We start from the raw sequence: 72,089 nt of genomic DNA on the forward strand, positions 1-72,089 counted from the left end.
TCTTGGTTCCACTAGATCAGGGGTGTCAAACTCAATTTCATTGAGGGCCGCATCAGCACTGCAGTTGCCCTCAAGGGGCCGGGTGGGCATGGCCTACTGGGTGGGTGTGGCCTATTGGGTGGGCGTGGCTAAAGTGTGTATGGCCTACTGGGTGGGCATGGCCAGCTCTACATTGTTCGCATCAAGGGTGCCTATGGGTGCCTGGGCAGGAGTGGGACAGATCTGAGGGTCTCTGGCAGAAGGAGGGTCTCAGGGCCAAGGCAGTGGGGGCCGTTCCCTCACTGTTTCCAGGATGGCTTTGCGGGCCACATGAAACCACTTCGCGGGCCGAATCCGGCCCCCGGGCCTTGTGTTTGACATGTGTGCACTAGATGGACCTCCTTAGGAGGGGACACGTAGAATTCCCTGCCTCCCTGCTCTGGTGGATTAAGTAGATTTGATTGCGAAAAGATGGTCCTTCAAATAACCTGGTACCAAGCCATGTAGGGCTTTGAAGTGACAACTAGCATCTTGAATCAGAGCCAATGCTGTTCTCAGTTGATCCATATTGCACAGCTTGTTGTTGTTGTTAGTTGCGAAGTTGTGTCTGACCCATCGCAACCCTATGGACAATGTTCCTCCAGGCCTTCCTGTCGTCTACCATCTTCTGGAGTCCATTTAGGCTCACGCCTACTGCTTCAGTGACTCCTTCTAGCCACCTCATTCTCTGTCGTCCCCTTCTTCTATTGCCCTCAATCTTTCCCAGCATTAGACACTTCTCCAGTGAGTCCTTCCTTCTCATTAGGTGGCCAAAGTATTTGAGTATCAACTTCAAGATCTGACCTTCTAAAGAGCAGTCAGGGTTGATCTCCTCTAGGACTGACCGGTTTGATCGCCTTGCAGTCCAAGGGACTCACAGGAGTCTTCTCCAGCACCATAGTTCAAAGGCCTCAATTCTTTGGCGCTCAGCCTTTCTTATGGTCCAACTTTCACTGCCATACATTGCAACTGGGAAGACCATAGCCTTGACTATACACACTTTTGTTGACAGGGTGATGTCTCTGCTTTTTAGTGTGCTGTCTAGATTTGCCATGGTTTTCCTCCCCAGAAGCGTCTTTTAATTTCTTGGCTGCAGTCCCCGTCTGCGGTGATCTTGGAGCCCAGGAAAATAAAATCTGTCACTACCTCCATTTCTTCCCTATCTATCTGCCAGGAACTGAGAGGGCTGGATGCCATGATCTTGGTTTTCTTAATGTTAAGTTTCAACCCAAGTTTTGCACTCTCCTTCTTCACTCGCAACAAGAGGCTCTTTAGTTCCTCTTCACTTTCTGGCATTAGAGTGGTATCATCTGCATATCTTGGGTTGTTGATATTTCTCCCGGGAATCTTAATTCCAACTTTTGATTCATCTAGCCCTGCCTTTCTCATGATGTGCTCTGCATATAAGTTAAACAGGCAGGGTGACAGTATACAGCTTTGCCGGACTCCTTTCCCAATTTTGAACCAATCAGGCCTGCAGAAAACCATGCATGCATTTTGAATGTATTGAAGCTTATGGATATTTTTCAAGGGTGTTTCAATAGTCAAGATGGGAGGGCCCGGCTGACTCTGAGAAGGGATTTTTGGTCCAGGAAAGGGTGTAACTGGTGCAAAACCTGCAGTTGCACAAAGGGCCTCCTGGTCAAGACTGCCACCTGCTCTTTAAGCAGGAGTCATGAGTCTGGAACCCCCAGATTATATTTAAATCTTTGAAAATGCATTTTGAAAAATGCATCCAAGATTAAGGGAAGCATCAAATGTACTAATCAAAGTACAAGAGGCAGAACATGGAGCATTTTTGTAAGAGAATTCAGAATAAGGCTTTAAAAAGTAACATATAGCAAGTAATGTTACCTTGTTCATCTGAAGTTGGTGAACTACAACCACCAGCATCTCTCACTATCAAGCCTGCTAGCAAAAGCACCTGGAAATAATTCAGCAACATCTGAAGGACTGCAGGGTATCTGCCTCAGAGCACTTCTTTTGCTGGGATCCATTTTCCAAATAGCTGAGTTGAAAACTGCATTTGCTAAACAGCTTCTTTACTGTACAGCACTAGCTATTTGGGTCTTTTCCTGCAAATAGAGGGTGCAGATTCTGATGCTACTGGTCACCAATAAACAATTGAGCAAACTGACTTTCAAAATTAAAAACCTATTATAGGTGTCCATTTCAGGACATATCTTCGTTCCTCGGAACACGAAAAGGCTCTAGCCTCGTAGATTAAGGCTGGAGACCCACAACTTTTGCCCAGACCCACAGCATTTGCCCAGATTCGCCTGGTACGCCAGTTACACCCCTTCCTGGACCGAGATGCCCTACACACAGTCACCCACGCACTCGTTACCTCCCGTATAGATTACTGCAATGCTCTCTACATGGGGCTGCCCTTAAAGACCACCCGGAGGCTTCAGCTGGTGCAGAATAAGGCTGCACGGGTAGTGATTGGAGAACCCCGATACTCCCATATTACAGCCCTCCTGCGTGAGCTGCATTGGTTACCGGTTGCCCTCCGGGTGAGATTTAAGGTGCTGGTACTTACCTTTAAAGCCCTACATGGCTTAGGACCGAGATACTTGCAGGATCATCTGCTGCCAGGAACGAATTCCCATCGCCCAGTACGCTCACACAGAGAAGGCCTCCTCAGGGTACCGTCGGCTAAACAATGTCGGCTGGCAACCCCCAGGGGGAGGGCCTTCTCTGTGGGAGCGCCAGCCCTGTGGAACCAACTCCCCCATGAGCTTCGGACGGCCCAAGATCTCCGTTCCTTTCGCCGCGGCCTCAAAACACTCCTTTTCCACCTGGCTGACCTGGACTGACAGGGATTTTAATTATGTTTTTAATTTTTAACTCTAACTTTTAATTTATTTTAATTTTAATTTATTGTACAGAGGCCTTTAATTTTAATTTTTATCTTAACTTCTGTATTTATTATATGTTACTGTTGTTAGCCGCCCTGAGTCCTTTGGGAGATAGGGCGGCATATAAGTCCCAATAATAAATAATAAATAAATAAAATAAATAAATAAACTTGGGAGCGCAGATGAGCTCCGTTAACCGTAGAGAGAGGATGAGCAGTATCTTATGGTATAACGTCTCATGAAAACGAGCCTCTTTCCATAAATCTTTAGAACACTCCTTTCTCCGATCTTGCCACTTGAATTGCTTAGCAGAAAGGTTTACATCAGTTTAGGCTTGCCAATCCAATAAAGCTATCCCCGTGTAATTTCTTGCGGCTTCCGTCCGACCTGCGTCTCCCTAAGCACCGAGCTACAGCCGTTTTTTGCTAGCGTTTGAACGCTCAACTAAGAATATTTTAATTATAGCGTCAAACGCCATGGAAACGTTCCCCCTCCCCCTTCCCACCCCACCCCACCCCGAACATCGGCCGAAACCTTTTGCACGCCACTTCCCCGTTACGACAATGTAAATCATAAAGGAACCATCCAAGACAACTAACCATCCAGAGAAACCTTTGGTAGCGAAGCCACACCCACCTACATTCAGGGGCCAATGAAAGCAAAGTAAGGCCGGCGAGCCGTAAGTCATCCGGCGGACGTTAAGTTCGAAATGACCAATAGTTAAACAAAGTGGGAAGTTTAAATCCTGAATGGCGGAAGGAGCCGGAAAGGTTGGAATCAGAGCAGTGGTAAGTAAGAGGTTCTGCCGAGTCGAATTTTTTAGGATCCTAAAAGCGTTTTTGTTTTTGTTTTTTTTCTGCTTCTCGATTTCTTCCGGCCCTCTAGTTTCTCTGCCCAATATTTCTTGCAACGTATTCTGCCGCGGTGCACGAAGTGTTTCCCCCCGACCACCACCCCCCCCCCAGTGCCAGAAACAGACCCAGAAATTGTATGAGGAAGAAAGCATGCTGCTTTGAATCAGCAAACGTATCGCAATAAGAGAAAAATCACTGTTTTGTCTTATTGCAATACGTTTGCTGGTTAAACCTCCAGAAGATAAACCGTAAAGTGCAAAGCAAGCTCCACCCTGTTGAGCTATTTTCACCCTTTGCGTGAGGGAAGTCAGGTAGAAAGCAAAATATTAAAGGATAGTCTTTTCTTGCCACTTGTGCTTTTAAGGACTACATTCGGTCACCTGAATCTTATCTCGTTTGTTATTCTGGAACAGGATGTGTGAACCTATAGCCGTCCTGTGGATGCAGATACAGTAGGTCCATTTTCCTGATGTTCTTGTCTACCGTCCTTCCTTATCTGAGATCAACTTACCTACTTTTTCCCTGGCTCTGATTATACAGCACTGCATCCCTATGGCACAGTTTCTGTTTGAGAGTGATTTGCACGGGCTGTTGAAACTTGATGCCCCAATACCAAATGTCCCTCCTGCACGATGGCAGCGTAAGGCTAAGGATGGTGCTGCTCCCAGCACTGCAACTGCCTCAGATGCTGCAGCTCCTTCACCTATGAAACCAGCTAACAGGCCTCGTAGTACCAGCAAGACACCTTCCAGAACACCAGGTAAGATGTATTTTGTAGCCAGTGGGAGGATAAACATCACTGTATGAGATGAAATCAGACATTAAGTGCCAACTCTTTGTTCTCTATTTCTCCAATTTGTTTTCCAGTGCTGGAGATGTATGTTTATCTTAATGACCCTGTGAGATAACAATAGAAGTATCTTGTTCTCAGGCTAGCAATTACCTGAGGGGATTCAGATTAATGAAATCTATGTTTTGCAGGCAAGTCTGGTTCCAAATCACAAAATACTCCAAACAAAACTGGAGGTGATAGATACATCCCTAATCGTAGTGCTATGCAAATGGATGTGGCCAATTTTCTCTTAACTAAAGAGGAATCATCTGAGGAGACACCCACCAAGAAGGTAGAGTTTAAATGTCTGGTACAGTGACTGCATTCTGTGTGATCAAGTACAGTATTATTGAATTCTTATAGTGTTTTTCCCCCCTCCAAGGAGTATCAGAAAGCCTGGGCAATGAATCTTAATGGTTTTGATGTTGAAGAGGCAAAAATCCTGCGACTAAGTGGAAAACCTCAGAATGCCCCTGAAGGTAAGTCTGCACTGGGCTTATTCAACACAAGAATAAATTGAAAAGTGAAGTGCATGGTGGGTTTCCAGATGCATCCCTTGTGGATAAAAGCTCCTATCCATAATAGCTGGCTTCTAAACTGGTATTGCAGTGGTCCATAATCCAGTTCATTCAAATTGATTCCATTGATCTGTTTGTGTTTTAATGGGAATTAGTCTAGGGCAGACATGTCAAACTCGTGACGTCACGTGACGTTGCACGACGTGTTGGGATGGTTTTGCCATTGCCGGCAATGGGGTGGGCGTGGCTTCTGAATGATGCGTCGGGCCCGCAGGCTGGCAGTTTGACACCCTTGGTGTAGGGATGTTCAGTTAGCAAGCTGACAACTATAGACTTTTTTACAAGCTGCTTTATCTTTTTTTTCAAGTCACTATTTAGAACCACACTGGAAAAAGCAGCCCTTTTTGCATTTTCTGAGTAACAGCAGTGATGCTAACTTGAATTAGTTTGTGTTCAGTTTGTTTAAAAAAGAACAAAACTTGACTTTCTCATAATGCAATCCTTCACTGCCCTATAAAATAAACTCTATAGTATCTCTTACATTCTTATCTAATGTATTGCCTGTTGGATATGTTAAGATTGATGTCTCTATTGAAAGAAATCCAGCTAGAGCTCTCGAAATGGAGACTCCCATTTCCCAAAATTTCCATTGACCCTGTTAGCTTGGAATTATAGGAACATTGAATTTTTCTTGATTTATGCTGATAATTATGTTTCCTCTTTTCCAGGATACCAGAACAATCTCAAAGTGCTTTATAGCCAGAAGAGCACACCAGGTTCCACAAGGAAGATAAATAGATATATAGCCTCTGTGTCAGAGCGGATTCTAGATGCCCCAGATATTCGAAATGATTACTGTAAGCAGCCATAGATTTGGAGTTTAATTTTAGTGAAACTTTGTTCCAAAGTGCAGAGGATACCTATCTGCTCTGCCATATTACAGCTGCCTTTGAAAGAATTATGCCCCCATATTGTATTGGATATGGCTACCATGGAGGCAGGAAGGGATTGTATCTTGATTTGGCTTTATGTTTCCAAACTAGTGTGTATTTTTCTCATTTAGATCTGAACTTAATTGATTGGAGCTCCCTCAACTTTTTGGCCGTGGCTCTGGATAAATCAGTGTATCTATGGAATTATGATTCCAGAGAAATAATCCAGCTCATGCAAATGGAAAACCCTGATGACTACATCTCTTCTGTTTCATGGATCAAAGAAGGAAATTACCTTGCAATTGGCACAAGTAATGCTGAGGTCCAGGTGAGGCAACTGAGGCTGTGTTTAATGACCTCTGTGCATATTGCTAACCTATATTCTGGCAATGGGGCAGAGAATAAAAAACCTTTTATTAAAGCAAGTTAAATTCTCTTTTGGGGGAAATTTCTGAGATACCTTTGGGTTTTAAACCAATGTGAGCTTGTTACATTTCGGATTGGAAAACTATGAGCTGCTTCCTTTGATAGTCCTTATGGTCATGATTTGATTCATTTCTACATATCTGAGATGAAATACGTTAGTAACAAGTGGAACAGCCTTGTGCATTTTATCACTTGGGCTGTATTCCATGAGACAATAAAAATTAACATGGTTGGGTATTTGGACTCTGTTTATATTGATTTAGTTATGGGACATCCAGCAGAAAAAGCGTCTACGAAATATGGTCAGTCATTCATCCCGTGTGAGTTCTTTGAGTTGGAATAGCTACATCCTGTCCAGGTAATAATTTTTAAGCAATAGATCTCGTGGGCACTGATGGTCATGTGGCTTATAAATTTCATAGTGAAGAGAAAATATATTACATTGGCCTTCTGATATATTTGATATAAGAGAATATGCTAATTTTCCCTTACAGTGGATCACGGACTGGTCACATACATCATCATGATGTCCGTGTGGCAGAACACCATGTGGCAACACTTGCTGGTCATACACAAGAAGTATGTGGGCTAAAATGGGCACCTGATGGCCGTTACTTGGCCAGTGGAGGCAATGATAATCTTGTAAACATATGGTCAATTGCTCAAGGGGACAACTGGTCACCACGTCCTGTGCAGACTTTTACACAACATCAGGGAGCTGTTAAGGTAAGTACATATCTGCATTTAGATAGTAGACATACATCTATTGGTACAAAATTATATGGTATAAAGCTCAATTAATGGTCATTTGGTTAGCTCTTTAAACAAATTCTAGAGCTTGCAGTGTGGTGTGAATCCAAACCATGGTAATTTAGGTTCTCTTGGAAATTGAAATTTGTAATACAGTAAACAAATCTTGATTGTGAGTTGTGATTTTTAGTCCAAAATGGTAGCCACTTTCAGGTTCTGACAGCACAAGAGTGACAATTTGTTAAATAACCATGACAAGAAATTAAAATGATAGCATTTTAATAGAGCTTCTTAAGTTATAGTCCTTGTTTAGCAACTGCCTCACTTATCAACCATTTGTAGTTACGATTGTAATGAAAAAGTAACTTTGCGACCTTCACAGGTCTGTAAAACAAAGAAAAACTGAAGTAAGACCACAATTGCAATTTTACTTAGGAACATCTTTGCTTAATGGCCCAGTTTGCCTGTCCCAAATGTGGTAAAAAATGAGGACTATCTGTAGTTTGCAAACAGTATTTCTAATCACAGAGAAGGGTAACAATAGTAAACTTTTTCCCTTAGGCTGTGGCTTGGAGTCCATGGCAATCCAATGTGCTGGCTACAGGAGGTGGAACAAGTGATCGCCACATAAGGATCTGGAATGTGTGCTCTGGGAGTTGCCTCAATGCAGTAGATGCACAGTCCCAGGTAGGTTTGCTTAATACATTTCGTAGAAAGATAGATTATTTCAACAGTCTAAATTTAACATGCTGCATTTTTCTTTCTACATAAGGTTATATCCAGTCAATATTTATTGGATGTTTTTTCTGGTATTAATAGGTCTGTGCTATACTATGGTCTACAAACTACAAAGAACTTGTGTCTGGCCATGGCTTTGCTCAAAACCAACTGGTAGTGTGGAAATACCCATCTATGTCAAAGGTCACGGAGTTGAAAGGTAAGACACATTGTGGAAATACTGGTTACATAAATGAAGGTACTATGAAGCCCATGAACATCAGTGTGTATCAATAATATCGATACCTAACGGCATCCCTGTCTCACTTTTTAAAGATTTTTATATAATTACAGAACACTGGCATCAGCACAAATCTTTACACATATTTACAAAATTGTCCTTGAGCCCAAAAAACATCCCACAGCATACTAATGGCTATTTTCTTTTCTGGTAAATTTATTTTTTAAATTTGATTGTGTTCACTGTAGCAGCTCTTTTGTACATGCATGTGACTTTATTTTGCTCCTAAAATTTCAAATATGCCAATGGCCAAAATGATGGCTTTTCCTAAATTGGATTAACTTAACCTACATATTACGGTACTCAGTTCCACAAAGAAAAAGTTCCTTTGTCAACTTGAATAGATTACCAGTTATTATTTACAATCATTTGTAATATATATTTTCTTAGGTCACACTGCTAGGGTCCTAAGCTTAACTATGAGCCCAGATGGAACCACAGTTGCTTCAGCAGCAGCAGATGAAACACTGAGGCTTTGGCGCTGCTTTGAGTTGGACCCAGCACGTAAGAAGGAAAAAGAGAGCAGTACTAAAACCAGCATTATCCATCAAGGAATTCGCTGAGTTTCATCCAACTCCCTTCCAATCTATTGCTTTATGTACAGAATTTTAAACTATTAATAAATATTTCACTCTCCTTTAGAAATAGTATTGGTATATGGATTGATATATGAATCACAAATGGTGTGAATGACTTTAATTGGTATTGGCTCTGCTAGACTTGACTTGTATACTACTGTAATAAAAATAAACTATTGAATCTATTGAAGGAAAATAAAGACCAGACTCTCCTCCTGATCCAACCGATAATATATTGTTCCTTCTCAAAATCACCATGACAGCTTTATCACTAGGCAAATTGTCTTAGGTTTGGTCTTTTCTTTGCTTTCGAGGAACAATTTAGTTTTCCTCAAGTTGTGGGACAGATTAGGTTCCTAAACTATTGGTTTGGGATTTGAAGTATGTTTTCAAGTAATGACTGAAGCTGGTGCCTCCATGCACCAGATGCAGAACCCACATACCGTGTAGGATAATTGTGACCATTTATCAACCTCAAGTTGCAACATCCTCTTATGGAGAAACACTGTCTTATTGGGTAATACATAACTAAGAATTTTCTCTTGCCAACTATTGTTGCCTTACCAAAAAGATATTGGAAATTCACTGACCTGAACTCAGTGATTTTACTGAACTATGTGGGCTGATATTTAAGATTGCTCTTCCAAAACTATTTTCTTTGAATTCAGCCTCAGCAGTTATGGGATAGCTTATACTGACAGTTAATCATTCCACTCCTTTGGTATTTCTTGCATTTCTTTTATACTCAAGGCATTCTAATATTCCAAATGCTGGTGTGCAAGTCTAGCCTTTCTGTGGGTTTTTTTAAATAATAAGTTGGAAGGGACCTTGGAGGTCATCTCGTCCAACCCCCTGCTCAGGCAGGAAACCCTATACCATTTCAGACAAATGGCTGTCCAGTCTCTTCTTAAAAACTTCCAGTGTTGGAGCATTCATCACTTCTGCAGGCAGGTTGTTCCACTGGTTAATTGTTCTAACTGTCAGGAAGTTTCTCCTTAGTTCTAGGTTGCTTCTCTCCTTGACTAGTTTCCATCCATTGCTTCTTGTCCTGCTTTCAGGTGCTTTGGAGAATAGCTTGACTCCCTCTTCTTTGTGGCAGCCCCTGAGATATTGGAACACTGCTATGTCACCCCTCACCCTTTTCTTCATTAAACTACACATACCCCATTCCAGCAACCGTTCCGTTTTAGCCTCCAGTCCCCCAATCATCTTTGTTGCTCTTCTCTGTACCCTTTCTAGAGTCTCAACATCTTTTTTACATTGTGGTGACCAAAACTGGATGCAGTATTCCAGGTGTGGCCTTACCAAGGCATTGCAAAGTGGAATTAGTACTTCACGTGATCTTGATTCTATCCCTCTGTTAATGCAGCGTACCAATGTGTTGGCTTTTTTGGCAGCTGCAGCACACTGCTGGCTCATATTAAAGTGATTGTCTACTAGGACTCTGAGATCCCTCTCAGTTACTACTATTGAGCAAGGTACCACCTATGCTATACCTGTGCATTTGATTTTTCCTGCCTAAGTGTAGAACATTACTTTTTTCACCATTGAATTTCATTTTGTTAGATAGCGCCCAGTGTTCGAGTCTGTCCAGATCCTCCTGTATCTTAAGCCTATCTTCTGGAGTGTTGGCTATTCCTGCCAGCTTGGTGTCGTCTGCAAATTTGATGAGTTCCCCATCTATCCCCTCATCCAAATCTTTGATGAAGATGTTGAAGAGCACTGGGCCCAGAACAGAGCCCTGGGGCACCCCACTACAGACTTCCTTCCATGTAGATGTAGTTCCATTGAGGACCACATGCTGAGTATGGCCTGTCAGCCAACTACGAATCCATCTGGTGGTGATGCTATCTAACCCACATTTTTCTATCTTATCAAGTAGTAGGTTGTGATCTACTTTATCAAATGCCTTAAATTAAATGCTGCCCAATTAAATCAAATGTAACCCAAAATGTCGTACAAATGATTTTACTGCCTTCTGATTGAATGGAAGCTGTGAAAATCCAAGCCTAATCAAGACCAATATTAGCCTCAGTTCATCTTTGCCAAAGTACACTAAAGTTTTTCCAAGATTCTTGGGTCTTATGCAAAGACATGAAAATCAAAATGACACTAGAAATTATTAGACAATCGCCATTTTGGCAGATAAAATCTGTAGTGTAACTATTTTGACAATTGGTTGGGAGTCGGGCAATGTACAAATTTAATAAATAATAAAAAGATGCAGTAAGATTATAATTCAGATTACATGAATAAAATACATTTTTAATAAAGATTCAGGAGTTGGTCTTCAACTCATCACTAGGGCAATTCATCTTATGAAATCTATCCGTAGTTGTAACTATGTGAAACTGTTTATGCCCAAGAGGTCCAAACACTTCTGTTCTCAGATGTGATAAGAGTTCTCTACTGGATTTCACACAGGTAGTCCTTGACTTATGATTATTTAAAAATACAATGGGCCAGGAATGAGTTCTTTATGGCCTGTTAAGCATATGCTATATACAGCCTTACAGTCACTTGATCATATTTTTGGTGCTTAGCAACTGGCTCAACTTTATAACCAACTGCAATATCCCATAGTCATACGATCACAATTTGCTACATTTTTCCCAGAGGAACAAGTTCACACAATTGTAGTGTTCACTTAATGATTTGCATAATGACCATGGTGATTCACTTAATGATCATAAAAATGTAAAATTGGGTCCAGTCAAGGGGATACCTCCACCTACAATCGTGACAACTTATGACTATGAATCAATCCCAATTGCATTTGTAAATCAAGGACTACCTGAATTTCTAAAACACTAGTCCTGTAGCAAGCTAATGGAAACTATATTGAAGCCTTATTAACTAGTCTAAACATACAATTCTGATACCTACTCATTCAGAAAACTGCAGATAATCACACTCAAAATTTAGAGCAGTTAACTGTACATCCTATTTAGAAGGCACATGGCTATTCAAAAATGCACCACATCAGAAAGACACTAGGGCAACATGAATGTTATTTGACAAGTACTAAAAGCAGCACATGTAAAAATGTTGGGGGGAACACTCCATAAGGGCCTCTTCATTAGATTTCATGCGAACCAATGATTCTTAGGACAGAAATTTACTTCGGGTTTACAAAAAAGAGCATTTTAGAATGGGTAAGCTATACTGCCAAATTTGGGAACTGCAACATATTGATTTTTCATCACCTTTGCATGATTATCATTGAATATTGATCCATTAAGTACAGCAAAAAATGTTGAGAGCAGGCACACATATAGCAGAACAAACAAGTATCTTTTACTTTTTTTCCAAATTGTACCCCTAAATATCCCCTACATTGTAAAAGCTTCTCAGTCAAACATTGTATCAGTTTTAAAGGTTGCCATTAGCATTGGTTTAGGGTTTCTCAGACACAGGTGGGGAAATGGTACACAGTAGGATAATCAGCAGTGGAAAGGTAAGTAATGTTACAAAACTTATTTCAACCTAACAGTGAACTTAGCTTAAAGGCTTTTAAACAAGATTGCCTTATTTCAGAATGGCCAGTGAATGTATCAAAATATTCTGGGTTATACAAATCTCTCCAATAGTATATACAGCATTGTTTATGGCACATAATCTAGATTCTAGGTTAGTCTACCCCTAGCACTGAGGTAGAGAGACCAATACAAGTTTATTCTAACAGCAAAAGTATGTTTAGTGCCTTAGCTTTTTATATTTGCCAATATATCCTTACTTTCATATTTTGGCACTCTGAATTTAGGATGCAATATAATCTAAGATCTGCTAAGATTACTTTTCAAATTTATTCTATTACAGAATTATTTTGTATGCCACACACAGTAGTTGTAACTTTTCCACTTATCACACTCAATCAGACCATAGGCAACAGCACCAAGGACTACAGGTCTCTTCAAGCCCAGGAGGATAATGCCCAGTAGTTGGAACTACACCAAGAACCTAAGCCAATACAAAAAGGAAAGCATCTGGCCTGGAAAAGTGTCCATATAAGGAGAACAAAATTAATACTGTGCTGCCTGGAATAGCAGACAAGGACAAGCAGGAGCTAAGGTCTTTAATGCTGTATTGAACTTTGAGTGAAGGTATTCTATAGACCCAGAAACTAGTAAAAATTTAATTTTCAATTCCTGTGTTCTTGAGCGGAAATAATCGACGCCTGATACCATGCTCATGTGGATGAGCCAGAACGTAGCCACCACTTTATTACAATGCTTCACAGGACTTTCAGTTTTTCAGCTCCTCTCATCTAGTAAACCAACTTCAACTAAGACACCAATTCACTGCAAGAAGCAGTAGTCATTGGAACTGAAAATCAGTATTAACACAGTACTTACAGTAAAGTCATTCTTTTCTCACATCAGGCCCAACCAATAATGATCAAGGCCTTGAAATCAAGAACAGAATGACTATTCTCTTTCTATCCATTTATGTCTGTAAATACAAATGGAACATTCAGGAGAGATATATCTCCTCCTGAGAAGTCCTCCCCAAAATTTAGATTATAGGGAGCCTCTGTTTTTTGGAGCAGATCCAATGTTTTAAAAGGCACACAGAGCAATGGCATACAAGCTGGACAACAGGGTCCTATTTCTTCTCCCTGCAATAAGAGCTTGCAGTCATCAAGCCATATGGAGATTGAAGTCCAGAGTTATTGCTAAGGTCCTGGGATCAAACCAACCAAAGCTGCAGAGCAATGCCAAAAGAGGAATACAGCCAAGCCAGTAAGACTTGCCTAGTAGTACCCCATTTGCACACAGAGCAGGAAAAGTTATCTCCAGGAGGAGTTATTTCCCACCCCCAGCAAAAAGGGACCACTTACATTCAAGTAGGAAAGGAGTAGGAACGGCAGGACACCAATGGTAAATAACAAAGAGAACTAATAAATGACAACACAAATTTAGAGAGAGCAAAGTAACAAAAATCCCCACCTAGATCACATTGCTTACATTAAATTAAGTGGATAATTGTGTCCCATCTGTCAAGGGTTCTGCTTTGGTCCAGCTCTGAAGGGAGCCCAGCCCAGGGCAGACATAGGCACTTTGGAGGCCTTGGACTGGATTCAGCACCGACAGCCCAGGCAGCCTGTCTCCCTTGGGGAAAGGTGAAAGCGAGGCAAGGGAAACAGGGCAGTTGGGAAGGTGGTTTGGAACTGCAAGATAACAGTCTGTAGGCACTTGATCTGGTTAACAAGCCCAGATGTGGGGTCTAGTTGGTCTGAATCACCTTGATCCCACCACTAGTTGGATTTGACTTTGCCATTAGCAATGGCACCATTCTCATGGAAGCCATTTTGCTGAGGTTGTGTCATGAACTTGGGCAGACGCTTGCCTTTGGTATATGACTGGTACCAGAAGTTGGAGAAGAGAATGAAGAAGATAACTCCATAAATCCAGATAAGGTGGATGAAGATTGGGAACTGATATTTGCAGCCAGGCATGAAGTAGTACTGGGAGATGTGGACGGAGACAACCACAAACTGCAGCTAGAAACAGAAACAAGGCAAAGATGAAATACCGGTAAGTAAAGGTGGCAGGTGGAGCTCCTTCTACTCACAGGCAAATGATGAGTAAGCCTTGGAAGAAAATGGAAAGCTCAACATAGGCAACAAATATCAAATTAGGTTATAAGGTTTCTGTAATTAGCTATTCAAAAGAAACAGAATCAGATGAAGTGACCAAAGCTGGTTTGTACAACTTAATCAAAGTTAAGAGATGCTGGCATAATTTGCCTGTTCTTCTCCCTTTATTACTTACCAGCTGAATGGCAGTGATGTGCTTCTTCCACCACAGGTACTTTTGGAAAGCAGGTCCTGCAGCTGAGAGTGCGTAATAAAAGTACATCACAACATGTACCATACAGTTTACCATAGCATGGAAGGAGCCCATTCCTCCTGTAGAATAACAGAGAAAAGGTGAAAAGCAAACAATGAGGATGAATGACATAACTAGACCTTACAGTCTATATAAATATTAGAAAAACAAAGAACATTCATTTGGGGCACCTGGGATCATGAACAAAATGGTATGAGAGAAGATGTCAGTAATTTTTATTCAGCCCATACAGTCAATTATTTTTGCCTGTTATTAATGTTCCATATTAGTGTAACCTATATTATGACATTTTTAATGTTTTACTTCTGAAAAGGTAAAACTAAGAATCTACTAAAATACATTCACAACGCTGGAAATGGAGTCAACAGAGCATGCAAATACTGAAAATTAAAACTGTTGATTAAATATACTGGACTGACCCATGGAGACCTTGTTTATAGATATGCCACAGACAGTTATAATAAATGAAATGAATATGTAAATAAATAAAACCACTTTCCCATGGAGTTTGCTTGTTTGTGGAACTCCCCACTTGAGATTACTTTTTCTTTTGGGGCAAATCTCAGAGGTATCATTCAATCTACTTTTGTGAGAAAAGTTCAGTTGGTCTTTTTTAATTCTTTTAATTGTTAAGTGTATTTTGTAGTATCACTAAGTATAAGGTTTCTTCTATTTGTTTTAGATCTTCAGACCATTTTTTCATATATTATATGAAAATATATATTTTTAGATTACATATTGCATATTTTTAAATAGTAGACTAGTTTGGAAGAACATGTATTGTTTATTTATTTATGAGAATCATATCTTGCCCTTCCTCCAGGAGCTCAAGGGTTAGGTATTAGGAAATCCAATTTTTGCTGGAACAACAGCAAATTGGGCTAAGAGACTGGTTTAAGTGAACTATCATAGTTAAAAATAGATTTAACCCTAAGACTATAGAACATTAAGCATTACACCACGCTGACTTTATTTTAATCTAGAAAAGCAACATAAAATAACTGGTATATACAGTATGTATACACATACACATAGTTTATATATATAAACTTTTTATAAAAATACATTCATTATACAGTACATACATACACACTCATACATACGTACACACCGTACATACAGATACATACATAGACATGAATACACACTCAGATCTTTCACCTGGAAACATGGTAACTATACACTGGAAATATATCTAATAGCTAGGACTTGAATGATGACAGGAAAATAAAAGGGTTTATTTTAAAATTTACATATATCAAAATAGAAAGGTTTGAAAAGATCCAGGACTTCTACTATCCAAGCATGATTTTAATAAAGGAAGCAGATGAGGGCAAATAATTGAAAGTCTGAGACTGTCTTATTGTTCCTAGCATATCCTGGATTGCCAAACTATATGTTCAAGTATATATACCTACGTATAATGAGAAGACACATATACTGCATGTATTCATGAGATACCATATTATAGAGACATATCTGAAAATAATTATGGATATACTTTTCTTAAATCTTGGAATCAAGTTTTGGAGTAAATCCCCTTTCAAAATCTCACCTGGACCAAATTTCACACCCCACCACCAGCTCCAAGGTAGCACTGAATGGTGGAAAACATGCAGAAAGGTCACTTGTTCATTCTTTTTTCTTAGGATAAAAATCACCTGGAAACAACAATACACTGTGAGATGTAGGTTTCAGGTTTTAGCTAGTAGCATCTTTATACGTCTATTCCTAATCTATACCAAATCTAAAGTAGAGAAAAAAGACCACAATGCAGTCTTCAAAATATGACCATCAAATTACTGCTAGACAATCTTTTAAATATAACTGTATCAAAAAGCATATAGCCTGACCCACCCAAAACATCCTGCTGCATAAATGCAGCAAAGTATGCATTTATGTATGGTTCCCAGAAGGACAGATTATTTTGACTAACGAAGCACCCGGGCAACCCCCCTCCCTCCGTTCTATGTGGCAACCTAGAATGAGATGAAAAAATGGCTGCAGCCATGCTCATTGTAGAGTTGACACTGACCACTATAATTTTATAATATAAAAGCTGGAAGAATAAGTAGACTTGAGTGGCCACCATCTAAAGATACAGGGTGAAAAGCACCTATGTTTTAACTAGAAAAATAGGATCAATCATAGGAAGTCCAGAATCACTTACTGTATCCATCAGCTCAATGATTTTAGAGAAGATGAAGATCCATGCCACACGGACCATCTAGAGACAAGTTAAAAGTTAAACATCCTAGGCATCACACGATTAAAATCCCATCTTTCCCTCCACTTTTCTTTCCCTTTATAATCTCCCTTCTCAACATTCTTCTTAGAACACTTTCACCAAAGGTTGTATTAAAAACTAAAGAAAAGAAACACAACCTATAAGAGAAACAGGACAACATAAGAGTACAGGGAGAATGAAGGGGGGACAAGACAGGAAAATGAAAAACCAGCTTACCCTAAGAGCCCTGGGATCCTGGGATGTATCAACAGGGTCACACCTCCATGTATAACCATTTAGCCAGCCTGACATTAAAAACTACCAAAAACAAAAGCTATTAGAACTCGTCATTCCCAGTCTTCTTCTTCATTAGAACTACATTCCAAACACATTACAGTTCATAACAGCTTTCTTTTCTAGGTCTCCTATGCTGAGCAGGGTCAGATCAAACACTACAGAATTTTCAAATAAATATCAATGCATTTAATAACTAATACACACGTCTTTTTACTTATTGAAGCAATATTTTTACATATTATTCTGCTACCATGCAAGCCTTACAGACTTATTTTGCATTAACACCAAAGTAGGTTTGTAAGATATAATTGTGATAGATTATATTTATCTCACTGAATAACAGTGTCTTGATATGGAGAAATATGTTATTACTGATATTTCATTTTTTTTTAAAAAAATCAGTAAATAACACTGATTTTTTTAAAAGTGAAATGTCAGTAATAACATTATATTTTCCCATATCAAGACAAATCCCATATGTTATTGTACTGGGGGGGGGAAATGTGCATTCACAGTGAAACAAAAGGATTCAGAGAAGTATTCAGCATAACAGCCAGTAAAAAATGCTTGTCCTTGTATGATAATGGCCTATTAGTATAAATTCTGTTGTCTTAACTTATAAAATGAGCCTTGGTGGAGCAGTGGGCTAATGCCTCCTTAAGTAACACCAGCTGCCTGCAATTAGTGCAGGTTCGCGTCCCACCAGGCTCAAGGTTGACTCAGCCTTCCATCCTTCCGAGGTAGGTAAAATGAGGACCCAGATTGTTGGGGGCAATTAAGCTGACTTTGTAATAATGCCGCTTGGGGTGTGTGTGAAAGCCCTAATAAGCAGGCATATACATAGAATGAAGGCTACTGCTAAGCACATTGGTTTGTGCTTAAATTGTAAGCCGCCCTGAGTCTTCGGAGAAGGGCAGGATATAAATGGGATTAAAAAAAATGAGCTTGCAAGATTGCCTATTAATAATCATTCTACAATGTCATTTGTACCATTACTAGTACAAAAATTCAAAGTTCATGGAAATAGGCCCCCTATATTGCATCAAAAATTTAATACCTACTATCTCAAAAACAAAACAAACACTCTTATTTTGAGAAAACATTTTAATAAGTTTGAAGAATCTGAAATTTTCTGTTGAACTGAATCTTCTAGCTAATCTTCATTGATTTGTATGTCTTTGGATAACTTTTACATATTACATAAAAGTAGTGAGGACAAGTACAAATATTTCTATTTCTCCTTGCTTAAAGGTCCTAGATGTGAAAATGTTGCGTCTGTCTTTCATAGGAAACTTTTGTCTAAGTAAGAAAGAATAAATATTTTTCCAACTTACTACTAAATCAGGTACTTTGAACATGCAACAGTCAGTGTTCTAGTCAGAAATTGTGAGTTGTGTAATATAATTATTACAGAGAGTTTAAATATATGCTATACATTTCAAAAGGGACGTGGTGGCTCAGTGGGTTAAGATGCTGAGCCTGTCGATCAGAAGGTCGGCAGTTTGGCGGGTCGAATCCCGAGTGCCGCGTAACAGAGTGAGCGCCTGTTACTCGTCCCAGCTTCTGCCAACCTAGCAGTTCGAAAGCACGTAAAAATGCAAGTAGAAAAATAGGGACCACTACGGTGGGAAGGTAACAGCGTTCCGTGTGCCTTTGGCGTCTAGTCATGCCGGCCACATGACCACGGAGACGTCCTCGGACAAGTGCTGGCTCTTCGGCTTTGAAACAGAGTTGAGCACCGGCCCCTAGAGTTGGAAACGACTAGCACGCATGTGCGGGGGAACCTTTACCTTTACCTTTTATACATTTCAAACCAAAGATAGGGGGCTGCATTTTTGCAAAACTTCTAGAATGATAAAAGTTTCATATCTCTTTTGCGAACTCATACTGTTTAAGATATGTAAAAGTAGAAAGAGACTTTGAAACTGATGTTGGAGAGTCAGTGTAAACAACAATGATATATCTAAGAGCTACAGATAAATATTAATACAGGGAGAAGCTTACCTCATAAACAATGTAAATTGATAGTGCCATCAAAAAAGAATTATAAAGTATCATGAACTTCTTAAGGTTCACAGGTTTCCTGTTGGCCATGAGCCGTGGCCCCAGTGATAATACAAAGTAGACATAACCCAATAAGATACCCGTCACAGGCCAAGGAGAATCCATAAGTGGATATGAAGCAATCCGGGGGTCTGTGGAAAAAATAATAAGGATCCTACAACATATTAAATCTTTTGTTATCAGCAGCCAATGCACCTGGAATATATGCTTTTTAGGGATAGTGGTAAAGACTTGTGAATCCTTTTGAAATTTAAATACTTCTGCATAAATATGACCTAAAACAAGATTGCTTATCAACACAAGTACTAAAACTAGATAGAGAGAACCAAATTAAACAAATAAGTCAAAAACATTATACTTGTTCATTGATTTATTGAGGAAAATGATCCAAAGCTACATATTTGTATGTGGCAAAAGTATGTGAACTTTTGAAGGGTTCATTTCAGGGGGAAATTAGAGTCAGGTATTTCAGTCAATGGAACAATAATCAGGTGTAAGGGTAGGAGATCTTGCCTATTAAAAAAACAGAATTCTGAATATTCACTATCAAAGTCTGATCTTCGCAACACAGGGATGTGGAAGTGTGTCATGGATCAAACAAAGTAGGTATCTAAGGACCTCCAAAAATAGTTGTTGATGCTCACCAGGCTGGAAGAGATTACCAAACCTTCCAAAGAGTTTGGACTCCACCAGTCCATTGTCCGGCAATATGTACACTGTCATTATACAAATGGAACCAGTTCATTACCACTGTTATCCTCCCCAAGTTCAAACTAAAAGCAAATGTCTAGTACTCCAACGGGTCTCAAAGAACCCAAGAGTAATGTCTAAGGAACTAAAGGCCTCTCTTGCATTGTCAGCATTCATAAGACCACAAAACTCCAAACAGCCACTACAGTAGATAGTATCAAAGACAACTAGTAGTTGCCCAGATTTTATAATTCCCTTTTCCTTAAGGGTGGATGAAAGAATAGCATATGACTATAATGACAGTAACCTCATACTCACATTTATTTAACTAATGTTTATATGTAAAAAAATTAAAAGAGCCTCAGCATCCAAGTGGGATGGGAAGGGCATAAAATGCAAGGTAAAGAGGGAATGGTAACAATGGACACTTTCTGTCCCTTTCCAAGGTTGCTTAATTGAATCTTAACCTTTTTCCAGTTGTTACAGGCAAATGCAAAATCACTTTACCTCTTCCCTACAATGTTTAACTTTCATATCCTGTCAGAGAGAAAAAAAATCATTCTATAAATCAGGCAACAGACTACAATTTCTTGCCATGCTGCTTCCGCCAAGGGAAGGCCAAACTTATATTGTCATCTGGACAACTAGCCAAAGGTCTTATGCCAGTGCTAGTTCAAGGGTGTTGGAGGCTCCTAAGCTAAACTGACTGATGGTGCCAGCTCTGGCCACCACAAAGATTTGTTTTTTTAGAATGATTCAGAAGGAGGGACAGTGTTGGTGCCCTCTAAGCTTTGGTACCCAGGACAAATACCTTAGCCTAAAGGTGACCTTGTCTTGTGCTGTGCTACTCATCTGTCACCTCCTTTTTTGTCTGCTAATTGTGCAGGTTAGATTGTTCCATTATTCCTGGATATTTCAAGAAGAGTTTGCCCACAAAATGGGCCAGGACGATGTATGGTATGCAAATTGTTTTAAAAACTAACACAATTTCCTGGTGGCAAGGAGATATCCATTACTCTGCAAAAAGAATGTTGTTGCTTATCTATAGTTTGTGAATGACCTTGTGGATAAGCCAAAAGGCTATTGGAAGAATGTTGTGGAGAAATGAGACTAAAATAGAACTTTTTGGCTTGGAAAAGACAAGCACTGATTTCTACCCTAAGAAACTTTGTCCCATGTGTAAAATATGGTGTTGGTAATACCACAGTTTGGGCTTGCTTTGTTGACTCTGGACCAGGATGGCTTGCCATCATTGATAAAATTTTGAATTCTGAATTGTATTGGCAAACTGTACAGAAAAATGCCAGGGTATCTGTGTGTGAATTGAAGCTCAAGAGGAAGTGGTCATGCAGCAAAACAACAACCCAAAAACCTAAGTCATACAAAACATGGTTATAGCAGAAAAAAGTTAATACTTTGTGTCAGGACCCACCCCAAACCACGTCTTAGGAAGACAAAAACTCTTGGAGTCAGTTCTAGTCCAAAAGGAATCTTTACTAGGACATGCTTGGTTGTGGGAATACAAGACAGGACTTAGTATTGTTTTACAAATTGAAATTTTATAAAGGGTCCCCAGTTCAACCCCCATTCCCTCAACCCCATTTGGTCAGCCCCCATCCTTCTACTTTGTGTCATCCCTTTCGTGGGGGAAAAAAGGAACTTCGAATCTTTATGGTTATTGCCTTCTTCCTCTCCAGAATTTAAAGAAAACACAAGCCAGATACCTTCTTCTCTAACCCTCCCTTTTGATCCCCCCAGTTCAAAAGGTTTCCTTGGTCTTTGAAATAACCTAAGGCAGGCTGAATCCACATATGCTCCTCCTTCCTCGGGAGATGGCAGAATCCATATGGGAGGGGATAATGTTTTAAACATACATTTATGAATGTGATATAAATGGATTCTGACACTTTGGAATGGTCAAGTCAAAGGCTTGAACTTAAGCCTATAGAAATATTATGGAAGACCTAAAGTGAGCAGTTCAATGCAAGGGAGCCCATTAATATCCCTGAGTTGAAGCTGTTCTATGAGGAGGAATGAGCTAAAATTCCTCCAAGACAATCCCCATGATCAACAGTTACTGGACACATAAAATAAAAAATAAAAAATAAAAAAATAGTTCAAGTTTCAGTCTTTCGACTAAGATCTGCTCACCTGCTCCCTTCATGAAGTCTCGATACCTGTTCACCAACACATCCATGGTAATAGTATTAGTCGCTGTTCGGCATAAGAAGTGAAAGTATTAGTCAGTTCACCAGAACTGGACAACCTACAAATCACGCTTTTATTTGGATGCAAGTAATGAATAGCTCTGCATTACTACCCAATTCTCAACAGAGCATAATTATTTTTGGGATGAAAAAAATGATTTCATTCTTGCTTTTACTGTACACATCTAGGATTTTTTTCCCCCTATGAACAATTTTGACAGTACCGATAGCAAGGTAAGTAAAAAAAAGTCCAAGTAAAGCAGAGCTATTCAGACACCTTCAGTCTAGTGCAGGCATGCCCAACTCATACCCAACTAGTAATGTGGCCCAAGATAATTTCTCTTCACTCAATTCACCCAGGCAAGCCAAAAGGTTGGACACACCTGGTCTAAAGGAAGCAGCTCTAGAGTTTCATTTAACCTTCAGGATAAAGAATCAGTGCCACATGTGTTACACAAGTCACATGACCTTCTCAAGAAGGAACAGTAAGCTTAGAGTGGTTTTTATCTACACTGCAATTGATGCATTTGACATTGCAGCCCAAATTATTATTTGTGGATTAGGGGTTACATTTATCAGGCTAAACTTACTGCATACAGAAAATATTTTGTAGCTGAGTACGAATAGCCAACCAAAAATAATTGAGGCACCTTGGCTCCTTCAATGAAAAAAAAATGAAGTACCAAATACTTCCAAACTAAACACCTTTTTTAAAAGAGGAATACAAACCCATCTAGAAAAGCTTATAATCAGTTTATTCATAATATACAAGTAGAGGTCAAATATAATATCCTAACCAAGTTCAAACGGACAGAAAACAATACATGCTATATAAATGGAACTATATTTTATCTCAGACTTTATAGCAGTGAATCCAAAATAAAAAATGCTACTGTTACTTTCTGAAATTTGTTTTGTTGATCAACCGAACAGGTTATGAGAGCAACCAAGGCTTTTAGGACAGCAATTATGATTTTAAATGTTTTTATTGGTTTTAGTGGGACTTCGACATAATTTAATTCTTTTTTAATATTTGTATTTATTGTATTTTATTGTTGTTAGCCGCCCTGAGTCCTTCGGGAGATAGGGCGGCATACAAGTGTCATTATAAATAAATAAAATAAATAAATATTAAGAAGAAGTATTCTAACACAGGGGTCCCCAACCCCAGGTCCACAGCATGCCAGAAATTGAATCATGCAAACAAGCGAAGTGGAATGCAGGCAGCACACTGCCTCCGGTCCACGGAAAAACCTCTCTCCATGGAACCGGTCTCTTGAGCCCAAAGGTTTGGGGGGCGCTGCTCTAACATGACTAAAAATATATATTTAAGTGGCCAACCTGAGAAACAGGACATACAGAATAAGAAAAATCACAACATTTTCTAAAATATTATTTTTGGTATAGTGACTCAAGCTAGAAAGATGGCAAGAAAGACTAATACATCCAACCAGAATACATATAATTCAAAATAAGCTGTTACTGATGAGAAAGGAACATACAGTATCAGTATACATCACCGGTGTCAAACTCAGGACGTCAATGACATGTCACGATGTATCGTGACTTTTCCCATTGCCAGTAATGGGGTGGGTGCGGTTTTGGCATGATGCATCCAGCCCGCAGGCTACTAGTTTGACACCCCTGGTATACATCATGCAACAAGAACAAATAAGGGAATTTAGAACAGTCTCACTTTAAGAGGATCCAGCCTTTTTTCCCCCCCTTATAATTTATGAGGGAATGAACAGTGAAAAATCAAGACAAGCTTAGGACCAAGAAAAAGATTGGCAAAGCATACCAGGAGTCTGGTGGTGTCAATCTGCCAACTGTTCTTGGCTTCTCTGAGTTTCGGAAATTTGTCGGCAAGACCAGGAAGAACAGAACAACCCTAAATGTACAACACAGACAGAAGATCAAGATAAACAGTCCATATCAATTATGGGTAGCTTTTTCCTGTTTCTATCATTATACATAAGAATATACTCTGACAATGAAGCTAAGATAGAAGTACAGATAATGCTGCTTCAAAATGTCTAAATCAAGCACGTCCAATCTTTTCAGTTTGCCTGGGCCGCATTGAATGAAGAACTGTCTTAGCCACATATAAAATATATAATATAGTTAATATATATAAATGCACATAATATTAAAGGTTTACTTGTGGGGTTGCATTACTAGCTGTATAAGGTCACAGGTTGCCCACAGGCTGTGGGTTAGACATGCCTGCCCTGAAGTATAATATGTACATGAAAGGAAGACTAATATTTTCCCTGAAATAATTCACTTTTAAAATGGGAGGCTCATATTCAAAATGCTGTGAATATGGCAAATGAGAGTAGTTTTTTTGTTCTGTCTAAATATTTATGATTCATCCACTCAGTTGTCTTGGCAGTGTTATGAAATTCCTTTAAGCTATGATATATATTTTTATCTCCCATTGTTATCCATTCCCAGGTGGCCCCTATACATGGCTACAATGGAATAAAAACTCTTCCCACTATTCAAACCATGGCAATTGCTGTTGAACTGATGTGGAATAATATGGTAGTTTCTTAAAGAGAAACCAAGTTTCCTATCTTTCTATGCCTAATCATTTGTACACCAATGAAACAATAGGGCAAAACTTAAGCAACTGATCTGGGCAATAGGAAGTGGCTACTGCTTGTTGAGTCACTGGCGTATAATGCCAGAGTTTACGATCCTGAATAAGTATAGCTCTGAGGGCTAAACACAGCAGTGAGGGGCATATATTGCACAAATACTGTAGGCATATTAGTTCCTTGAGAGGTTAAGGAACCAGAACTTGTCTGTAACTCTGTTTTTGTACTGAATAGGACACTGATTACTGTGATATCAGAAATAAGTACTTCCAGCATTAATTTTCCCACTGGTCACTCTGTACTATGAGTTACATTTCCCTGCTTATAGATGATTACATGAGCATGTCTGTTCAAAGGTTAAGATTTAATCAGGTCTAAATATTTCTTTTTTTACAAAGTACAGAGAGAAAGAGAGAGAAATGAAGTGTCCAAGATACTTTCCTGCACGATCAGTACAGTACAGTAGAGCTGTCATTGCCCCGACATGGACCCAACTTGCTCAGCCTGTTTGAGAGCTGGAGGGAATTCTGCTCAGCATTCTGCCACATAAGCAGCCCAGCCCCATACTCTAGTGTATGGTGCAATTGTGCCACACAAATACCCAGACCAAGAATACAGCACAGTTCTTCCTCATATCTTAAATAAACTAGAAAATGCAACTGAAACCTGTGGTATTCTCAAAAGCCTATTCATATACACTATGGGGCCATATAATATTGTCCAGATACCATTCTGCCCAGGCACGAGTGCACATCAAAGCACTGAACAGGTCAGACTGGAACACGGGGTATAAATTTTTACCAGCAACATTCTACATGTTGCTAAAATTGCTTTAAAATTGAAAGCCCTCCCCTACCGCTCACTGGTTTGAGAAGAAAAATGTTTTAGTTGACATCTGCTCATTAAAATTAAACTGTCATCAACTTTAGGTAGAAGAAGTAATAATTCTAGTGCTATAGAATTCAAACCATGAGGCTAAAAATAATCAGAAAATCATCCCTCCTCCTGTCACGTGCAATACAGCAGATCTGAATATCCACAGTGGAACACATTCACTATGTATTGTCCAACTGCAATCACAGAAACATTAATTGGAAATGCATATTGAAATAAAGTTCAGTTGTGCTTCAGCTTCTATTATTGTAATCTAATATCCAAATTCCAGTTCCACCCACCCGTACAAACAGTATTCTGGCAAAATTATAACATGGCAGATCAAGCCCCTAGCTTGGCTGCACCTCCAACCCACTGACATTCTGAAATCAACAGCACAAAACCCCACACCCACACGAGTTGCTTGCATAGAAGTGTTGTGCCTGGTACTGCCACGCACATGGATGCAGAGAAGAATCTCTCAATAGCATATTGATGCACAGAGATGGAGGAGGGGATTGGAATCCTTCGGTGCTTGCCCTGCCAATTAAGGTTGTGCTGAACATCCAGATCAGTGGAGAAAAGTACTCTTGAAATGGAGGACAACACTGAAAACAGAAGTTCCAACTCCAATTTTATATTCAGAGCATTATCCTGACCACAAACCATATTTGCTAATTTCCACTAGTTCAACTGTATATCCATTAGATTGCTACTTCCTTTAGAATAAGTCAGGGTTTTTTGAATAAATATTTTCCCTAGTTCAGTGAAATACTGTACAATAGGCAGTTTGGCGGGTCGAATCCCGAGTGCCGCGTAGCAGAGTGAGCGCCTGTTACTCGTCCCAGCTTCTGCCAACCTAGCAGTTCGAAAGCACGTAAAAAATGCAAGTAGAAAAATAGGGACCACTACGGTGGGAAGGTAACAGCGTTCCATGCGCCTTTGGCGTCTAGTCATGCTGGCCACATGACCACGGAGACGTCCTCGGACAAGCGCTGGCTCTTCGGCTTTGAAACGGAGATGAGCACCGGCCCCTAGAGTCGGAAACGACTAGCACGCATGTGCGGGGGAACCTTTACCTTTACCTTTTTAGGCTACAATAAAACAAAACTGCCTTAACAATACAAATAGATTACAAAGGGTCCATCGTGGTTCTGACAATCATATAAAATTATAGAATCTAAAGCTTGTAATAGAGAAACAAACTGATCAAGTCAAAAGAATTAGTACAGAGTTGCCATTTAAAAGACTATTATGTCCAAAGGGAGAAGAAAATGGGCTCTATTTCAGTCATCTTCTCCTCTGGAGCCTGCAACATTAACAGTTATTAACAAGTCATAGTTCCCCATGTTGAGATGACAAGTTAAATCCTTTCAAATCTCCTGCAAGCCACATTTTGATCATGTTAGTGACATCCAGTGCGATAGGCCCAGGAAGGGGATCTAAAATATCTTTTTGTGAAAGAGACAAAAATACTTTCTTTTCCAATTCAGTAAAACATAATCACATTTGAATAAAAATAAAAGACAAGCTATTATTTGCAATAATAAACTATCAAATATGAGCAAGAATCACTAGTGTTGACTTACTATCAGAAGCCAAGCTAGCCTGATTTATTTATTTATTTTGTTTATTTGTATCCCATCTTTACTATTTTTACAAATAAGTCAAAGAGCAAACATACCCAACACACCTTCTTCCTATTTTCCCCAGAGCAATAACCCTGTAAGGTGAGTTTGGCTGAGAGAGATAGTGACCGGCCTAAGGTCATCCAACTGGCTGTCACGGCTAAGGTGACACCCGAACTCATGGTTTCTTGCTTTCTAGCCTGGTGCCTTAACCATTAGACAAAACTGGCTCTCATTTAACTTCACGAGTGTTTACTAAACTTTACTACAACAGCAACTGTTGCTACACCCTGCCACCCGTTCTCCAGGTAGACATCACATAGATTGTGTCAATAATAAAAGTCACATGTGTTTCCTCAGTGATAATCCAGAGTTGAGCAGGCAGTGATCCTACCTGTCTTAAGGCAAAAAAATTTCATTGTAATTGAACTGCTGCTGTTGGTCCTGCAATTAAAACTTTTGAGTCCTCAAAATAGTGAGGTCTATTTTCAGATTAATGTTTTAGATAGCAAAGGCCACTTGCTAACTTCATCCCATGTATTCACCTCCTGTAAAACTAATGACTTCCATCTAAATCCTAGGCAATATTGAAGGCTGCAGTATTTAGAAAGCCATCTAAAACATTATATATAAGCATAGTGCATATTGGAAGTTTCCTACCAATGACTGCTCCAGGACAATTAAAAGTAGATCCTTGACGCAAAGAGGACAGCCTTGATGGAGTAGTCATATGACTATGGGGTAGTCATATGGGTAGGTTGAAAAAAATGCATCTGCTCCAGGAAACCAGCAAGCCACAAGCCATAGTTAGAATAAGAGAGGGATTAGTACCTCTCACCTAATAAGAAGGAAGGACTCACTGGAGAAGAGCCTAATGCTGGGAAAGATTGAGGGCAATAGAAGAAGGGGACGACAGAGAATGAGGTGGCTGGATGGAGTCACTGAAGCAGTAGGCATGAGCTTCAATGGACTCCAGAAGATGGTAGAGGACAGGAAGGCCTGGAGGAACGTTGTCCATAGGGTTGCGATGGGTCAGACACGACTTCGTATCTAACAACAAAGTACCTAAACAACTGATAAAATCCCTAAATTGCACAGAATATTTTTTCTGCTTTGATTTACCAGAGTGCCTGTTCATATTAACTTCTTTGTACATAATGATTTTGACAACAAACTACTGGACTAATCTCCTAGACAAGCACATTTGGCTCCTTTCCTTAATCATTTACAGTTCAAGTCCATGCTAGGATTTATACATTCATATGGCAGATGATTTCAACTATTAAGGGAATATCCCCTATGAGATACCCTGAGAGCCTCATTTTACAGAACTCAATATTTGCTCCAAAATCTGTACCTGGACAATCACCCAAACCAGAATATGAATACTACGCAATTACAAACATCACTTAAAAAATACACGCATACATTAATCTTTTCTATTTATATAAAACACAATTTAACTTTTTGTCAAAGGACTCTAACATATCTATCAACTGATTTTTTATTTTTCTGAGCTTTCATACAGTCACTTATGAACAGATGCATTTTATGCAAGTTACATTTTAAGCCCACTATTCTCCATGAGTCCCCCACACTGCCATGTTTTTGTCTTATTTTTCATATAGTATAAACAAATGAGGAAAAACTATATCCATTTTTCCTTGCCCATATTTTTCCACGGCTTTTATTACTGCTATTTCAATAGGCCTCTATGTGCTACAGAACTGTACATACAGTAGTTAAGAAAAAGAAAGGGACTGGAAGGAGCATATTTCTCCAAACTTCATCTGTTTCAGAATGGTGAAAGAGGAAATGGTGATAGGGTAGATTACAACGAAGTAGCTGGAACTGCATTCAAAACTATTAACCAGAAATATGTGCCTACATCAATATTAGACAGGTAAGCAGTGTCTTCTTCTATAGCAGTGGTGGCGAACCTTTTAGAGACCGAGTGCCCAAACTGCAACCCAAAACCCACTTATCGCTGGGTGCCAGGTGGGCGTGGCCCACTGGGTGGGTGTGGCTGTGGTGGTCATGGAAGATTGGGTGGGTGTGGCCAAGGTAGGTGTGGTCACCTCAATGTTGTTCGTGGGGAGGGACACCTGTGGGGGGTGGGCAGGGTTGGGGGAGCTCCAGGAGGTCTCTGGCAGGTGGGACTCATCCTGTGGGGTGAGGCGAGGCAGGGTGGGGGTGCCATTGCCATGAGGCAGGGCAAGGGCCGTGGCAGCTGCTGCCTGACATCATCGGTCCCTGCACACAGAGGCCAGCGAGCGCATGGGAGCCAACGGTGTCCGTCAGTAGCCACAGCCTACCGTCCCCTCACCCGGCACACTCTGGGGCTCCACAGCCCGTCGCCAGCAGTTTAAAGAAGCTGCCTCCGAGTTGGATGGTCGGCCGACAGCTGAGGTGATGCAGTGGGTCGTGCCTGGGAAAAGGAGAGCATGCGAGGCCAGGAGGGACGGGATGGGGGGAGGGAATCCAGCCATGTTGGGATGCATCCGGCCACGTGGGGCTTCGGCAAGTTAGCAAGCGGCTGGTTGAAGGAAAGTTGCCACCTCCGGGGCATGGTGCGGGTGCCCACAGAGAGGGCTCTGAGTGCCGCCTCTGGCACCCGTGCTATAGGTTCGCCACCACTGTTCTATAGAATAAAATGCAAGATGCATAACCCGAGTTTAATGGAAAAGAAATTAATGGAATTAGCCAGTGGAAGACTATAAGTAATAATTAAAGTTATTTAAAATGCAAACTTGATTTTCATTTCCCTGAAATACTCTCGCCATCGAATACCATGTCTTTGATGTAATTGAGGTGTCAGCTAAGCATAGTAACATGCCAGAAATGTGCCCTCCTGCACAACTACATTCCACATACTCAGCTCTTGTCAGGAATGTAGCATACAAGCTGGGCAGAAAAAGTTTACAGGCCACCTCAATCAAAAGTAATTCTTCGTATCTGGAAGAAAACTGACTATCTTCTCCTTGCACAATCCTTTCACCCATGATCTGATATCTTCACAAAACTTTAACAATTCTAAATGCAGGATAAAAGCAGCCCACCAAAGAAAATAGTTGCTATTGTGCTTAGTTGGGACTTTGGGTGGATGTAAAATAGTCTAACAAATCAACAGCGATGACATACTCCATTTTAAGTATTGAATTTATTGTGAAGTCAGATTTAAATCTTATGTCTAAAAGAGCATATAACTGTCTTGATATACAACTGAAATAAATAGAATATAACAATCTATGACAAGTCTGCCTACTGAATCTAAAAATATAAGATCTGACCATTTAATTCACATTTTTCTCAGATCTCATCAGATCTCAGATCTCAATGTACATAAACAGGAACTAACTTTGGAACAAAAGGTTCCTTTAACTTTGTATGGTGGGGAGGATAGAAATTTAAGCAGACCAAAACAGAGGAAAAAAATTAAGCATTCTATGAATCTTTTGCTTAAACCTTTTAAAAAGTCACAAAGAAACGTGTGCATTTGATTTTGATTCAATAGTTTGAATATTGCAAGAACAACTTTAAACTGAAAGATGGGAACTATTGTTATATCTAAATGTAAGCTTCATAAATATATCATGTTTAATACAGGATGTTAAGAAATTAAAAATGCAAACATTTCCAATAAATTTTTCTGAGCCTGAGTTTTTTTTTAAACTCCAACATCAGCATCAGCCTACTAAGAAGGGAGTAGCCCTTTTGCTGTGTTCTAATGAAAATATAGTGTTGCAATAAAAATTAATTATGTATGTAACAGGTACATCCATTATGCGATAACTTTTCTGTACCTTGATCAGATATGATGAAGAGTGTCTACTCCGCAAAATATATTGTTCATCTTTAAAGTATCTCAGAAGATTTTCAGCACTGTACTACTGTGAGGGAATCAACTTGGGTAATGACTTGCCAAGCAATTTAATGCATTTGGTAATGTCCAAGATATGAGAGATTGCTGACCATTGCAAATTCTTGCAAATGCATGCATCCACTGTTGGTTTTTTGTTCTAATAAAATAGTTTTTGTTATGTTTGGTGCTCATACATGTGCAGCGCATAGATGTGCAGCCATATTAATAAATCATTTCCTTACTTCCTAATCCCTAGTCCTTGAGAACAATGCTCAGACTGAGGTTTTCTCTTATCACCATACATTTGAAAAGAAAGGAAAACAAAGATGGAAGGGGAGCAGGAGATTAATTTCCTTCTGTCCCTTTCTAACTGAATGGTGAGCTATAAACTATTGCTTACACATTCTGATATTGCTACTGTACCTCCAACCCCTCTATTTTTTACTAAAGAGTTTGTGCAAATACCGAAGGCTATCCACAATAACTTATAGCAGACACAATAAGAGTTTGACTGTTTCTCCTTTAGAAACTTTCCGTTCCTTTTTACAATGAATCCTATTTCAAAAAATATTTTTTTCTAAGGATAGCAAACAAGGATGAAGGGGGAAAAAAAGGGAGAGAAGAAAAGGATGTACAAGAAATGAATGGCTAAATTCAGCTTCAGCATTCACCTGGGGAGGGGGGGGGGAGAAACCTAAAAGAAGTCTATGGATGCCACGGGCACCAAACTCAAATCTCTACGCTTTTAACAGCTACATGTCAACGTTAAGATTGTTTTATTGTCACACTGCAAGATTACAAAAAGCCTCCCCTATTGAATTTCTGCCTGTCCCACTGACGTCAGAAGCCCTCGAGCGTGTGTATGCTGAGGGGGAAAGAGGGTGAATTTGGATTAGCAACTGTGCCTTCTTTCCCTTCTTTTACGGTTCGCCTGTTTTGCCTCAGGTTCATCCGTCACGAAGACCTGCGCTAAGGGAAACTTGTCCATTAAGCCAGCGTTTTCCAACCTTAGGAACTTGAAGATGCGTGGACTTCAACTCCCAGAATTCCCCAGCCAGCATAGCTGGCTGGGGAATTCTGGGAGTTGAAGTCCACGCATCTTCAAGTTCCTAAGGTTGGGAAATGCTGCATTAAGCGGAGCTCCCCAACTCCCTTCGGTTTCTCCAGCCCCGTTTGTCTTACGAATATAATTCGCGGCCTCTTCTGAAACAGCATTCCCGCTCCCCCGGCCCCTCGACCCCGTTTTTTGCAAATCACTTCAGGCAAGCCAACCAGCGCCAGTCTCTTCTGAGAAAGGAAATCGCCTTTTTTGCCCAGCTCCCGTTGCTTCCACCAGAAATGCTCCCGCCTCTTAAAAAAAGACTCGGGGAGCTGCTCCTGTCAAGTCGGCCTGCGTCACGCGCGCTGAGGGCAGGCGGGAGAGGAAATCACTTCGCCGCCGCCCCCCCCTTACCCCCCGCCGGCTGAGCGAAAAGCAAACGCTCCCGGCTGCGCGGATAAGCGGAAGGAGGCGAGATGGGTCCAAAGCCCGCAGAGAATAGGGTGTGGCAGCCGGGGAATGCAGGAACGGGAGGGAGGGCAGCCGCGTGAAAGCGGATGGGACGCGAGGCCCCGAAAAAGCCTCGTTCAAAAGTATCGCGAAATCTCCCCTCGAACGACCGCACTCACCCGCCGGCGTGCCGGACAAACAGGAGGAAAGCGGCGCGTCCCTGAGAGGAGCTCGAGCACGACTTCCTTCCCGGCGGACCCGCTTCGGAGTCACCCCAGAGTTAAAGGGGACCGCCCCGAGTGTTCCTCTGCCGGCGATTGGCAGAGACACGCTGACTATAATTTACCTCACTGAGGAGGAGCCAGTCGTTGGGCTGCCCCGGTGAGGAGCGCTCTGACAGGTTGATAGGCCAAACAGTCCCTGGCGGGTGGTGCATGGTAGGGAGGCCGCGCTGCCGATTGGAGGGAGGTTTCCTGTCGGCGTCTTCTCTGAGTCTCGCCCAGGCTCTGGAAGGAGGGCTGGAGCAGACCTACCTGACTCAGGAATTGGCTCGCGAGAGTTCTTGGTCGTGTGATGGCAGCCGTGCACGGTGGCCTTTGGAATAAACGTCTCCCGTCCTTAACGTTTCAAATAATTGCCTTCTATCCGGCTAGGGGTTGTTGGACCTTCTTAGGCCACGGACTCGGTTGAAATCCTACCTCACAGCCTGCCTCTAAACATAATGGTTGACACAGGTTGCTGCCGGCCTCCTAGGTATCGGCTGCATTAACAGAAGAATAGAATCAAGATCACATGAAGTATTAATACCATTTTACAATGCCTTGGTAAGGCCACACTTGGAATACTGCATCCAGTTTTGGTCACCATAATGTAAAAACAAAAATGTTGAGACTCTAGAACAGACATGTCAAACACAAGGCGGGGGGGGGCGGGCATATCCGGCCCACAAAGTGGTTTCATGTGGCCCGCGAAGCCAGTGCTTTTTTTGTAAAAGAAAAAGGTGCCGGAACTCACACATGTCATACAACCCGCCTTGCCTATCCTACAAGGTTCCATCCAAAAAAGGTGCCGGAACTCCGTTCTGAGCGTTCTATGAGAAAAAAAGCCCTGCGTGAAGCCATCCTAGAAACAGTGAGGGAATGGCCCCTGCTGCCTTGGCTCTGGCCCAGGCCAGCCAGGAGCCAATGTACAATTTTGTGGTGGTCATCTATGCTGAAATACATTCAGTCTTAGCTCCACAAGGCCATCTGGAAACAGTGAGGGACCGGCCCTTGCCGCATCGGCCCTGCCCCCTGGGGGCATGCTGGGGAGGTATCACCCTTTGTGAGGAATGAAGAAATGCACCATCGCCTGGAAGTGACCAACACATGTTCCTGCCTACTTCGGGCAGGCTAGGGGCTGGGCAGCGTTGTGCTTCTCTTCAGATTTGTGCCACCGGCTCAGCCTCTCGGCACTGTGAGGAGAGGGCCATGTGCTGGCCACTTCCAGGCGATGGTGCATTTCTTCATTCCTCATGAAGGATGACGCTTGCCCAGCTGCGTTTCTTGCCTGTTTTTCTCTCTCCCTCATTTCAAATATTTTCCCATCACTGTTCGAAGGAAGGAGGGAAGGAGAGGGTCTGAGAGAAGTCCTGCCTTAGTCCTTCTCTGCTGCCCTTTCATCATCCCCTTGCCCCCTCCTCCTGGCCTAACCTGGGTGGTCTCCCATCCTATTGCTAAGGAAGCTTTGGATACAAAGCCAGGTCTCCTCACATGGAGAGGAAGTGGGCCTCCCTCTTGACGTTGCCCTCATACTCATCATGAGCAACCTGGCTAAGGAGAGCAAGCACAGCAGCTGGGCACCCTCTTGGGGAAGTGGGGGTGGGCTTAGTGCTGCGGGTGCTTGAGGGCTAGGCTGGGCATTTGACCTCCGCACCACCGTCCAGCCCCCCTCCCACACGCATGGCCTGAGAGGAACAGTGAGGCTCCTCCAGTGGACCATGCCTTGGCAATTGTCCCAGTCCCATCTCCTTCTGCCAGAGACCCTCAGATCTGTCCCACTCCTGCGCAGCCCCCATAGGCACCCTTGATGCAAACGATGTAAAGCTGGCCATGCCCACCCAGTAGGCCACACCCACTCCAGCCACACCCACCCAGTAGGCCACGCCCACCCTGGCCACACCCACCTGCCCCTCAAGGGTAACCGCAATGCTGATGCGGCCCTCAATGAAATTGAGTTTGACACCCCTGCTCTAGAAAGAGTACAGAGAAGAGCAACAAAGATGATTAGGGGACTGGAGGCTAAAACATATAGGAAACGGCTGCTGGAATTGGGTATGTCTAGTTCATGGGTTGGCAACCCGCAGCTCTGGAGCCGCATGCGGCTCTTTCAGCCGTCTCCTGCGGCTCCCAGTCCTCCGCCATGTGCAGTCTGAAAAAAAAAAAGTTCAACCAATCAATTCAAATTTCTCACAAAAAAAATCTTGAGAATTGATTGATTGAATTTCTTTGGTTTGTGGGACTGCCCACAAACCTCTTCTTCGGACTGCACGTGGTGGCAGCAGAAGAGATGGAGGACTGCTGGAAAAAAGGTGTGTGGGTTGGTCAGATGGGGTGTGGGGGGGACGTGGAGGCTGACTGAATGCGCGTGTGAGGCAGAGGTGCTGCTCGGGGGCGGAGGGGAGGCAGGAAATCTTGTATGGGAATTGCAGCCAGGGATTTTCACCACACACACACATACACACACACACACACACACACTTTCCCTGGCTTGCCCTGTATCTAGGGTCTCCTTCCTCACGAGGAGACCTGCAAGATTTCCTGCTTGCAAAAGGGTGATCACTTCTGCCTCTCTTGCAAACACTGCGATTGGGCAAGGAAGGGAAACCCCTGCCTTCTCCTTTTTTTCTGCAAAGGGGGAGAGGAGGAAGGAGGAGGCAGAGAAGCAGCGGGCGAGATTGCAGCCCAGCCCAGAGAAGGGGGTTGGAGAATGCATCTTTCTCCCTCCACCCCCAGAGGGAGAATCCCCCCTTGCCTGCCCGTGCAAAGCTGCCAGCCATGCAATACACCTAGTCACAGCGAGTCAAGTGGCAACCGTTTTTCTTTCTCTTTTTTTTCCTTCCTTCCCATATTCTTCCTGCCTTCTTCCTTTCTTGTCTTCCTTCCTTCCCTCCCTCCTTCTCTCTCTCTCTCTCTCTCTCTCTCTCTCTCTAAGCAAACAATCTGGGCTCTGACTGGCTGCTCTGCACTTCCTCCTCCTCCTCCCCCACCAAGTAAACTGCACGCAAAAATCCCACAAAACCACCCCAATCCCGCAGCAGGCTGAGATAGGCAAGCCCAAGCAGCAGCCTCAGAAGATTTACCACAGCAAATCTTCCCATTGGCCTCCTCCTCCACTCCCTCGAAGCAGTCTTTTCCGAGGGGAGGAGAAGCCAACATGGCGGAGCCATCCATACCAGAGCTGGATGGGGGCAGGGCTGGTGCAATGAAGCCCTGTTCTGCGCATGCGCGGTGTGCGCGCAGGCACGCACGCATTTTGCGGCTCCCAATTTTTTGTGTGTGAGGGAACTGGTTCCAAGTGGCTCTTTCACTGAATCAGGTTGCCGACCCCTGGTCTAGTTTAACGAAGAGAAGGACGAGGGGGGACATGATAGCAGTGTTCCAATTTCTCAGGGGCTGCCACAAAGAGGAGGTTCTCAAGCTATTCTCCAAAGGGCCCAAAGGCAGGACAAGAAGCAATGGATGGAAACTAATCAAGGAGAGAAGCAACCTAGAACTAAGGAGAAACTTCCTGACAGAACAATTAACCAGTAGAAGAATCTGCCTGCAGAAGCTGTGAATGCTCCAACACTGGAAGTTTTTAAGAAGGGACTGGACAGCCATTTGTCCGAAATGGTATAGGGCACAGGTCGGCAACCTGCGGCTCCGGAGCCGCATGCGGCTCTTTGAGCCGTCTCTTGCGGCTCCCAGCCGCCCGGTGCGCGCGCACCTCTTCCAACGGGCAGTGGTGCGCGCGCACCTCTCCAAATGGAGAGTGGCACCGCCCGTTTGGAGAGGTGCACGCGCACCTCCCCGAATGGGCGGAGGTGCGCGCGCACCTCCCCAAACCTTTGGAGAGGTGCGCGCGTACCTCCGCGCGAATGGGCAGCGGTGCCGCTCTTTGAGGAAGCTGCCGCGGCCCGTCTCTGAAGCTGCCGAAAGCGGCAGCTTAGCAGACGGGCCGCGGCAGCTTCCTCAAAGAGCGGCGCCCCTGCCCATTCCGAGAGGTGCGCGCGCACCTCTCCGAACGACCGGAGTTGCGCGCGCACCTCCCCAAACCTTTGGGGAGGTGCGCGCGTACCTCCGCGCGAAGGGGCAGCGGTGCCGCTCTTTCAGGAAGCTGCCGCGGCCCGTCTCTGAAGCTGCCGAAAGCGGCAGCTTAGCAGACGGGCCGCGGCAGCTTCCTCAAAGAGCGGCGCCCCTGCCCATTCCGAGAGGTGCGCGCGCACCTCTCCGAACGACCGGAGTTGCGCGCGCACCTCCCCAAACCTTTGGGGAGGTGCGCGCGTACCTCCGCGCGAAGGGGCAGCGGTGCCGCTCTTTCAGGAAGCTGCCGCGGCCCGTCTCTGAAGCTGCCGAAAGCGGCAGCTTAGCAGACGGGCCGTGGCAGCTTCCTCAAAGAGCGGCACCGCTGCCCATTCGCGCGGAGGTACGCGCGCACCTCCGGTCGTTCGGAGAGGTGCGCGCGCACCTCTCGGAATGGGCAGGGGCGCCGCTCTTTGAGGAAGCTGCCACGGCCCGTCTGCAAAGCTGCCGAAAGCGGCAGCTTTGCAGACGGGCCGTCGCCGTCGGGCAACCGGGAACCGGTTCCATCTCATTTTTTAAAAAATGGCAGCCGCGTGCGTCCGCGCATGCGCAAAAAACCTTTTTGCGCATGCGCGTGCATGGACACACGCACGCGGCTCCCTCTTTTTTTAATTTGTGATGGAACCGGTTCCCAGTGGCTCTTTTTCTTTTTTAGGTTGCCGACCCCTGGTATAGGGTTTCCTACCTGAGCAGGGGGTTAGACTAGATGACCTCCAAGGTCCCTTCCAACATCATCACCATCATCATCATTATTGTTGTTGTTATTAACTAGGTATCTCCTTAAAATGTAAGATGTTCCGAATGGCACAATTTTTTGTAGCTTTGCTGGAGTTATTGCAGGAAGCTGCAATTTCTTGATGTATTTTGCAAAATTTTTGGACATAGTTCCCAGTGCCCTGATGACAGTGGGTATTACTGTTACATGTTTCATCCATAATCGCGCAGTTTTGATGGCCAGGTCGCGGTATTTCATAATTTTTTTCAGTTCTTTTTCTTCGACTCTGGCATCTCCTGGTACAGCGATATCAATCAACTGTATGCTTTTCTTTTTCTACAGTCTGGTGGATTTGAGTAGCCCTCTGCCCCCTATTCTTCTTGGCAGGTACAACCTGTCGATGTCACTTCATGGATGTAGAGCATGATGCATATTCAAAAGTTTATGTGTTTTCCGGTCTAGATGTTCCAATTCACCCAAAGTCCAGTTGATAATTCCAGCTGGGTAGCATATCACTGGGACTGCCCAAGTATTTATATTTCCAGCATTCAGCTTTGATTTTAGTATTTTGCGGACTCTCCTGATGTATTCCTTTTGTGTTGACTCTTTGACTTTTCCATTCAAGATGTTATCTGCTTCCAATATGCCTAGGTATTTGTAACCATCATCCTTTGCTAGTGCTTTCATAATACTTCCGTTTCCCAGTTCTATTCCTTCTATTTTTCCCATTTTTCCTTGCTGCATGGATAATATACTGTAGCACATTTTCCAAGTCCAAAGTCCATTCTGATGTCGCTGCTAAACAGTTGAACTGCGTTGAGTATTGATTCAAGTTCAGTGTGGCTTTTCGCATACAGTTTTAAGTCATCCATGTATAGTAGATGGTTTATCTTGCCATGCTGGCTTGAGATGTGGTATCCCAGTTTTGTGTTTTGTAATATTATTGTCAATGGAATTAATGTGATGTTGAATAGTAGTGGTAAAAGTGAATATCCTTGGAAGATTCCTCGTCTGATGTTGATTTCACCAATGTTCTCCCCATTTGCTGTTAGAACTGTTTTCCATTTTTGCATATTTGTTTTCAAAAATGTACAGATGTTTTTGCTGATTCCAAAGTTTTCCAAACACGCATTAATCCAACTGTGGGGTAATGAGTCAAATGCTTTCTTGTAATCAATCCATGCCATATTTAAATTTGTTTTTCGTCGTTTTGCATTTTAAGTACCATTTTGTCAATGAGCAACTGATCTTTTGTTCCTCTTGATTTTTTATAATTTCCTTGTTGTTCTGCGGGATACAAATTGTTTTCCATCAGATGATTGAATACTGAATTTGCCAGTATTCTTGTAAAAAGTTTGAACATTGTTGGCAGACAAGTAATTGGTCGGTAGTTGCTTGGTTCTGTGCTCTTTTCAGGGTCTTTCATTATCAAGTATGTTCGACCAGCTGTTAACCATTCTTCACTTGTGGCATTTTGAAGCATTTCATCAAACTGAGTGGCCATGCGGTGATGGAGGTTGGTGAGGTGTTTCAACCAGTATCCATGCAGCTCGTCCAGGCCAGGTACACTCCAGTTCTTGACCTTCTTTACTTGTTTTGCAACCATATCGGTGGTTATTACAATATTCTCCATTTTGTTTTGTGTTGCTTGTTTTTGGATATCTTTGATCCAGGAGGCAGTTTTATTATGTTCTACTGGGTTTTGCCACAGTTCTTTTCAAAAGTTTAAGGTTTTTTCTTTACATGGTAGAACAGTAGTTTGGACTTTATTTTTGTCAAGTGACTGATAGAAGAGGTGCTGGTTTCTTCTAAACTGGACGTTTTCACGATATTGTTTTATTCATCCTTCATATCTTTCAATTTTCTTTGCTGTTGCTATTACACGTTGTTTTAGGTTTTCCATGATTTCTGTTATTGTTTTTTCCTCCAAGTTATATTTTTTGTATAAACTATTTTTCAGCTTTTCGTTCTTTAGTTTTCCTTCTTTCAAGTATTTCAATTTGCTGACATCTCCTCATAGTTTTTTTTGTTTTGTTTTGTTTTATTTTCAAGTTGAATTTTCCACTTTGGTGTTCCAGTGGGTTTCTTTTTTGGCATTTTATAACCCAATTCTGCAGTTATAATGGCAGCTGTACTGTACATTAGTTGGTTTGTTTCATACAGTGTGCTGGATGGAATGGAAGTTAAAATGTTGTTCATAGCATTTAGTAAATCTTTCACTCGTTTGCTATGCACTTCACGGATGGCAGGCAGTCTTTTTCTTTCTGTGTTTTCTTTGATGTGGTTTTAAATCTTTTCTTTCAACATTTTCGTTGGATTACTTAGCTCTACACTTTCGAGTTGTTGCACAGGGGAGTCTTCATCCTGTGTGGTGGCTTCTTCCGCTGGTTGGTCAGTTTGTTGGTCAGTTTGTTCAGGTATTGGAACAATTTCTTTAGCCTGTTCATCATCATTGCTTGTTGTTTTCTTTTTAGCCAATGTTCCTACATGCTGAATTTCCACATCTGTAAAAGCTTTATTATGGATGCTGAAACGTCTTTAATCCATTAATTGTTGTTCAGTTACATTACTTTCTGGGTGCTTTTCCTTCCACAGTTGCATCATTCTTTTTTGAAATCCCCTGGCTGTTGGTTCTGCCTTCTAGTAGTGTTGGATGATTTTTCAATTTTCTTCGGTTGTCCAGGTTTTGCGCTTTTGTTCCAGTTGCTTTACAGTTATACAACTGAACCCTGTGGCCCATTTTTCAACAGATGTCCAGGAGCCATAGCATCTGACGCGGTCCTTGTTGACCCGGGCGACGACCGATCCGGTATGGAATTTTTTTTTATTTCTTCTCATTATTGGTGATGGGAGGTGCCTGGGTTGGTTCACGGTGGCTAAACCACTACCAATCTGAAGACCGGTAATCCCATAACCATAGGGACCGCACCCGATAGCCATCCAGGCCCAGCCACGGAGTATTATTATTATTATTATTATTATTATTATTATTATTATTATTATTAATTCCTTCATCAATGGTTCTCACCTTTCCTTTCCAATACTGACCTTTAGAGCTTAAAATATTTTTATGATTTGTATTTCAAAATAATGAAAAATAATGACTTAATTCTGTGATCAAATGTGACACCTATGGTATAAAATATAAAACTTAAATCTCAGCATAAAAGTGATGGGTTTTTATCACTTTACGTCATGATGTTTACAGATTGTTGAGCATACAAGTGGATGATAAAAGATTAAAAAATGTACAAATATTTAAGGAAAACTACAAATATTGGATACTGCTGGCACTGCTCAGAATTCCAGGGTCATATCATCGGAATATGTCCTGCCACAGAATAAATGCATAACAAGAAATGACATACAGTGGATAACACTCCTGTTAAAATGGCAGGTTTTTGAGATGTAAAAAAAGATAAATCAGAATTCAGAATTCTTTCCACCTTTAATATAACATGTAAGCTATAACAATTCATTTTTGAAAAACAAATTGAAATCTTTCAATAACACGATTACATAAAGATGCACACCCTTAAGCCAATACGTCAATAAAGCATCTTTTGAAATTGCATAGCATGACACATCTTACCTTTGTCAACTCTTCCTTGCAAAAGTATTTAATAATTATATGATTCCATATAAGGATTTATTATTATTCATTTGTTACCATCATTGTCTTACCTTTCTACTAGGAAGAAGTTACACAGCACATGGAGATCTTCATAATATCCATACGGCAACCATTGTTGTTGATTGATATAAGAGAAAGTGATTCAATGAGTTTCCATGGTTGATGGTGGTAGGTATGGATTTTGAGCCTGCCTTTAACTCTAATATAATCATAGAAATTTGGAATGAAGTGGAATTAGAGCAAAACTGCTAAAGGTAAACTGGGACTTAAGGAAAAACCAAATCAAAGACATAGGGATAAGACAGTTCCTCAGGTAACCTACACCCATGCCATGTAGGGTTTCATAGGAAATAACTCCTTGAATTGCACCTGAAAGCAGACTGATCAGCTTGCAGAACAGCAGTGTCACATGGGGTCAAAGACTGCGTGCACTACATACTCTGCACCAGTTGAAACTTCTGAATGCTTTTCAAGGGCAGCTCCATGTAGAAGGCATTACATTAGTCCACAGGTCTGCAACCCGCGGCTCTGGAGCCGCATGCGGCTCTTTCAGCCGTCTCCTGCGGCTCCCAGTCTTCTGCTATGTGCAGTCCAAAAAAAAAGTGGGACTAAAAAAGTTCAACCAATCAATTCAAATATGCAGGGTAGGTGCATATCTCGCCTTGGCTCCACTCTTCAGTCAAACCCTGTTCTGCGCATGTGCGCATGTACATGCATGCACACACATTTTTTGCAGCTCCCAGTTTATCCTTTTGTGAGGGAACCGGTTCCGAGTGGCTCTTTCACTGTTTCAGGTTGCTGACCCCTGCATTAGTCCAAGTGTAAAATGACCAGGGCTTGAATGAGTAAATGTATGTTTATATGTGTGTGTATGTGTGGTGTGTGTGTGTATACCACTTATACAGTACTTATACCACTTCTTCATTATAAGAGGCCACTTTTATGTATATACCTATTAAATTTAAGAATTCACTACAATAAAATAAGATAAACCTAATATAAGGACATTTAAACAACTTATTTCATTCTTTATAATACTTAATAATTGGGTATATCATATTTTAACCTCATACCAAAATAATTCTATTTATAACAGTAATAATAATTCTTCCTACGAAAGGTCTTTGTGAAGGCAGCTTATCATTACTAGTGAAGATCCCTTTTTTAAACTAAATAAATTTGGTATAATATCTCAATATAGGAATTTAGGCATTGTGGCCTAGCAGATGAAATCATGGGTTGATTTCTTAGATAAATTAGTACTAAACTTAATAACCACTAAGCATTCCTGTCTTGGATCAACTTGGGAAGAGAATGGGCTTTGCATTTTTACTGCTGTTACTGTAGGCAAAATCAGATGTGAAATAATTGCGGATCTGAAAGTAGCCTCTAAAGACAGAGGGAGTATTGTCCTCATACTGATTAATTTGACCACATAATACATGGCTTGTTTCTTTGTAAAATCAAGTTCTGGCAGCTTTGCCTTTCTTTAATCAGCCTACACAGCATTGCCTGTAGTTCTGATGACAGTGTTCAGAAGAAACGTACAAAATATTGTTCCCAAGGCTGCATGTAACTCCCCAGAAGAACCCCAGTTGCCGAATCTTAAGGCAACATTTCATCTCCTAATAACTGCCCCCTCTCTCTCGCAAAAAGAAAAGGAAAAAGGTTGGTCCAACAAATCCTGCTGTTATGCTCCTTCAGCAAATGGAAGTTTCATGCTGCTTGTTTAGGTGATGACTTCTATAGCGGCATTATAGTAAAGAATTCTGCATCACTCTACCTAGCATATAAGCCTCGAAGTCTAAAAAGCAAAACAAACACAAAAAAAACCCAGCAGGACAGTATTATGAAATTTGTGGCCAGGACACAATGGGACCATATGAAGTAAAACAGAATGAGCTTCAAGAAAGAAAATGCTTATAGACTTAGAATACATATCCTTCTGTACAGGTTTGATTTAGAATGAAATCAATCACGGGCACGAAGCATCAGAATTTCCATACTTATGCGATAACTATATCTATTTCAACCTTGAACATCAAATAACTTAACTTTAAACTTAACTTTATATCCCTTCCTTTTAATTTTTAACAATCTTGATGTTTAGTCCCTTCAAATAATCAAGACGCAGAACTTGATTTGTTTTCATTTGTCCCATCTCAAAACATTCTTCCAAGTTTTAATAAGCTCTTTTGTAAATCCAGTATTGGAAAGTTATCCAGGTCACTTTTTGGTTTCTTGTTTGTATATCCCTTTTAAGTATTAAGATATCAGCTGGTTTCATTTGTCTGTCCAGTGTAACATCTTCTTCCATGTCACTCTTGTAGTCTGTCATTTTTAAATTCACTTGTAGATTTGTCTGTCTGTTAAAAACAGATCATGCCAAACCAATCCTATTTCATTCTTTGACAAAGTGACTAATTTAGTAGACCAGTGAAATGCTGTAGATATTAGTAAGGCATTCAACAAAGTAAATCACAACCTACTTCTTGGTAAGCTAGAAAAATGTGATATAAGCAGCATCACCACCAGATGGATTGGTACTGGTGGACAAAGTCTATTAAATGAGTACACTCCTCAATGGTACTACATCTACAGTACATGAAGGGAAGTATGCAGTGGGCTATCACAAGGTTCCATCTTAGGTCCAGTCCTCTTCAATGTATTCATAAATGACTTAGATGAAGGAATAGAAGAGTAACTCATCAAATTTGCAGATGACACAATAGCCAACACCCCAGAGAACAAAAAGATCTTGACATACTTGAACAATGAGTCCTAGCCAACAAAATGAAATTTAATTTGGAGAAAAACAAGGTTTTACACTTAGGCAGGAAAAACCAAAGGTGCAAGTACAGATCAGGCGAAAACTGGCTCAAAAAAGCAACTGTGAGAGTCCTAGTGGACGATCACTTAAATATGATCCAGCCATGTGTGGTAGCAGCCAAAATAGAGAGCCTTGGTGGAGCAGTGGGCTAATGCCTCCTTAAGTAACACCAGCTGCCTGCAATTAGTGCAGGTTCGCATCCCACCAGGCTCAAGGTTGACTCAGCCTTCCATCCTTCCGAGGTAGGTAAAATGAGGACCCAGATTGTTGGGGGCAATTAAGCTGACTTTGTAATAATGCCGCTTGGGTGTGTGTGTGAAAGCCCTAATAAGCAGGCATATACATAGAATGAAGGCTACTGCTAAGCTTGTAAGCCGCCCTGAGTCTTCGGAGAAGGGTGGGATATAAATGGAATTAAAATAAATAAAATACGTAGCTAATACAATCCTTGGTTGTATAAACAGAGCCATAGAATCAAAATCATGTAAAGTATTAGTACTGCCTTACAAAGTCTTAGTAAGACCACATCTGGAAACTGCATCCATCACATTACAAAAAAGATGTTGAGACTTTGTAAAAAGTGCAGAGAAGAACAACTAAAATGATTAAAAGCCAGGAGACTAAAACATATGAAGAATGATTTGGATTTGGCTAGTTTAGAGAAAAGAAGGACTAGGGGGGATATGAAAGCAGTGTTCCAGTATTTGAGGGGCTGCCACAAAGAGGAGGGGGTCAACTTATTTCCCAAAGCACCAGGAGGCAGAACAAGAAACAATGGATGGAAACTAATCAAGGAGAGAAGCAACCTGGAATTAAGGAAAAACTTCCTAACAGTGACAACAATTAACCAGTGGAACAACTTGCTTTCAGAAGTTGTGGGTGCTTCATCGCTACAGGTTTTTAAGAAGAGATTGGACAGTCACTTGTCTGAAATGCTTGAGCAGGGAGTTGGATTAGAAGACCTACAAGATCCCTTTCAGCTCTATTCTGATTGAAATGTAAATGTAATTTTTTTAAAAAAAATCTAATATATGTAAGAATTATATTTAAATTTAATGTAAGATTTAATGTTTAGAAATGTAATATTTAAATGGCATGGGTCAGGTTAGTTGAAAAACCATCTCACCCCAATTTGATCAGCCTGCCTTACTCGCACCAACAGAAGGGGCATGCTGTGGACCCCATTGGCCAAGGAATTCTGACTAACAGGATTCAAGAGAAGAAACTTTTCTGCCATGGCTCTCGCCCTCTGGAACATCATGCCCTTGGATGTAAGTTTCCTAGAGTCACCTGATGGCAAATTGGGTAGCATGTAAGTCTAATAAATAAAATAAATAAATGGGTCTTTAGTTACTCATTGTTCTTGTATACATACGGCATACCACCCAGCATGATGTCATATCTTTGTGCTTAATTTCAAACAAAAAAGATTTATCTGAACGCTGCAATTATGTTACATCTAAAGCCCAAAAGAATAAAGCTTAATTTTAAGAGAGGAGACATTGAATTTTGATATAATATTAAATTCTAATATTTTTAATTATGGTAATTATTGTTGTTGGAACAAAATTGTACTTTTGAGCAGTTGATAAAATAAATAGAAACAATCGTGAAAAAAGAAATATTTTATTTCCCAAAGGAGTAAATGGTCTAAATTAAGGCTATTGCAGAATTACAGTTCAATCCTATTCCAGAAAGAAACCTGCCTGGTGGTGACGAGGAGATGGTTTTTTCCTAAGAATTCTATATTTATTGTCAGTATAAGTAATACTGGAGGTTCAGAGCTAATGCCACATGACATCACCAGGGGGCAGAACAGTGCTGAAAGAGAGTTAAGGATTTACAGCTCTCTCCCCTTATCATCATTCTGCTTGTTCCTTGTCTAAGAGATTGTAAGGGAGGAGGTCGCTTTCTTTTGTTTTTCATTCCAGGAATATATGAGCCAAACACATATTTTTGAATTGTTCCTCTGGCTGTATGCCTGTCTCAATAATGTATTTCCTTAAATATATATATTTAATTCCATTTATATCCCGCCCTTCTCCGAAGACTCAGGGCGTCTTACAAGCTTAGCAGTAGCCTTCATTCTATGTATATGCCTGCTTATTAGGGCTTTCACCCCACCCCCCAAGCGGCATTATTACAAAGTCAGCTTAATTGCCCCCAACAATCTGGGTCCTCATTTTACCTACCTCGGAAGGATGGAAGGCTGAGTCAACCTTGAGCCTGGTGGGATGCGAACCTGCACTAATTGCAGGCAGCTGGTGTTACTTAAGGAGGCATTAGCCCACTGCTCCACCAAGGCTCTGTATATTTTCTTTCTCTTTTGGTTATAAAATCTGGTTCACTAATTATTGCTCTGGCTAGATTCCAGTTAGAATAGAATAGAACTGGAAGGGACCTTAGAGGTATTCTAGTCCACCCCCCACCCCACCCCCTGCTCGAGCAGGAGAACCTATACCATTTCAGACAATTGACTGTCTAGTTTCTTCTTAAAAACATCCAGTGATGGAGTGCCCACGATTTCTGGAGGCAAGATGTTCCACTGATTAATTATCCTCGCTGTCAGAAAGTTTGTCCTTAATTCCAGGTTGCTTCTCTCTTTGGTCAGTTTCCAACCTTTGTTTCTTGTCTTTCCCTATGGTGCTTTGGAGAATAGTTTGACGCCCTCTTCTTTGTAGCAGCCCCTCAAGTTGTCAGAGAATGTTCACATGCAGACAAAGAAGACTTCAACTTCCAACAAGCATTGTCTAACCTAGCACAGTACTCACTCAGCAAATTGCTGTGTAGAAATAGATGATATGAGATGCAACCTCCGCATTATTCCAACTCAGCTACTATATTGCATAAGTAACAGGGATGGGCAAACATTACATTGTATAACTATTTAATTTAATTTAATTTAATTAGATTTATATACCGCCCTTTCCCGAAGGACTCAGGGCGGTTTACAGGGTATTTAAAATCAGTAATACAAAATACAAAAGTTAAAAAACAATTTAAAAAGATTAAATTATCCCTTAAAATAAAAATCCCAGTTAAAAAATTCTCAGCCTGGGCCGGAGAGCTCAAAGAGCCAGGTCTTCAGGTCCCGGCGGAATGAACGAAGGTCAGGGGCAGTCCTCAGCTCCACGGGCAGCTGGTTCCAGAGGGCAGGTGCACCCACAGAGAAGGCCCTCCCCCTAGGTGTTATCTGCCGGCAGTCTTTTACCGGCGGGACCCTGAGGAGACCCTCCCTGTGTGAGCGCACTGGACGAAGGGAACTTGATGCTGGCAGCAGGTGTTCCCTCAAATATCCCGGACCCAAGCCATTTAGGGCTTTATAGGTCATCACCAGTACCTTGAATCTCACCCGGAGGGCAACCGGAAGCCAATGCAGCTCGCGGAGTAGAGGTGTTACACGGGAGTATCGGGAAGCCCCCATCACAACTCGCGCGGCCGCATTCTGCACCAGTTGAAGCCTCTGAGTGGTCCTCAAGGGCAGCCCCATGTAGAGGGCTTTGCAGTAGTCTAAACGGGAGGTCACGAGCGCATGAGTGACTGTGCATAGGGCATCTCGGTCCAGATAGGGTCGCAACTGGCGCACCAGGTGAACCTGGGCAAAAGCCCCCCTGGTCACGGCACCTATATGGTCTTCAAAATTAAGCCATGAGTCCAGGAGGACGCCCAAGTTGCGAGCCCTATCAACGGGGGGGTAACACCTCACCCCCCATCGTTAAAGGTGGAATGGACTGGTTAGTCCGAGATGGCGATATGCACAGCCACTCAGTCTTGGCAGGATTGAGACGAAGCCTGTTTCTCCCCATCCAGACCTGGACCGCCTCCAGGCAACGGGACATCACGGCAAGGGCATCGCTGGGTTGGTTCGGGGTGGAAAGAAAAAGTTGGGTATCATCAGCATACTGATGATACCCCACCCCGAAACCACGAATGACCTCACCCAGAGGCTTCATGTAGATGTTGAACAGGAGGGGCGAGAGAACCGACCCCTGAGGAACTCCACAAACGAGAGGCCTCGGGGTGGATCTCTGCCCTCCCGTCAACACCGACTGCGAGCGGCCCAGGAGATAGGAGGAGAACCACCGTAAGATGGTGCCTCCCACTCCCAGCCCCCTGAGACGCCGCAGTATGATACCATGGTCGATGGTATCGAAAGCTGCTGAGAGATCTAATAGGACTAGGACAGAGGAGCAACCCCTGTCCCGAGCCCGCCAGAGATCATTCACCAACGCGACCAATGCCGTCTCCGTGCTGTGCCCGGGCCTGAAACCCGATTGGTAAGGGTCCAGATAATCAGTTTCCTCCAGGAACAGAGGAAGCTGATGCGCCACCATGCTCTCAACAACTTTCGCCAGAAAGCGAATGTTGGAGACTGGACGATAGTTATTTAAAACAGCCGGGTCCAGGACAGGCTTTTTGAGGAGGGGTCTCACCACCGCCTCCTTCAAGGCAGTGGGGAAGACACCCTCCTTCAAAGAAGCAGTTATTACTGCCTGGAACCAGCCTCATGTGCCCTCCCGGGCTGCATAAACCAGCCAGGAGGGGCACGGATCCAACAAACAAGTGTACAATAGAGATTAATAAGAAATTACTGGCACTACAAGTCCAGTGGGAAAGATAACTATAATAAGAAGCATAAGGTGTGGATAAGAATTTGACATGCTAAGTGTTGCTGATTCTTTATCACGTCATTTACAATGGATCCTACTAAATCTGACTTTTACTGCTTCCTTACTCTGTACCATTTACTGCAAAAATCAATGTCTTGGTTCTGACAGATGAAACTCTTCAAAAGAATTTCGAGGCATTGTTTACCTTAAAGAATCTTTATTTTGAGTAGCATAACATCGGTGCTGCATAATCAAAGCCAAAACCTGAATTCCCCTCCCCTGAGCACACAGTTTCAAAGCACAATTCCCTCCTCCAGTTAACAGTCATAAATCACATTCCCCAATTAGCTTGAAGCGAGGGCTTCCTCTCCAGTTCTCCAGCCTGCCAATTCCTTATCAGCTCTGGTTACAATAACCTTGTTTCTCACACTAGGTTTAGTGTTGTTATGTCTAGCTGGACTCTCGTTCACATCCCCCCTCCCAGCATCATCTAACTCTAAAAGCAAAAGGTAAGTGATGGCTACATTTCCATCTGTTGTCTGATGTTAGCAGAGTTGACAATCAAATTCAACATTGCAATGGTTAGGGGCACCATCCTTGCCACAAGCATATCATTCAGTTTTGTACTTGGACAAATACATATCTATCTATCTATCTATCTATCTATCTATCTATCTATCTATCTATCTATCTATCTATCTATCTATCTATCTATCTATCTATCACCAGGTCCAGAACCGGCGCATCTGGTGCTGTGGAAGCAGTGGGGCCCGCTCTATACGGTGGGGCTGTGCAAGCTACATTAATTGAACACATGGCACACATCACAAATCAGATTCCTCTTTAATGCACTATTCTTTTGCACGACTGTAGGACATTTAGAAACACAATTACGTTCTTATGCTTCCAAAGCATTCTTCCTTATCTTCCTGGTACATTGATCACCATAAAAATACTCAAGATCTCTTGGCATAAGAATAAGTATGGTATTTAAGGAACGCAATAGAAAGCATTCACAATGAACAATGTATTTACATTTCATTTTGTTTGAGGCAACTTCTTATAAAAGAATTGCCATTAATTTGTTTTAATAAAATAATTTAAATCAATTTTTCACTTGATTTCAAATTAAATTTATTTATTTATTTATTTATTTATTAATGGGACTTATATCCCGCCCTATCTCCCAAAGGACTCAGGGTGGCTAACAACAATAACATATAATAAGTACAGAAATTAAGATAAAATTAAAATTAAAGTCATCTGTGCAATAAATTAAAATTAAAAATTAAAAATAAATTAAAAATTGTAAACATAATTAAAATGCCTGTCAGTCCAGGTCAGCCAGGTGGAAAAGGAGTGTTTTGAGGCCGCGGCGAAAGGACTGGAGATCTTGGGCCATCCGAAGCTCAGGGGGGAGCTGATTCCATAGGACTGGCGCTCCCACAGAGAAGGCCCTTCCCCTGGGGTTCGCCAGCCGACATTGTCTAGCCGACGGTACCCTGAGGAGGCCTTCTCTGTGTGAGCGTACTGGGCGATGGGAATTCGTTCCTGGTAGCAGATGGTCCTGCAAGTATCCCGGGTAAGTACCAGCACCTTAAATCTCACCCGGAGGGCAACCGGTAACCAATGCAGCTCATGGAGCAGAGGTGTTATATGGGAGTATCGGGGAGCTCCCATCACTACCCGTGCAGCTGCATTCTGCACCAGCTGAAGCCTCCGGGTGGTTTTCAAGGGCAGCCCCATGTAGAGAGCATTGCAGTAGTCTATACGGGAGGTAACGAGTGCGTGGGTGACTGTACGTAGGGCATCTCGGTCCAGAAAGGGGCGCAATTGGTATACTATATTGGTTGACAATGAGATTTTTTTTAGTACAATTGCCAAATGCAATAAACTAGTTTTAGGTATAGGTGTGCACTAATTATTTCAACACCAATACATTTTAACAACATATTCTAAATGTGAATGAATGCAAATGCAAATTATACAATTTTTTGTGCAAAAATAAAACAAAATAACAGATTTAAGAGCTGTTATCATTAGTTATCCTTAGATAAAAAATAATTCCATCATCCAAAACTTTGTTATACTGTATTTAATGAACAGATGCTTTGGGATTAAAAAAAAGACTGACTAAATTTGATCGTATATCACCATGGCATTAAAACAAAATTCAAACAGTTTATGAAAAATAAAGGTTCCCTAAACATCTGCTGGCTATATCCATACATTTTCCTTGATAGCACTCTGTTGCCTTCTTTTTAGCATTTTTTTCAACTTCCCAGCTTAAAAAAGGCAAGGCGTCCCACACCAGGAAGTGAAAGTTTGTTTAAGCAGGTTGCTGCAATGCATTCTGCTGCTCTGCAATCTGGCTGCCTGTTGGTATGCTGCTCAGGAGAATTTGGCTCTCTGGAACAGTTTCCTTCACCTTTTTTTTGTGTGTGTGTGCAAAAAAAGGTGCTGGAACGCTGTTCTGAGCATTCTATGGGGAAAAAGCCATGTGTTTGTGTGTGTGTGTGAGTGTGTGTATGTGTGTATGTATATGTATATATATGTATGAATGTATGTATATATGTATGTATGCAGGGCTTTTTTCTCATAGAACACTCAGAACAGAGTTCCAGCACCTTTTTTGCAAAAAAAACCTCCCTCTATTGGCTTTTGAAAGCTTATTGCAGGGGTGGGCAATCTTGGCTCTTTTTTATGACTCGTAGACTTCAACTCCCAGAAATCCTGAGCCAGCCATGCTGAGGGGAAAGAGAGAGGTTTCCAAGCTGAGCCATGCTGGCTCAGGAATTCTGGGAGTTGAAGTCCTTGAGTCATAAAAAAGCCAAGGTTGCATACCCTGCACTAGAGGAGGACATTAAAATTATTTACAAGGTTACTTCTTTAGGAACTAAACTTTTAGAATCTAAAACAGCTAATTCAAAAAAGCCAACAGGAAAGAATCTCACATTTTTCATCTGCTTCTGTCTTTTGGAAGGTAAAATTAGATAACAAAATAATCTATTTCCTATGTTAACATCTCTGCAATGAAATCAATAAAGGTAACAGGAAAGAAATGAGAAACATTTTTCTCAATGTAATATGTAACATTTTTCTCAATGTAATATTTTAGCTGATGCTAGAAAAAATAGTATCTTTTGTACATACTCTTGAAAACTATTTTGAATCTAACCATCTGTTACAACTAAACCACTTTAAATTAAACAATTCTTAAGAATGAAATATTCTTAATTTGGACTTTACTTTTACTGTTTGGACTGTTGTGTGTTTTGAAAAATAGATTATTTAGAATCTAGTTATGTTGCACTTCAGTCTTTAAATAATTAACCTAGTATATACATAACAATATATGATGTTTTCCATGTTTTAACATCAATAACAACATTTATTAAAAAGGCTAAAATAATTTCTGGTGGTATTATCTGTACATTAAAATTTTGTTTAGTCACAATCTTTCACTTTTCACATTCTGGACAAGCATTGGTCACGTATCCTAGCAAAAGATGTTACATATGTGCATAAGCGTAGTCAGTAGCATATGCCTTTTTAAAAATATCAAACTTGCAAAGAAACAAAAATAAGTCCAAAATATCTGTATTACATCCAGAAATGCCAACTTTGCAACCAGTATTTCTCATCCATAACTATGGCACCCTAAGGATACCTGCATACATGCAAATGCTTCTCTGGGATCAGTAATGCAGCAGGGATTGCTTTTTCCTTCCAGTAACAGATTGCTGGGAAATACCAAACATGGCCTTAAGAATTCCAATGTTTGTTACAAATTTTTCTGGATGTGGTTGGAAAGAGGCCTAGAAATGCCAGCACTTGCTGAATATGCACACACAACTAATTACAATCTTCAATTATATGTGATATATCTAAAATGAGATGTCTCAACTACAACTTGCAAACAGTTCCATTTTGTGGCAAAACAATCCAGGACAAGCTGATCAGCAGAGCTTAGACAGGACTCATTAACACAATTTTTGGGAAGGAAAGAAACAGAAGGACAGTTTAACATCTTCCAGCTGATGTTATGTTATGTAACATCTTCTGGGATTTGAAGTCCACGAGCCATAAAAGAGCCAAGGTTGCCTATTGGCTTTCAAAAGCCAATAGGAATTGCTGCTGAGTGTGCCAAAAGACCCGGCCAGCAAACATTGTACAGGCAAGTTGTCTGCAGCGAAGGCAGGAACTTTGCACCCCTCCCTGCTGCCCAACTACACCATCTCAACTAGGTAAGTAAGATATTATTTGCAAATAGGTTGGCAATAAACTAGTTAGGCTGCATTTACATCAGGGCTTTTCAACCTTTTCAGAAATTGTACCACTTTTAGGACATGACAATATTCAAGCACCACCAGTGCTTAACAAGGTGTCAAAAACTTGATAACTAAAAAAAGGGGGGGGCATTTTTGGTTTCATTGGTTAGATTCATTTATTGTTATAGAAATGGCTAGTTTATAATATTACAGAAAAGCAAAACATTGAGGTTCAATGTTTAATGCTTCCTTCTACTCCTGTAACAGAGGAAGTCAGAAGTCAGTGCCTTTTCTTTTTCCCTTCTCCACCTCACTTTTCCCTTTTACTCTCACCCTTTGCTTGCAAAAGCCCCCCCACTCACTCACACTTTGCTCACAAAAGCCTCCAGTCGCTGTCACTCACTCCTCCGTCTCTTTCAAAGGCACTTCATTCAGTCTCTCCCCCACTCACTCCGTCTCTTTCAAAGGCCTCTTTCAAAGGCCTCTCACTTACTGCCCCATCACTTCCAAACACCATTTGCTCATTCACTCACTCACTTACTGCCCCGACGCTTCCAAACACCATTTGTTCATTCACTCACTCACTTACTGCCCCATTGGTTCCAAATGCTTCCAAACGCAACTTGCTCGCTCACTCACTGCATTTGGAAGTGACGGGGCAGTAAGTGAACAAGTGCCGGTGCCCGAGGCCATCAGCTGTTTGGCGCTGGAGACCACTGCCATGAGGAACACAGCTCTGGGTTGGAGTTTGGAGCAGCTCTGGGTGGGGGCTCAGCACAGACCACGGAGTGGCAGCTGCAGGGAGGGGAATCCCCATGTCGGCTGTGGCAAGGGGTGGGGGTGCAAAGGACGGGCGGCGACGCTGTAGCAAGACACCGGCATTGCTCCCAGTGACAGCACCTCTGAGTTCCGGCACCTTTTTTTTTTTAGAAAAAAAGCACTGTATGTATGTATATGTGTATATATATATATATATATATATATATATATATATATATATATATATATATATATATATATATATATATATATATATATATATATATATATATATATATATATATATATATATATACATATATATATATATATATATATATATATATATATATACATATATATATATATATACATATATATATATATATATATATACATATACATATACATATACATATACATATACATATACATATACATATACATATACATATATATATATATATATATATATATATATATATATATATATATGTAGGTCTTGGCGTATTCAGGTCTTTTCCCGTGTAAGATTGATAGTGTCTTGGCGATGTTTTGACGAGGTCCCACTCATCATCTTCAGACTGGTGTCTTCGGCTTCATGCTTGTGCGAGCAAAGCGTGATCGGAGCTACCGTATGTCTATAAATATTGGTGGGGGGGTGGGGGGTGCTGCCTTAGTTGCTATAAGTGGGTTGGTTGGCTGTGTTGTTACATGTTGATTGGTTGATGGGGTTATTGTTTGTGGATTAGTCGGCTGTTTTGTTTTTTCTCCACCCCGAACCAACCCAGTGATGCCCTCGCCGTGATGTCCTGTTGCCTGGAGGCGGTCCGGGTCTGGATGGGGAGAAACAGGCTTCGTCTCAATCCCACCAAGACTGAGTGGCTGTGCATACCGGCATCTTGGACTAACCAGTTCATTCCAACTTTAATGATGGGGGGTGAGGTGTTACCCCCCCATCGATAGGGCTCGCAACTTGGGCATCCTCCTGGATTCGTGGCTCAGTTTTGAAGACCATATAGGAGCCGTGACCAGGGGGGCCTTTGCCCAGGTTCACCTGGTGCGCCAGTTGCGGCCCTACCTGGACCAAGATGCCCTGCGCACAGTCACTCATGCGCTCGTGACCTCCCGATTGGACTACTGCAACGCTCGCTACATGGGGCTGCCCTTGAGGACCACTCGGAGGCTTCAGCTGGCGCAGAATGCAGCCGTGCGGGTTGTGATGGGGGTTTCCCGATACTCCCATGTAACACCTCTGCTCCGCGAACTGCATTGGCTTCTGGTTGCCCTCCGGGTGAGATTCAAGGTGCTGGTGATGACCTATAAAGCCCTAAATGGCTTGGGTCCGGGATATCTGAGGGAACACCTGCTGCCGGCATCAAGCTCCCTTTGTCCAGTGCACTCCCACAGGGAGGGTCTTCTCAGGGCACCGCCAGTAAAAGATTGTCAGCAGATAACACCCCGGGGGAGGGTCTTCTCTGTGGGTGCGCCTGCCCTTTGGAACCAGCTGCCCATAGAGCTTAGGACTGCCCCTGACCTTCACTCATTACGCCGGGACCTGAAGACTTGGCTCTTTGAGCTTTCTGGCCTGAACTGAGAGTATTAACTGGGGTTTTAAATTGGATTTTAATTGGGGTTTTATATTGATTCAAGGTCTAATTGTAATTATTTTAACTGTTCTTAATTTTTGTAATTGTTGTATTGTTATTTTAAAAAACCTTGTGAACCGCCCTGAGTCCTACGGGAGAAGGGCGGTATATAAGTCTAATAAAGATAAAGATAAGAAAGATCCTGTGTGGCTGAGGTGTTGGCTGTGTGCCCATTAGTCTTTTGTGTTGTAATGACCTGGATAATGGACTGTGTGATGACATCTTGATACATGCATTTATTCTCCTATTAGTTTGTCCAATGTATGTGGCTGGGCAGATTTTGCATGGTATTTCATAGACTCCTTGGTTTTCAAGCTGGATCTTGTCTTTGGGGTTTCTTAAGATGTTGGCTATTTTTTGGTCGGTGCTGACATCTTAGCCAACATCTTAAGAAACGCCAAAGACAAGATCCAGCTTGAAAACCAAGGAGTCTATGAAATACCATACAAAATCTGCCCAGCCACATACATTGAACAAACTAATAGGAGAATAAATGCACGCATCACAGAACACAAGAACGCAGTCAGAAAAGAAGAAAAAACTTCCTCCCTTTTCCAGCACCTTAAAGCAACAGGACATGAAATTGACTTTGAAGGAATGAAATTAATCTCCAAAACTGAACACTACAACAAGAGAATAATTATGGAAGCCATCAAAATAGAAAAACACCCCCACAACATGAATAAACGTGACGATACCTCCCGCGTACCAGACATCTGGAAACTAGCCCTAGTCAACAAACGAGTCCCAGCCACGAAAACTGACACTGAACCCACAACACAGGACGCCACCACCAATCATCCTCACCAGACTCAAACCCAAACCCACCCCATAGACAAAATGCAACCACCATCCAAAAGCCAAACCACGGCGGCATCTCCAGCTGCTGCACCTCCCCTGACCCCCACACAAAGGAAACTGACACACGCCATGAACACAAGGCCAGACCGCAAACTCAAAGCCAAACCAAAGCCCGGGATGTTACACCACAGCCTTCTGCTCAGGACATTACATCACAGAACTCAGGAGGTTACAATGCTAAAGCTCAGGATGTCACAACACAGCCAACCACCCAGGATGTTACAGCACAGAACTCAGGATATCACTACACAAGAGCTCAGGATGTCATCACACAGTCCATTATCCAGGTCGTTACAACACAAAAGACTAATGGGCACACAGCGAACAGACACACAGGATGTTACAAAACAGCTGACTAATCCACAAACTATAACCCCATCAACCAATCAACATCTAACAACACAGCCAACCAACCCGCTTATAGCAACTAAGCCAGCACCCCACACCCCCCCACCAATATTTATAGACAGACGGCAGCTCCGATCATGCTTTTCTTGCACAAGCACGAAGCCGAAGACACCAGTCTGAAGATGACAAGTGGGACCTCGTCGAAACGTCGCCAAGACACTATCAATTCTACACGGGAAAAGACCCGAATACGCCAAGACCTACATACCTGTACCCGTGAAACTCTATGAATATATATATATATATATATATATATATATATATATATATATATATATATATATATATATATATATATATATATATATATATATATATATATATATATATATATATATATATATATATATATGTGTGTGTGTGTGTGTGTGTGTGTGTGTGTGTGTGTGTGTGTAAGTAAATTTTTTGGACCTTGGTACCTAAGCAAGTGCATTCTAAATACTTAACAAGCAAACATTATATATATATACACAAAACGAGGCAAGTATTATTTAACACACACACACACACACACACACACACACACACACACATATATATATATATATAAAATTTACACAAATATGAGCTGTCACTGTTGTGACTACTGCCTGTCGATGGCCGTCGGTTAGGCTGAAACAGGAAATAAAGAGTTCCGGCACCTTTTTTTTTTTAGAAAAAAAGCACTGTATGTATGTATATGTATATATATATATATATATATATATATATATATATATATATATATATATATATATATATATATATATATATATATATATATATATATATATATATATATATATATATATATATATATATATATATATATATATATATATATATATATATATATATATATATATATATATATATATATATATATACACACACACACATATATATATATATATATATATATATATATATATATATATACACACATATATATATATATACACACACATATATATATATATATATATATATATATATATATATATGTGTGTGTGTGTGTGTGTGTGTGTGTGTGTGTGTGTGTGTGTAAGTAAATTTTTTGGACCTTGGTACCTAAGCAAGTGCATTCTAAATACTTAACAAGCAAACATTACATATATATACACAAAACGAGGCAAGTATTATTTAACACACACACACACACACACACACACACACACACACATATATATATATATATATATATATATATATAAAATTTACACAAATATGAGCTGTCACTGTTGTGACTACTGCCTGTCGATGGCCGTCGGTTAGGCTGAAACAGGAAATAAAGATTTGTCCCATGTTTGGGTCCTAGCAAGGTAATCTAAATAGTTAACAAGCATTTAACACATATCTCCCTTGCTTCTCAGCTAACAAAGTGAGAAAGAGCTTGTGGCCTAGAGGTAAAAACAACTGCCTAATGTGCAATCAGCCCAGGTTCGAATCTCAGAAGGGTATGGCTGACTGATGAAAACAAATAAGTTTGAAATGCATATCAGTCTCCCTTTAATTCTTTCTTAGCAATCTAAAAAAATTTACACAAATATGAGCTGTCACTGTTGTGACTACTGCCTTTCGATGGCCTTCGGTTAGGCTGACACAGGAAATAAAGATTTGTCCCATGTTTGGGGCCTAGCAAGGTAATCTAAATAGTTAACAAGCATTTTATATATATATATATATATACATATATACATATACACATATACACATATACACAAACACACACACACACACACACACACACACACACACACACACACACACACACACACACATATATATATATATATATATATATATATATATATATATATATATATGTAGATCTTTGGTCATTCGGGTTTTTTCCCACGTAGAATTGAAGGTATAAGAGCAACATTTCGACGAAATCTCATCCGTCATCCTCAGGCTGGTGGCTTCAGCTTCGTTCTTCTGGGAGAAGTGTGTGGTAGTGGCTGTTTGTTCCTCTTTTTTAAACTGCCAGAGGGGGTGTGTTCTGTGGGTGGAGGTGTGCTCTGATTGGGTGGGGGGTTAGCTGTGTTCTGATTGGGTGGGGGTGTGTTTTGAATGGGGGCTGTTTTCTATCTCAATGGCTTCTCTGATTATTCTGTTGTTAAAATGTTCAATTTTGGCGATAGTTTTGGTTTTTTAAAAATCAATTTCATGTCCCGTGGCTTTAAAGTGTTGGAACAGGGATGAAGTTTGTTCTCCCTTTCTGAGTGAGTTCCCCACACCCAATCAGAGCACACCTCCACCCACAGAACACACCCCCTCTGGCAGTTTAAAAAAGAGGAACAAACAGCCACTACCACACACTTCTCCCAGAAGAACGAAGCTGAAGCCACCAGCCTAAGGATGACGGATGAGATTTCATCGAAACATTGCTCTTATACCTTCAATTCTACAGAAATATTGGGACATCGACACAATTCTAACATCTTTGACTCTATACACCACCACAATGGATTTGGAATGAAACAAACACAATGTGCTTTAACTGCAGACTGTCAGCTTTAATTTGAGGGTATTTATATCTAACTCAGGTGAACGGTGTAGGAATTACAACAGTTGGCATATGTGCCTTCCACTTGGTAAGGGACCAATAGTAATGGGACAATTGGCTTCTCAGCTGTTCCATGGCCAGGTATGTGATATTCCCTCATTACCCCAATTACAATATACAGATAAAAGGCCCAGAGTTCATTTCAAGTGTGCTATTTGCATTTGGAATCTGTTGCTGTCAACTCTCAAGATGAGATCCAAAGAGCTGTCACTATCAGTGAAGCAAGCCATCATTAGGCTGAAGAAACAAAACAAACCCATCAGAGAGATAGCAAGAACATTAGGTGTGGCCAAAACAACTGTTTGGAACATTCTCAAAAAGAAGGAACGCACCGGTGAGCTCAGCAACACCAAAAGACCCAGGAGACCACGGAAAACAACTGTAGTGGATGACCGAAGAATTCTTTCCCTGGTGAAGAAAACACCCTTCACAACAGTTGGCCAGATCAAGAACACTCTCCAGGAGGTAGGTGTATGTGTGTCAAAGTCAATAATCAAGAGAAGACTTCACCAGAGTGAAGTATACAGAGGGTTCACCACAAGATGTAAACCATTGGTGAGCCTCAAAAACAGGAAGGCCAGATTAGAGTTTGCCAAACGACATCTAAAAAAGCCTTCACAGTTCTGGAACAACATCCTATGGACAGATGAGACCAAGATCAACTTGTACCAGAGTGATGGGAAGAGAAGAGTATAGAGAAGGAAAGGAACTGCTCATGATCCTAAGCATACCACCTCATCAGTGAAGCATGGTGGTAGTGTCATGGCGTGGGCATGTATGGCTGCCAATGGAACTGGTTCTCTTGTATCTATTTATGATGTGACTGCTGACAAAAGCAGCAGGATGAAGTCTGATGTGTTTCGGGCAATATTATCTGCTCACATTCAGCCAAATGCTGCAGAACTCATTGGACGGCGCTTCACAGTGCAGATGGACAATGACCCAAAGCATACTGCAAAAGCAACCAAAGAGTTTATGAAGGGACAGAAGTGGAATGTTATGCAATGGGCAAGTCAATCACCTGACCTGAATCCCATTGAGCATGCATTTCACTTGCTGAAGACAAAACTGAAGGGAAAATGCCCCAAGAACAAGCAGGAACTGAAGATAGTTGCAGTAGAGGCCTGGCAGAGCATCACCAGGGATGAAACCCAGCGTCTGGTGATGTCTATGCGTTCCAGACCTCAGGCTGTGATTGTCTGCAAAGGATTTGCAACCAAGTATTAAAAAGGGAAAGTTTGATTTATGATTATTATTCTGTCCCATTACTATTGGTCCCTTACCAAGTGGGAGGCACATATGGCAACTGTTGTAATTCCTACACCGTTCACCTGAGTTGGATGTAAATACCCTCACATTAAAGCTGACAGTCTGCAGTTAAAGCACATTGTGTTTGTATATATATATATATATATATATATATATATATATATATATATATATATATATATATATATATATATATATATATATATATATATATATATATATATATATATATATATATATATATATATATATATATATATATATATATATATATATATATATATATATATAATATGGATCTTTGGTTATTCGGGTTTTTCCCCGCGTAGAACTAAAGGTGTAGGGGCGACGTTTCGACGGAATCCCATCTGTCATCATCAGGCTGGTGGCTTCTGTTTGGGTCTGGTATCATTCTTGGTGGTTGGGACTCATCTGTCAATCAAGGCGGGTTTCCAAATGGCTGGTAAGCGAGTGGTATCATCTCGTTTGTTCATACTGTGGGGGCGTTTTTCTATCTCAATGGCTTCTCTGATTATTCTGTTGTTAAAATGTTCAATTTTGGCGATAGTTTTGGTTTTTTTAAAATCAATTTCATGTCCCGTGGCTTCAAAGTGTTGGACCAGGGATGAAGTTTGTTCTCCTTTTCTGAGTGAGTTTTTGTGCTCTTCAATGCGTCCAACCATTTGGAAACCCGCCTTGATTGACAGACGAGTCCCAACCACCAAGAATGATAGACCCAAAGTCATGATAACACCACATGACATCACCACCACACAACCATTCAAAAAGCAAATCCGAACCCACAATGATAACGAGGCACAACCACAAAACAGAAACCTAACTACAGCTGCAACATCAGCCACTTTAAACCCCTCCAAACCACACAATAAGCAAACTGACACCCACTATAAAATCATGGCACCACCACAAACACGAAGCCGAACAAAAGCAGCACAACTCACCAGCTCAGGTCTAAGGCTGGCAGCTGAGACCAGCCCATCCACTCAAAACACCCCCCCACCCAATCAGAACACACCCACCATTCAAAACACACTCCCACCCAATCAGAACACACTTACTCCCCCACCCAATCAGAGCACACCTCCACCCACAGAACACACCCCCTCTGGCAGTTTAAAAAAGAGGAACAAACAGCCACATGCTTCTCCCAGAAGAAGGAAGCAGAAGCCACCAGCCTGATGATGACGGATGGGATTCCGTCGAAACGTCGCCCCCGCGTAGAACTAAAGGTGTAGGAGCAACGTTTTGACGAAATCCCATCCGTCATCATCAGGCTAGTGGCTTCTGCTTCCTTCTTCTGGGAGAAGCATGTGGCTGTTTGTTCCTCTTTTTTAAGGGACGCGGTGGCTCAGTGGGTTAGGACGCTGAGCCTGTCGATCAGAAGGTCGGCAGTTTGGCGGGTCGAATCCCGAGTGCCACGTAACAGAGTGAGCGCCTGTTACTCGTCCCAGCTTCTGCCAACCTAGCAGTTCGAAAGCACGTAAAAATGCAAGTAGAAAAATAGGGACCACTACGGTGGGAAGATATATATATGTTAAATAATACTTGCCTCGTTGTTCTCATTAAAAAAGTAACTCTCACTCTTTTTTTCCTGTGGAATGATGCTGTCTTACCTATATTAAAAAGCGCAGTGGCTCACATCCTTAGGACTCTGGGTTGGAGGTTAGCAAGCCTGTCTTCGAGACCCAAGTCCTGCTGCGTGGGGGAAGGAGCTTCTGTGATTGCCTCCAGCTCCTTGATGGGGACATGAAAGGAGCCCCCACAGGAGTCCCATGGACAACAATGATGCCACTGTATAATTCTTGCAACCCGGCAGTGCCTTAAAAGGTGCCTCCAACACAAGTGGAATGGGATCCTCTGTGCTAGCTAGAGAACAAGATCCTGACATCCATGTGGATGTACACTCACCTTTCTTTTCTTTGTTCAACAGCTATGCCACCTTTCTTCCAAGAAGTCAAGGCAATGTACACAGCACATCCTCCTCCATCGGTTTTGTGCCACAAGCCTATGAGCTAATGATTATTTCAAAATCATCCAGTGAACTTTCATGGCCATGAATGATCTTGAGTTTAATATCTGAAGTACAGGTAGTCATTGGCTTACAACCATAACTGACCCAAAAATTTCTGTTGCTAAGGGAGACATTTGTTAAATGAGTTTTGCTCCATTTTACAACCTTTCTTGTTAAATGTGTCACCGCAGTTCTTAATAACCCGGTTGTTCAGTGAATCTGGCAACATTGACTTTGCTTCATTAAATGAACTCTTGTAAGTTGAGGACTACCTATATTCACCACCCTACTGGTTTTCTAAAAGGTAAAGGTAAGGTAAAGGTTCCCCCACACATGCGTGCTAGTCGTTTCCAACTCTAGGGGCCGGTGCTCATCTCCGTTTCAAAGCCGAAGAGCCAGCGCTTGTCCAAGGATGTCTCCGTGGTCATGTGGCCGGCATGACCAGACACCAAAGGCGCACGGAACACTGTTACCTTCCCACCATAGTGGTCCCTATTTTTCTACTGTGCTTTCGAACTGCTAGGTTGGCAGAAGCTGGGACGAGTAACAGGCGCTCACTCTGTTTTCTAGACATTAACTAATCCGGGTGGTTGGGACTGCATTTAAGATTTTGGAGATAGGACTGTTTCACAAATGGGTATAAAACATAAAGTTTACATTTAGTTCTACATTTAGGCAAGAAAAACCAAATGTACAGGTATAATGTGGGTGGTATCTTGCTCAATAGTAGCAACTGTGAGAGGGATCTCGGAGTCCTAGTTGACATCACTTAGATATGAGCCAGTAGTGTGCTGCAGCTGCCAAAAATGCCAACACAGTGTTAGGCTGCATTAACAGAGGGATAGAATTAAGATCATGTGAAGTATTAATACACTTCAAGATCATTAATAGAATCAAGATCATGTGAAGTATTAATAAGTATTACAATGCCTTGGTAAGGCCACACTTGGAATACTTCATCCAGTTTTGATCACCACAATGTAAAAAAGATGTTGAGACTCTGGAAAGAGTACAGAGAAGAGCAACAAAGATGATTAGAGGTCTGGAGGCTAAAACATATAAGGAACGGCTGCTGGAATTGAGTATCTCTAGCTTAATGAAGATAAGGACGAGGGGGGAAATGATAGCAGTGTTCCAATTTCTCAGGGGCTGCCACAAAGAGGAGGTTCTCAAGCTATTCTCCAAAGGGCCCAAAGACAGGACAAGAAGCAACGGATGGAAACTAATCAAGGAGAGAAGCAACCTAGAACTAAGGAGAAACTTACTGACAGTTAGAACAATTAACCAGTGGAACAACCTGCCTCCAGAAGTGGTGAATGCTCCAACACTGGAAGTTTGTTTGAAATGGTATAGGGTTTCCTGCCTGAGCAGGGGGTTGGACTAGATCAGACATGTCAAACACAAGGCCAGGGGGCCGGATCCGGCCAGTGAAGTGGTTTCATGTGGCCCGCGAAGCCATCCTGGAAACAGTGAGGGAACGGCCCCCACTGCCTTGGCCCTGGCCCAGAGATCCTCCTTCTGCCAGAGACCCTCAGATCTGTCCCACTCCTGCCCAGGCCCCCATAGGCACCCTTGATGCGAACGATGTAGAGCTGGCCATGCCCACCCAGTAGGCTATACACACTCTAGCCACGCCCACCCAGTAGGCCACGCCCACCCAGTAGGCCATGCCCACCCAGCCTCTTGAGGGCAACTGCAATGCTGATGCGGCCCTCAATGAAATTGAGTTTGACACCCCTGGACTAGATGACCTCCAAGGTCCCTTCCAACTTTATTATTATTATTGATCATCGCACAGTTAGTCAGATGTTCAGACTGGATTTGGCATTTTTGTCTACCTATCGAGTTCTTATCAAGAAGCTGGGATGGGCAGATGTGGATGTTTAATGGTATTATAGATATCGTTGCAGGATGGAAGCAGTTCCTAGTAAGGCCACCATTTGCAATTGAATAATGGAGAATTTGTCAATGCCAATGGTGTTCAAGTGGTGCTCCAGTTGTTTTGGGATTGCACCCAAGGCGCCTATTACTATTGGTATTACCCTTGCTTGCCTTTGCCACAGTCTTTCTATTTCTATTTGTAGGTCTTTGTATTTTGTTATCTTCTCCAGTTCTTTCTTGTCTATTCTGCTGTATCCAGGCATTGCCACGTCCACTATCCAGCCTTTTTTTCTTTCTTATCAACAATTGTTAAGTCTAGGGTGTTGTTGTTGTTGTTATTAATTTTCATTCCTTCATCAATGGTTCTCACCTTTCTTTTCCAATATTGACTTTTAGAGCTTAAAATATTATTTTTATGATTTGTATTTCAAAATAATGAAAAATAATGACTTAATTCTGTGATCAAATGTGACACCTATGGTATAAAATATAAAACTTAAATCTCAGCATAAAAGTGATGGGTTTTTATCACTTTACGTCATGATGTTTACAGATTGTTGAGCATACAAGTGGATGATAAAAGATTTAAAAAATGTACAAATATTTAAGGAGAATGACAAATATTGGATGCTACTGGCACTGCTCAGAATTCCAGGGTCATATCATCAGAATCATGTCCTACCACAGAATAAATGCATAACAAGAAATGACATACAGTGGATAACACTCCTGTTAAAATGGCAGGTTTTTGAGATGTAAAAAAGATAAATCAGAATTCAGAATTCCTTCCATTTTTAATATAACATATAAGCTATACAATTCATTTTTGAAAAACAAATTGAAATCTTTCAATAACATGATTACATAAAGATGCACACCCTTAAGCCAATACTTCAATAAAGCATCTTTTCAAATAGAGATAATCTTTAGAGATAGGAGCCTATCAGCATGATACATCTTACCTTTGTCAACTCTTCCTTGCAAAAGCACTCCAAATATATCAGATTGGAAGGGCAGTTCCTGTGCACGTCCCTTTTCTGGTCAGCCCACAGATTTTCATTTGGATTCAGATCAGGGCTCTAGCTGGGCCATTCCAATACTTTGATCCTCTTCTGGTGAAGCCATTCTTTCATTGAGTTGAAGGTATGGTTTGAGTTGTTATGGTAAAAGCTGAAATTTCTCTTCATCTTCAGCATTTTAGCAGAGACCTGAGGGTTTTGTGCCAAAATTAATTTTTGGAACTGTTCATAATTTCCTCTGCCCTGACTAAAACCCCAGTTCCAGGTGAAGAAGAGCAGCCCCAAAGCATAATGCTGCCGCTACCATGCTTCATTGTGGGTATGGTATACTTTTGGTGATGCCCGATATTGTTTTTGCACCAAACATACTCTTTTGAATTATGGAGGGACATCCAGTTCTTGATAAGGTCATTGTTGTGCCATATGTTCTTTACTTGTTGATGACTATCTTCATTGTGCTCCATGGTATATCCAATGACTTGGGCATTTTTTGTACTCTTCTCCTGAGTGATACCTTCCACCAATGAGATCCCTTTGATGCTTTATAAGCTCTTTTACTGTAAGAGGCAACTGAGTAAATGTAAGAAAAATCTGACTAGAATAGCTGAACTTTACATGAGCTTGATCAGAGTCACTTTAATTGATGGCAGGTATATACCAACTACTATTTAACATCAATTTGAATGTGATTGGTTAATTCTGAGCATAGCTACATCCCTATTTATAAGAGGGTGCAAACACTTATATAGGTCACATTGTTCTAAGTTTTTATTGTTATTTTCCCCAAATTTTCAGTTTGTTTTTCAATTAAATTGTACAGCTTATATGTTATATTAAAGGTGGAAAGAATTTTGAAGCGAGTTATCCTGGTATAAATTTTTATATGTCAAAAAACCTGCCATTTTAACATTGGTGAGTAGACTTTGTATATCCACTGTACTGTTCTTCTAACTGATGATCATAGGATAAAACGCTCTGCACAGATAATGAGGAAGAGAATTATATCTCAAAATATTATATATGGTTTTTTTTAAATTTGTTATTCTACAAAGAGTTAAAGCAGAGTCAATCTAAGATCAGAATTTTAAACATCAACAGTAATTGTATTAGCAATAAAGAAATAAATGCCTATTTACAAAGTTATATTTGAGGTCCTTTTTGAAACCTAGCATTCATTTTATTTATTTAAAAAGGTTTATATGGCTGCCCATCTTTCAATCTGGGCAATCAAAATAACAAACAAAATCATTTAAAACTGTAAAACTCAACTAATTAACACATTAAAAAAGCAATAAAAATATGGTGCCAATCAGTTCTAATGTGCCTCTAATCATCTCCCAATGCTGGGGGAGGGGAAGCCAGGTTTTTAAAATCTCATGGGAGACTAAAAGGGTGGAGATCTGATGAACTTCAGGGAACAAGTTACTCCATAGGGCAGTGCTGTCACAGAAAAGGCATACTTCCTAGCTCCTATCAGTTGACAATATTCAGGAGAAGAAATACCTAACCTGGTAGAACAGGTGGATGTTCTTAGAGAAAAATGGTCCCACAGATAGCCTGACCCTGTGCCATATGGAGCTTTAAAGGTGATGACCAGTACCTTGAATTACACCCAGAAAGAAATTGTAAACCAGTGCAGCTTATACAACAGAGGTGTTACAGGGGCAAACCTATTCTGGACCAGATAAATTTTCTGGATGGTCTTAAGGGCCAGCTCCATATAGAGCCAATTGTAGTAATATAGATGGGAGGTGACCAAAGCATGTGTAAGCAAGACCTTCTGGTACAGGAAAGGATGCAATTGGTGTACCAGACAAATCTGTGCAAAGCTCCATCCCCTCAGCCACCGGCTTCTCAAGAAAGAGCCAGGAGTCTAGGAGGAGCCCCAAACTGCACATCAGTTCACATCAGGGAAGTGTTACTCTGTCCAGAATCCAGGAGTCTGGGGAACTCCACTGCCAACTGCAGGTAAGTGGGTAGTAATCCTCACTGGACTCAACCTTGCAAAGAAAGTCTCACACCTGGTGATGTCTGGGGCAGGTCCCCTAATGCAGGGCTTTTCAACTGGTATGCGTACCACCTGTGGTACTTTGCCATGTGGCAGGTGATACACGACTGCTAGCCAAGTGTAGCAGGGGAGGGGAATGAGCCAAAAGTGAGCCAAGCCTGAGGAGAGACAGCTGCAGCTGCAGGACTATCTGAGCTCGGCAGAAGCCCCAGGAGTTGGTGAGTCCAGCTGATTGGCTCCAGCTGATTGGTGCTTCCAGAAGCAGGGAGCTGGAGGTGAACTGAAGAAAAAGGGGGAGAGCAGAGGAGAGGCTATAAAAGGAGGTAGTTTGGGCAGGAAAGGGGGAAAAAAGACAACAGGGAAAGAGAAGGAGAGGTCAGCCGGCAGGGAGGAAACAGGGATAGAGAAGCTGTTGCTGGAAGAAAAGGTCCCCTGGTTCATTTTCTCCAGCCAGGAGAATGCAAACAGTGCTGATGAAATGAAAAGCCGGCATGTCAGATAGGAGGTGGGTTTATTTGGTTCTGGATCAGCTGGCAGCTTGATTGGGTTACCATAAGGATTTTTGTACAGTTTTTACAACATTTTGTAATTCAGAGGCTCCTTTGTGTGCTTTGGTTATTGGAATATTTTAATCTGCATTTTAGGCTAGCAATGAGTCCAAAGTGTTGACTTCCATAGGTTTAATCCCTTTAAACAAATATAATTAGTTTTACCCCCTTATCTTGAGTTTGTCTATGGATTTTAGAAAGTTTTCTTTGAAGGTAAACAGGTTTAATTTTAAAGCTAAAGCTTTTCGCAATTGCCAGAGCCTTTCAGTCTTAAATTGCAACATTGTGACAAGTGACACCCCTGAGGCAGCTTAAAGGAAAAAAAATCTTGATTTGCACTTGATTCCTATGTCTTTAAGGGTACAGGGAAGGGATTGGTGTGTGTGTGTGCACGTGCATGCATTCTTACTACACTGTGGAAGGAGAGCTAAGAAGGGCCAACCAGCTAGCTCAGGGGTCTACAAACTTAGCAACTTTAAGACCTGTGGACTTCAACTCCCAGAATTCTTTATCCAGCCATGATAGCTAAGGAATTCTGGGAGTTGAAGTCCACAAGTCTTAAAAGTGCCAAGTTTGAAGACCCCTGAGCTAGCTGGTAGTGGTGCATATTAATAAACATGGATAAATTCATCATACATTTGTCAGTGCAAAGGGAGAATGATTCAGCAAAGGAACAGTCACCAAAGAAATTAAAACTGGTAATATTTTATTAGATTATAGAATAAAATAAAAAATATAAAAGCAAATAGTAGGACACAGTAGGGAGGAAAAGGGGGGGAAAGTGAGGGGGACAAGAGAAAAAGAACATACTTCCTCTGTTGCAGTAGAAGGAAGCATTAACAATGAACCTCAACTTTTTACTTTCCCATATTATTATAAAGTAGCCATTTCTATAACAACATTTTTTTTAGTCATGAAGTTTTTGACACCTTGCTAAGCACTAGTGGTACTCAAATATTGTCATGTCCTAAAAGTGGTACAATCTGTGATAAGGTTGAAAAGCCCTGCCCTAATGGCCAGGTCTTCACTCAGTTTAGCAAGAGTATATTCAATAAAGATTGAGTTACTGCAGAATAAACCCATGGCATCTATAGTTAAACCTCCTGAATTATTTCAGTGCACAGGAAATACCACATACAATATTATACTTTTTTAAAAAATAACCTGGGCCTGAGATTTAAACCACAATTTTCTAATTCTATCTAGAAACCTATTAGCAATTAGCATAATGCCTTCCATCAAGGTATGATTTGGACTACAAAGTCTTGTAAAGAAGGACCTGAACTGCTGACAAAGTGAGTGGTGAGCAAGTTGGGCAGCAGGGAGGAGTGCAAAGTTTCTGCCTTTGCTGCAGACAACTTGCCTGTGCAACATTGCACAGTGAAAGATTGTGACTAAACAAAATTTTAATGTACAGATAATACCACCAGAAATTATTTTAGCCTGTTTAATAAATGTTGTTATTGATGTTAAGCTCACCATGGAAAACATCATATATTGTTATGTATATACTAGGTTAATTATTTAAAGACTGAAGTGCAATATAACTAGATTCTAAATAATCTATTTTTCAAAACACACAACAGTCCAAACAGTAAAAGTAAAGTCCAAATTAAGAATATTTCTGTTAAATAGCAGGTTCTTTGGTGCAGGAATGAGGACACGAAGCTGAGTACAGGATAACTCATTGTTTATTTTATGCTGGAACTGTACTGAGGCAAATGGCTGCAACCAGCCACAATATATAGTCTAGTCCCTAGGCGGCAGCCAATAGGTTTGAATCAACCATTGCCACCTGGGGATAGCCAATTGCAGCACAGGAGACTGGTAGTCTGGGTTGCTGGAGAGCCATTAGCTGCTCCAGCAACCCACGTGGTGTTTCACAAGATCCCAGGACATAACAATTTCATTCTTAAGAATTGTTTACTTTAAAGTGGTTTAGTTGTAATAGATGGTTATAGATTCAAAATAGTTTTCAAGAGTATTTACAAAAGTTACTACTTTTTTCTAGCATCAGCTAAATTAGACATATTACATTGAGGAAAATGTTTCTCATTTCTTTCCTGTTACCTTTATTGATTTCATTGCAGAGATTTTAACATAGGAAATAGATTATTTTGTTATCTAATTTTACCTTCCAAAAGACAGAAGCAGATGAAAATGTGAGGTTCTTTCCTGTTGGCTTTTTTGAATTAGCTGTTTTAGATTCTAAAAGTTTAGTTCCTAAAGAAGCAACCTTGTAAATAATTTTAATGTCCTCCTCTAGTGCAGGGTAGGCAACCTTGGCTCTTTTATGACTTAAGGACTTCAACTCCCAGAATTCCTGAGCCAGCATGACTCAGCTTGGAAACCTCTCTCTTTCCCCTCAGTGTGGCTGTCTCAAGATTTCTGGAAGTCCATGAGTCATAAAGAAGAACCAAGATTGCCTATCCCTGCAACAGAGGGAGCCTTTTTTTAAAAAAAAAAGGTGCCGGAACGCCGTTCTGAGCGTTCTATGAGAAAAAAAGCCCTGCTTATATTTACTTTCATTCACAATAGTTTTAACATTGTTTTCTTCTAGAAAAGAATAGATTAGGCATATCAGCAGGAATTGATAAAATATATTCTTAAATATTGCTCTCTTTGGGAAACTAAAGAGAAGCAGCTTGGGAAAGTGTGTACCTACTCTTTTGGGAAACACTGACCCTACCTTGATTTAACTATCCTTCCTTCTAATAAGCAGTTTCATTCAATTTCAACATATGGTATTAATTTTAATCCAATTTAATTTGCACTGGTAGCAGGCATTAAAGCAAATCACACCAATACTTAAAGATGCATCAGACTTACCAGACAAGAAATGTGACCTGATAAGCTAATGCTACTGCTGCATTAATAGAATCTTGCACAATATTGAAAGCACAATTTCCCCACTGTCTCCTTTACAATCTGAGAAACTAGGACAGTGCCTTCTGAGCCTCTTGCCTGGCCCACTATCCAGCCTTGGACTATGTGGTCACTTATCTGACTGTTCCCTAGGCACCATTTCTCTACTCTGTCTCCCAACTCTTTCCATTACATCACAGGTGTCAAACTCGCCGCATCCTGTGATGTGTCGTGACATATTGTGACTTTTTTCGCATTGCCAGAGCTGGGGTGGGTGCTGCCTCCACATGATGCAACCAGCCCATGGGCTGGTAGTTTGACACCCCTGCATTACATCAACCCTCTCCTTCAGACACATCCCCTCCCACCCAAGTGAAAATGATTTTATACTCTGAGTACAAAATGCAGCTGTGTCACTCCCCTCTTTGGCTGGTAACTCCTTAAGATCATATGAGGTATCTTGTAAATTGACCGTGCCTGTAAATGTGGCAGCCACCCCTCCATTGGTAATCTGTTTGTCTCCTCTCCTCATGTTCTGAATGCCTGATATGGAAGTAGCTAGATCAGTGGTGGCGAACCTATGGCACGCGTGCCAGAGGCGGCACTCAGAGCCTTCTCTGTTGGCACACGTGCCACCGCCGTCAGCAGCAGGTCCATCAGGCTGCCACCACTGCCCGGAGCAGGAGCCCCATCCAGCACAAAGGAGGCGAAGTGGCTGACTAGCAAGCTCAAGTAGAGGTGGTAGAGCAGAGGTCAACAAACATTGTCGATTGGTGGACTGGAAGAAAAGGGAGGGGCTGCAAATGGGGCGGTGCTAGTGCCTATGTGATACTAACTAGCCCTGCACTGTTCTTGCGTGGTGCAGCACCTTGTATCTGCACCCTGTGGTGTGGCAGTGGCCATTTTTCACCTTGCAGCACGGTGGCCCATTTTTGCACCCCTGCTTTTTGCGTGCCAAAACAGCACTCAAAGACGCTTCCCTGCCCCCCCCGGGGGGCACCACAATGCTGATGCGGCCCTGGCACTTTGTGATAAATAAGTGGGTTTTGGGTTGTGGTTTTGGCACTCGGTCTCTAAAAGGTTCGCCATCACTGAGCTAGATTATTTTTCTTTTTTTTATGCGGCCTTTGCTAATTTGAGCTGTTCCTTTTGGTTGCTTGTCTCTGATGCAGGAAATCTGCAACAGAAGGAATGGAGCTTTTTTGCCTGGTTGTTGGTAGAACCCATTGGTGGAATTCATAGGTTGCCTGTAATGGGCACATATCAAGTGTGATGCATTGT

The 72,089-nt window shown here is 41.5% G+C and overlaps 2 protein-coding genes across 4 annotated transcripts; one reads left to right on the forward strand and one right to left on the reverse strand.

The window, feature by feature from the left end:
• Nucleotides 1–3,413: 3,413 nt before the first annotated feature.
• Nucleotides 3,414–10,499, forward strand: CDC20 (cell division cycle 20). Of its 2 annotated transcripts, XM_081324935.1 has the most exons (11): nt 3,414–3,667; nt 4,147–4,493; nt 4,715–4,857; nt 4,948–5,044; nt 5,812–5,940; nt 6,147–6,343; nt 6,705–6,799; nt 6,936–7,167; nt 7,753–7,878; nt 8,011–8,128; nt 8,600–10,499. In XM_081324935.1, exons 2-11 carry the CDS (start codon nt 4,286–4,288, stop codon nt 8,770–8,772), a joined length of 1,518 nt encoding a protein of 505 aa, XP_081181061.1. In that variant the 5' UTR covers nt 3,414–3,667; nt 4,147–4,285; the 3' UTR covers nt 8,773–10,499. The 2 variants fall into 2 exon arrangements, with proteins under 2 accessions (XP_081181061.1, XP_081181060.1); XM_081324934.1 differs by having other exon boundaries at nt 3,414–4,493.
• Nucleotides 10,500–10,774: 275 nt separating this feature from the next.
• On the reverse strand, nt 10,775–32,879 carry ELOVL1 (ELOVL fatty acid elongase 1). 2 transcript variants are annotated; one of them, XM_081324937.1, is made up of 9 exons: nt 32,759–32,877; nt 23,926–24,015; nt 22,069–22,131; nt 19,168–19,358; nt 17,104–17,184; nt 16,810–16,866; nt 16,195–16,300; nt 14,562–14,698; nt 10,775–14,290 (listed from the first exon to the last, which is right to left on the reverse strand). In XM_081324937.1, the coding sequence occupies exons 3-9, from the start codon at nt 22,112–22,114 to the stop codon at nt 14,045–14,047; spliced, it is 864 nt and encodes a 287-aa protein (XP_081181063.1). In that variant the 5' UTR covers nt 22,115–22,131; nt 23,926–24,015; nt 32,759–32,877; the 3' UTR covers nt 10,775–14,044. The 2 variants fall into 2 exon arrangements, with proteins under 2 accessions (XP_081181063.1, XP_081181062.1); XM_081324936.1 differs by lacking the exon at nt 23,926–24,015 and having other exon boundaries at nt 10,782–14,290; nt 32,759–32,879.
• Nucleotides 32,880–72,089: the final 39,210 nt, after the last annotated feature.

Source organism: Vipera berus, assembly GCF_964194415.1.
Source record: "Vipera berus genome assembly, chromosome: 3".
Lineage (NCBI taxonomy): Eukaryota > Metazoa > Chordata > Lepidosauria > Squamata > Viperidae > Vipera > Vipera berus.

Excerpts from the sequence above, each read along its gene's own strand:
- CDC20 (XM_081324934.1), top strand. The coding sequence starts at position 4,286 with ATGGCACAGTTTCTGTTTGAGAGTGATTTGCACGGGCTGTTGAAACTT. Across the intron at positions 4,858-4,947 it reads AGGAGACACCCACCAAGAAG|GAGTATCAGAAAGCCTGGGC; the intron begins GTAGAGTTTAAA and ends CCCCCCTCCAAG. Across the intron at positions 8,129-8,599 it reads AAAGGTCACGGAGTTGAAAG|GTCACACTGCTAGGGTCCTA; the intron begins GTAAGACACATT and ends ATATTTTCTTAG.
- ELOVL1 (XM_081324937.1), bottom strand. The coding sequence starts at position 22,114 with ATGGATGTGTTGGTGAACAGGTATCGAGACTTCATGAAGGGAGCAG. Across the intron at positions 16,301-16,809 it reads TCATTGAGCTGATGGATACA|GTGATTTTTATCCTAAGAAA; the intron begins GTAAGTGATTCT and ends TGTTGTTTCCAG. Across the intron at positions 14,291-14,561 it reads ACATCACTGCCATTCAGCTG|CTGCAGTTTGTGGTTGTCTC; the intron begins GTAAGTAATAAA and ends TTCTGTTTCTAG.